Source organism: Coptis chinensis, chromosome 5, assembly GCF_015680905.1.
Source record: "Coptis chinensis isolate HL-2020 chromosome 5, ASM1568090v1, whole genome shotgun sequence".
In the NCBI taxonomy this organism is placed as follows: domain Eukaryota; kingdom Viridiplantae; phylum Streptophyta; class Magnoliopsida; order Ranunculales; family Ranunculaceae; genus Coptis; species Coptis chinensis.
In genome coordinates, this window is record NC_141460.1 from 52,069,683 (window position 1) to 52,141,771 (window position 72,089).

At 38.1% G+C, this 72,089-nt stretch overlaps 2 protein-coding genes and 1 pseudogene across 32 annotated transcripts; 2 read left to right on the plus strand and 1 right to left on the minus strand.

Annotated features, from left to right (window-relative positions):
- Positions 1-25,386: 25,386 nt before the first annotated feature.
- On the plus strand, positions 25,387-26,298 carry LOC147497889 (uncharacterized). The gene is made up of 2 exons (XM_086563042.1): positions 25,387-25,654; positions 25,919-26,298. The coding sequence occupies exons 1-2, from the start codon at positions 25,387-25,389 to the stop codon at positions 26,296-26,298; spliced, it is 648 nt and encodes a 215-aa protein (XP_086419168.1).
- An 11,074-nt stretch (positions 26,299-37,372) lies between these two features.
- Positions 37,373-38,450, minus strand: LOC147497890 (metalloendoproteinase 3-MMP pseudogene; annotated as a pseudogene). Its single transcript, XR_015195303.1, has one exon. The product of XR_015195303.1 is annotated as a metalloendoproteinase 3-MMP pseudogene (transcript).
- Positions 38,451-46,195: 7,745 nt separating this feature from the next.
- LOC147497891 (uncharacterized) lies at positions 46,196-54,442 on the plus strand. Of its 30 annotated transcripts, none has more exons than XR_015195309.1 (11): positions 46,196-46,487; positions 46,569-46,763; positions 48,102-48,182; positions 48,431-48,532; positions 48,710-48,880; positions 48,970-52,805; positions 52,883-53,020; positions 53,099-53,173; positions 53,252-53,437; positions 53,547-53,585; positions 54,060-54,442. XR_015195309.1 is itself a non-coding variant. In XM_086560183.1 (10 exons), exons 4-9 carry the CDS (start codon positions 48,854-48,856, stop codon positions 53,562-53,564), a joined length of 498 nt encoding a protein of 165 aa, XP_086416309.1. In that variant the 5' UTR covers positions 46,208-46,487; positions 46,569-46,763; positions 48,102-48,182; positions 48,731-48,853; the 3' UTR covers positions 53,565-53,585; positions 54,060-54,442. The 30 variants fall into 30 exon arrangements, 2 of the variants coding, with proteins under 2 accessions (XP_086416309.1, XP_086416308.1); XR_015195306.1 differs by having other exon boundaries at positions 48,443-48,532; positions 48,665-48,880; XR_015195310.1 differs by having other exon boundaries at positions 48,443-48,532.
- Positions 54,443-72,089: the final 17,647 nt, after the last annotated feature.

The following is a 72,089-nucleotide window of genomic DNA, read 5'->3' on the forward strand; positions in this document are numbered from 1 at the left end:
CAACCTAGTAGAATGAAAACGAAGTCTGATAGACCTAGAACGTAACCGAGCATGCACCTTCTTATTCATCTTTGAACGAGAGGTTGTCCAAGTGAATGAGTGTGAAAAAATGGATGGTTTTGGAAGATATGGTGGATAAGGATAAGTATTAGAAGGAAAGAATGGAAAGAATGAGAATGTGGGTTTAGCAAAAAACTCATTCATGGTGTAGGTAGGAACTGTCTCCATTCTGAAAATATAGGTTTCATGTGCCTTTTCTTCGAGAATTATATCCGTATTAGACGGATTTAGAAAATCATTAAGCACAGAAGAAATAAGAGGGTCAAGTGCAAACTCCAGGTTCGTTAGAAAAGGTGGAGGGCGGGGAAGATTGATGGAAGGGGAATGATGTGAGGTGGGTGAATGGTTATAAATAGGAGGGGACTCTCGAGGTGGCAGAGAAGAGTTGCAAAAGAGTTGAAGGAAATCTTCTTCAATTCCCTTCACATCAAAGGAGTCCTTATTAAAGTTGGAACGTCCAAAGGAAAGGAATTTGTGCATCTGATTATTTGGAAACGTTGTTTTGACATAATCATGAGCTAAACCCTCGATCATACTAACATCTCTATCGATATTGGTATCAGGAACCTGTGTGATCGGTTTAAATACACTGACCTCAGCGGAAAGATGGCCAAAAGATAAGGACATCGAACCATCGCGACAATTTATAAGCGCATTGGCAGTTGCCAAGAAGGGGCACCCTAAAATGATCGGGACATCGTCGTTAGCGACTTCTGTATCGAGGATAACAAAATCTGCAGGATAGTAGAAATCTTGAACCTTAACCAACGCATTTTCCACTACACCCTTAGGATACTTGATAAACCTATCAGCTAATTGCAACGTCATTGTTGTAGGTTGCATTTCTTGTAGACCTATTTGTTTATATAAATAATAAGGGAGTAAGTTAACACTTTCGCCCCGTGTCTAATAAAGCGTTAATCGTGTGTGAGTATCTCCTAAGGTGCATTGTACAATGGGGCGACTAGGGTCCTTGTACTTAACTATTCCATTATGTTACGATAAAGTTGGAACCTGTTTCGATGAGAAAGCGCCTTTTGGAATATTTGTCCTACTCCTAGTAATGCACAACTCCTTAAGAAACTTAGCGTGGTGAGGTAATTTTTTAATCGTTAGATTTTTGAAAACGTCCCTAATCTCGTCAAAGTTTGTATCTTTTTTTAACATAGCTAATTTCTGGGGAAATGATTGTTTCTTACTATGTTTAGCATATGGTTCTACTAGATATCTAACCTTTGCTTTTTGCTTCTTAGGTTGTGGTTTAACTGGTACCTCTACAAGGGTAGGATCTTCAGTTTCTGTTTTGGTATCTAGTATAATATCTGGTGTAGGAACTCCTTGTGGGGTAACTATAGACATAATTACTTTGTTATCCACCACTCTGCCTGAATGGAGAGTGGTGATGGAATTTATCTCTTCTACGTTTGCAATTTCGTTACTAGTATTACCGTTTACTTCAAAAGCTGTGTTTGGTGTTTTAGGATTAGGTATTGCTTGTCCTGGAAACACACCTTTGGGTTGTACTTTATCTTGAGCTAACTGCTATAAGGAAAGTTGGATGACTTGTAAAATTTATTGTTAAGATTGCATAAAGGTATCAAAACGATCCGGTTGTGGAGTAGTATTTGCTACTAGTTGTGTGACAGGAACTATGTCACGTTGATTATTAATGAATGGATTTTGGTAGTTATTATTTATCAGAATGATACCTCTATTAGCATTATAATTATTATTGTTATAATTATTATAATTACCTTGACCTTGTGCTTGACCTTGTCGTGGTTGAGCTTGGTTATAATTGTTTGTTTGCCTAACATTTGGGTTAAATAACCTTGGAGGTTGTTGATTATTCTGCCAACCGAAGTTGGGGTTTTGTTGCCAAGCTGCGTTAGGTTCGCTATTAATGGAACAAACGTTATCTTGTTGTGATTGTTGTTGCTCATAAGCGAAAGGACAATAGGAGTCGGGATGCTCTGGACTCAAACACAAATTACATGGATTGGAGTTGACATTCATGACGGGGATAGATGTTTGTTGAACAGAAATAGCCTCTACCTTTTTAGTTAGAGATTCGATTAAATTTTTAAGTTCCAGATCGGGTTTCATCTCAAACATACCGGTGGCCTTTACTGTTGTAGAAGAACTAGCGTTGCGGGAGATATCGTCACTACCCCCCCCAGTTATTATTATGCTTAGTCTGATCTTCTAAAAATTTATAAGCTTCTGAGGCTCCTTTACTTAAAAAACTACCCCCATTCATTATGTCAAGGACTTCTTTATGGTGGTATAGAAGTCCTTTGAAAAAGGCACGAACTAACGTGTCTTTCGTGAGGTTATGATGTGGACACTCTATAAGTAGATCGGTGAAGCGATTCCAAGCCTCTGAAAATGATTCATGAGGATTTTCTTGAAAGAAATGAATCTTGGAAACCATTTCATCGGTCTTCAGTGGTGGGTAAAAATGTTCCATGAATAGTTGAACAAGTTTAGCCTACGAGTCCACAGAATTAGGCGCTTGGGTAGTTAACCAAGACGCCGCCTTATCGGCTAAGGTTAAGGGAAATACCCTTAGTTTAATTTGTTCAAAGACCTACCGTAGGATGGTGGAATGTAATGTAAGGACTTGATCAATCCCACGATGCCGATAAGGTTTTTCATGGTCTAACCCATGAAAAAAGGGTAACAAATTAAATATATTTGGGGAATTCGAAATTCCCCCATCGGTCCGATAGAACGATGCAAGATTTAGGGCTATCGTTCAAGGCTTTGTAAAAGTCGAGAGAAGAGACTCTCTTTCTTGACCCATTACTTGGTGGTGTGTGTAGTAGTATGCTAGCTAGAGGTATAGTGAGTGGTATACTAGAAAGACTTGTTTGTTGCCGTTGTTGGTTAATTACGTTAAGCGTTTTTCTTCGGCCTGACCTTAATCTCATACAAGGCTAAGACCAATCTTAATGAAACACAACAACACTCCAAACAATCCTGATATGCTAGTATGAACCTCTAACAGAAGATGTGAGGTGTAGAAGAAAAAGAGTACACGAAAAGCCTCCTTGCTTAAACTTATGAATAACTTCTTGTTTACGTGTGCTCAGTGTATATAACAAGTTAGAACACTGAAAACTTTGAAGAAATGGAAGTTCGAAACAAACCTGTGGAAATCGGGCAGTTTCAGCAGAGGGCGCGGGTGTGCTCAGAATATGCCTAGGCAGAGCGCAGGTCGCGCTCAAGTAAAAGGTAGGATTCCAGGCATGTGGGCGCAGGTGGCGCTCCAAGTTGGCCTTGGTAAGGCACAGGTGGCGCTCAACCAAAAGGTGGTATTCCAGGCGTGTGGGTGCAGGGTGCGCTCCACTTTGGCTTGCCCAGGGCGCAGGTGCGCTCCAAATAATTTTTCGTGGAAACTGCAGAGCTAAAACAGACAACCACAGTGAGAATCCAAACAAGGGTGGGTAGGTTATGGGACTTTGAAAAACTATCAAGTCTACAGAAAACAATACTAAAGAGTACTAAGATGGCAGCGGCGCCATTTGATAATCGTAAAATTGAATAATTTACCTACGAAATGAACGATGAAACTCAAAATGCAAGTGAAACTAAACTTAATTATGCATTGCTATCAAAGATTTCTATACTCTCAATTCTATCGAAATAGAGTGGAGTAAAAAGTTCGTTCCACTCTTAGTTCTTTAGCATTCAAGTTTCCTAGATTGACTAATCTATTCAAAGTCTAATGAGAGCAATGGTGGAAATTATACTACGATGTGAATTAAAACTAGACGTAATATAAAGATTATAACTTTATTAAATTTAACTAAACAATAATTGAATTGTAAATTAATAACTAAGAATTGAATAACAACAACTGAAATTAGATCTAACAATTTTAAATGACAAAATCAAAATGAACAAGAATTAACTATTTTATTTATCTAATCAATGAAGAACTATGATTCAAAGAATTAATCTAAAACAATGTATGAAACTAATTAATTTAACTAATTGAATTCAAAACTAGATCTACAAGTTATTTCAATGGCTACTCTCTATTCTAGATTCTCTAACTATATCTTTCTTAAGAGCTAAGTCTTGTTTTATGTAAAGGAGGAGACCAGATCCACAATTTCGTGCATTGGCTGAGGAGCCATGTTTTGGGCCGGAAAATCGAGCCAAAAGCCCAATTTCTTCAGTCCACAGAGCTCGTTTCAGCTGACTTTGAGTTCAGCAAACTTTTCATCTACTTCTGCTTCTTTGATTGGGTCAAGGCTTGGACCATTGAAAATCTCTTTTTGAGCCGGTCGTTTTGACGTAAGGTAGGCCCAAATCCGAGGCCTGAGTCAAAAGATATGGTCTTCGGAAGTTCTGCTGACTTGTGCACTATTTCTGCCCGTGTTGACTCTTCAGCTTTTGACTGGGCTTTATAAAGGCTTTGTCTCCTTAAATCTTGGTCTTTATCACAGAACTTCTTAGCAACCATCCCTTTGCTCTTTTATATCGCCAAAGTGGCACATTTCTGCACATAATTGAGTTCCATGCCTGAAATACATAAAAGCACGTAATTAGCATTAACTCTTATTTATTACTCGCATAATTGGTCTAAAAATAGTATTATTAAGGGGTTAAAACTACAGTTTTGGGCTCTTATCAGTATGAATGATTTAAATTCACATGACAATATTTTTACTAATCATGAAGAAGAAGATGACCATGCTCAAAATAATTCACGCGAGGATATGAAAGCAAAAAAATTAAGGGATGATGTTATTCAAGCTTTATATCCATCATGTAGCATTGAAGACATGAAGTTATCTGTCATAGTTGAGTTAGTGGGCTTGAAATCAACGCATAATTGGTCTAACAACAGCTTTAATGCATTACTGAAAACACTCAAGCGGGTCCTTCCTAGTGGTAACACCCTGCCCGATAGTACAGCAGATTCTTTGGAAATTATCAGGTCATTGGGTATGGATTACAAGTCTATCGATGCATGCCAAAATGATTGTATTATGTATTGGAAAGATAATAAAGCTTTGAAACAGTGTCCTACATGTGGAGAGGGCACGTATAAGGCTGAGTTCCATAATAAGGTGTCGCTTGTCCCAAAGAAAGTGTTGAGATACTTTCCTTTAACACCACGGCTGGATAGGCTATACAGGTTAGCTACTTGTTCTCTAGTAATTATTTTTCCTATATGTTCATCTTACACAAAATTGTTTCGTGTAAGTTTTCTAATTGTCTCTACTTTCTAGCATTCCTTAGATTGCTGAGATGATGACATGGCATTTCAAATCAGCCTCCCCAATTGGATACATGCGTCACCCATCAGATTCTTCTTGTTAGAAAGGAATTGATACCGCATATCCTATATTTGCCACTTAGCCGCGAAATGTTCGGTTAGGGCTTTCAACTGATGGATTCAATCCATTCGGAAACAAGAGCCTTTATTATAGTTGTTGGCCCGTAATGGTTGTTCCATGCAACCTTCCACCTTCTTTTTGCATGTTGAAAGAATTTACTATGCTATCATTGTTAATTCCTGGAAAAAACAGCCCGGGAAGAAACATTGATGTGTACTTGGAACCTCTAGTAGATGAGCTGATTGATTTGTGGAATATTGGATCGTAAGTTTATGACTCTCATAGTAAAAAGTATTTTACAATGAAAGCTAGACTTTTATGGACCATACAAGATTTCCCAGCATATGTGTGTCCAATTTGACCATACAGTTTATGACCTTTCGGGTTGCAAAACTGCTAGGAAGTATGTGTGTCCAATTTGCGGTGAAGATGATAAGAGCCCAAAACTGTAGTTTTAACCCCTTAATAATCATACTGTTAGACCAATTATGTGAATAATAAGTAAGAGTTAACACTGATTACGCGTTTTTATGCATTTCAGGTTTCAAAGTCCATTATGTGCGAGAAATGTACCACTTTAGCGAGATAAAGGAGCAAAAGTCAAGAGAAACTTCCAAAGCCGTATCTTTGGACTCAGACCTCGAATTGGGCATACCTTATGTCAAAACGACCGGCTCGGAAAGAGCTTTGCAATGGTCCAAGCCTTGACCCAATCAGAGGAGCAGAAGTGGACGAAAAGTCTGTGGAAGTCAACTGCAGCTGAAGAGGCCTTTTGGATTTGAAAGAATTGGGTTTTGGGCCCTGATTCTCCAACCAACCCATGGCTCCAAGCCCATGCACGAATTTTGGATCTGGATGTATAAAAACAAAAGCTTAAGTCTTTGTTAATGGTATATAGATAATGGTATATAGATAATGGTATATAGATAATGGTATATAGATAATGGTAGATAGATAATAGTAGATAGTTAGGTTAGAAAATAAATTAGATTAGTTAGCCTCCATTAAACCTTAATTCTAGATCTAGTTTTCATTAGATTAATTAAGTTTAATTTCATTTCAATTCTTGTTTTAGATTAAACTCTCAAATTATTGTTCTTGATTGATTAGATAATAAAAATAGTTATTTTGTCCATTTCGATTTATAGATCTAAATTCCATTATTGTTTGTTATCATTTCATAGTTATTAATTAGATTTCGATTATTGTTTAGTGAAATCGCATAAAGTTAGAATCTTTTCATTATGTTTAGTTTAGATTTAATGGGAATTGTTAGTTTGATGAATCAAGGCTAAATCCTCCATTAGAGGGTTTGATGAAGCCTTGATGAAAACTTAGTGGTTAGTATAGAATTGGTTGTAGAATCTATTCCACTCTAGAAAGTCGTGTTTTAGCCATGAGAATGGGTGGGCGACTTCACATGCTAGTTAGTACTTTCGGTAGAAATGCCATGAACTCTAGGGATTAGAACTTCGAATTTCTTGCCGTAGAGAACGTGAGAATCGAGATATACAAGAATCTATACTAGGTTATTAAGTTGGATTCGAGGTGGATTCAATTCCCTCTAATCCTTTATCTAGATTCAAAACAAGCATATTTCCATAGTATTCGTAGTTAAATTCAACGTAGACTCATTTTAGTTTCATCGTGAGTATAACACCGCCCGTAAAGCTCTCATTGACTTAGAGCGACTAGTTAGACTTAGAAAACAATCCGTGCTAGGGAACTAGGAGTGGAACGAACTTCAGACTCCATTTAGTGCAATTCAATTGAGGTAGAAGATTTGATAATAGATCGTAAAAAGATATATAAGTTTAGTTTACTTACGTTTTGAATTCTTCGTTCATTTCGTAGGTAGACTATTCATTTCACTCTTATCAAATGGCTACGAGGATTAAGTAGTTTACCTCGTAATGAACGATGAATCCAAAACGTAAGTAAACTAAACTTTTTACTTGATGCTCTCTTGTTTATCAAAGAATTTATTCTACTCTCAACCAATTGAGATATAGGGGAGTAGATAGAGTTAGTTCCACTCCTAGTGCTCTAGCATGGATGTTTTCTAATCTAACTAGTCGCTTTTAAGTCTATGAGAGTTTTACTGAAGGAATTATACTACGATGCAACTACCCACAAGATGCAACTAGTCGCTCGATTCAACTAAGGGAATGCTACGTTGATTCTATGATAAGGAGTTAGAGGGGGGATTGATTCCACCTTAACTCAACTTAATCCACTAACGGCGAATCGTCAGTAATCCGAATTGAATTTGCTTAGCCCCAGCAGAACAATTGGTTATTCCTAATCCCTAATTATACATGGCATTTCTACCAATTCATAACTAGCATGTGAACAATTAAACCCATTCTCATGGTGAACTAATCATTTCTAGAGTGGAATAGAAAATACGGACGACTCTTACGATAATCGAATCAAGCTTTCATCAAGGCTTCACAACCCCTCTAATGGAGGTTTAGCCTTGAATCATTCATAATCATTTCCATTTATATTAAAACTAAACATAATATAAAGCATTGAAATTTATTTAATTAAACAATAATGAAATCTAATTTAATGACTAAATTGAACTAAGGACATGAATTGAAATTAGATCTAGAATTGTAATTGACAAATCGAAATTGAATCAAGAACAACTAATTTATTATCTAATTCAAGGGAGAACAATCATTCAATACTAAATTTAAAACAAGAATAAAACTAATTACTTTAATATAAAAAACTAGATCTAGAACTAAGGTTTAATGGAGGCTAACTAATCTAATTTATCTTCTAACCTAACTATCTACCATTAACAAAGACTTAAGCTTTTGTTTTATACATCCAGATCCAAAATTCGTGCATGGGCTTGGAGCCATGGGTTGGGCGGAGAATCGAACGCCCCAAACCCAATCTTTCGAATCCAAAAGGCCTCTTCAGCTGCAGTTGACTTCCACAGACTTTTCGTCCACTTCTGCTCCTCTGATTGGGTCAAGGCTTGGACCATTACAAAGCTCTTTCCGAGCCGGTCGTTTTGACATAAGGTATGCCCAATTCCGGAGGTCTGAGTCCAAAGATACGGCTTTTCAGTTCTCACTACTTTTGCTCCTTTATCTCGCTAAAGTGGTACATTTCTGCACATAATGGACTTTGAAACTGAAATGCATAAAAACGCGTAATCGTGTTAACTCTTACTTATTATTCACATAATTGGTCTAACAAGATGATTATTAAGGGGTTAAAACTACAGTTTTGGGCTCTTATCAAACCACCCCAAAACAAAGATTTTGCTTGTCCTCAAGCAAAAGATGAGAAATTAGAATAAGTGACCAAAATGGAGTTCTAACTACTCTCATTTTCACGTCGCGATTGCATTGACCATATGCAACAAGGCCTTAAACCACTAGAATTCCCTAGTGGATCGAGTTATAACCTCGTGAGAGTTTTCCAAAGGAAGGTACTCACAAACTTCATCTATACTACTGACGACTAAGAAAATAAAACTATTGTTTCCTTATTCATGCTCAACTATCTATACATCTCTCTAGCAATTATATAAGAATAACCAGTCAAAACCCTAAGTTAATATATGCATAATAATCAATCATCTACAATAAACATATATACAATGAGTAGTACTTATCAAATGTTTAGCGAGGGTTTGTTTCTAGGAACTTCGGAATAAGCGTCCTTAAGTAGGTTCTCACAATAATAGTCAAGAAACAACACTCGATTTTTTTGCACTCAAGTTTAAGCTACTCCGATTAATGCGGTGGGCACACTTTACCTTACAATCTCAATGACAACAACAAGGAAGCGGGGTCAATCAAACACATCTGCCACTTACTATCACACTAACCTATTCCTAATTGAGCTAGAGGTCTTTATTAGGTGTTACGGGATTAGGAGATGGTTTAAGAAGGAAGGAAATGGATATTCAAAAGGACAAGTCACGATAATAATAGAGTCTTCGTGATATTATGTAACTTAGAGAAAACCTTGTTATTTTCTTTTTGCTTCTATACTTTGTTTCCATCCTTAGCCATATTTTTTTTTTTTCTTTTTCTTTGGCTTTTGACTCCTTTTTATTCTATTTTTTTTTTTTTTTTTTTTTTTTTTTTTTTTTCTATTTTTTCTTTTTCTTTGGATGGAAACTTCTTTTCTTTATTTTTATCAGCAAAGTAACAATTTTTGTTTACCGACAGGTTTTCTTTCTTCTTTCTTCACTCATTCTATTCTCGGACTTATTCTAAATTGGGTAGGTTGATTTATTCTCTTTTTTTTTTTTTTTTGTTTTGTTTTGTAACAGGGTAAAAGGAATTGTGGTGTATGGAAGGCTAAAAAAACAGCTCGAAGAGTGGTGACTAGCGGAAAAATAATTCATAGGTTTGAATTTACGGCTATATCGATCCAAAAGAGGCCCTAAATTCTCACTTAGGATATGGTTTAGTGATCAAGCAAGTGGACGTGTGATTTCTCTATCCGGATTTTACTTCTCCCTTTGTGTCATTTCTCAAATGTTTATTTCATATAAGGCTTTAGGCTATATTCTCACAGATTTGTAGAATAAGTACTCTAGCCTAGATTTCAAAACTTACTTGCTAACAATCATAGATACTCATGTAATATATTTATAGATAGATGCAAAGATTATTACCTACGATTAACCTAAGTTTCTAACAATTATTCTGATGCAACACTATGTGAGACTTCTAGATTGTTAAAGAGCATGGAGAAAGAAAACAATACCAATATTCCTAAGTGTATAGCATAAACTTATTTATTTATATTTTTAAATTTTTGAAATTTTAACTCGAAAACAAATGCATATTATATATATCTATATCCTAACAGATGTCTTAATTACACGCGGATTCTATGCCCCCAAACAAGAAGCATGCTTTGTCCTTTCACTTTTAGTTTACTTACGTTGTGGATTCGTAGTTCATTTCGTAGGTAAACTAATCATTTTACATTTATCAAATGGCGCCGCTGCCATCTTAGTTACACTTTAGCATTGTTTTCTTTGTAGAAGTAGTCATTTTTAAGTCCCATTAAACCCACCCACCCTTGTTTGATTCATACTGTGGTTATTCGTTTCAGCCATTTAAAAATTCGGAAAAAAATACGGGCCGCCTTCGCGCTTCTATATTCTTGGAATTTCAACAATACACCGCGGCGCAAGGCGAGGGAAGAGCGCGACCAGCGGAAGTTCTTGGAATTTTTTTCTTCTTACTTGGCCGGCTTCAATGAGAAATCAGCGACCAGCTTAAGTTCTTGGAACTTCGAATTTACACCGAAGCCAGCGTCAAGTCGTCGAGCCCGCCATACTTTTAGCTGAAATTTCTGGATTTCCCGGGTTTGATTCGAACTTCGAGTTGTCAAGTTTTTCGGTGTTCTAATCTCTTATTTACACCGAACACGCGTAAACAAGGCGCTATTCAAACGCTGTAGCAAGGAGGCATTCAGGTACTCCTTCTTCCACTCCTCGCATCTTAAATCGGGAGGAGTTTTAATTCTAGTATAATCGGGCTTGTTTTTCGTAGAAATAAATACAACACGCCTATCTAGAATTTCACACACTACACCCGGATATTATGGCTGAAGAAAGAGACTCCTCTCTCGACTTTTATAAAGCTTTGGCGATAGCCCTAAATCTTGCATCGTTCTAGCGACCCCAACGGGGATTTTGAATTCCCCAAACATATTTAATCTGTTACCCGTTTTCCATGGTCTAGACCATGAAAAACCTTACCCAACATCGTAGGATTGAACAAGTCCTTACAACATTCCATCATCCTACCGTTGGTAAGGAACGGATTAAACCGGTGGTCTTTCCCTTCACCTTAGCGATAAAGCGCGTCTTGGTTAACGCCCAAAAATTAAATGGACTTCGTGGGCCAAACTTGTTCACTATTTATGGAACATTTTTACCCACCCCAAAAGACGGATGAGATGCTTTCCAAGATTCATTTTTTCCCACAAAATCCTCATGAATCATTTTCTCGAGGCTTGGAATCGTTTCACCGATCTGCTTATAGAGTGTCCACACCATAACTTAGCTAAAGACCGTTAGTTCGCGTTGCCTTTTTCAAAGGACTTCTACACCACCATAAAGAAGTCCTTGACATAATGAATGGGGGTAGTTTCCTAAGTAAAAGGAGCCAATGAGGCTTACAAATTTTTAGAGGATCAAACTAAAGCGAAAATAACAACTGGGGGTAGTGACGATTACTCCCGCTCCGCTTAGTTCTTCTTCCACACAGTTAAGGCTACCAAGATATTTTGAGGTTAAACCCGATCTAGAACTTAAAAATTTAATCGAATCTCTAACTAAAAAGGTTGAGGCCATTTCTGTACAACAAAAGCCTATCCCCGTCATGAATGTAAATTCAAATCCATGTAGTTTCTGTTGGAGTCCTGAGCATCCTGACTCACACTGTCCTATAGCCTATGAACATTCTTGTTCAATTAATAGTGAACCTAACGCCCCTTGGAGACAAAATCCCAACTTCGGTTGGAGAAATAACCAACAAGTCACACCTCCAGGGTACAATAATCAATATGTTAGGCCACCACACAGTTACAACCAAGCTACACCAGGACAAGGACAGGGTCAGGGTAATTATAATAATTATAACAACCAAGCACAACCTCGACAAGGTCAAGCACAAGGTCAATATAGTTATAATAATTATAATGCTAATAGAGGTATCGTTCCGGTAAATAATAACTATCACAATCCGCCTATAAATAATCAATGCGAGATAGTTCCAGTCACACCACCCGTGACTACTACACCCACACAACCGGATCGTCTTGACACCTTCATACAAGTGAGCCAACAACTTTTCCAAACCATGGCTCAATCTAACCAACACATTCTACAATCTGTTAATAATTTAAACCAACAGTTAGCCCAAGAGAAAGCCCAACCAAAAGGCGTGTTTCCAGCCAAGCGATACCCCCAACCCTAGAACAACAAACCGCTATTGAGGTAAACGTAATACTAGTACGGAAACTACAAATGGGTGAGCTAAATGCCATCACCACTCTCCGTTCGGAAGAGTGGTTGATAACAAAGTAACTATGCCTATAGTTACCCCATCGATTACACCGGATATTGAACTAGATACCGAAATAGAAACTGAAGAACCTACCACTGTAGAGGTACCAGTTAAACCACAACCTAAGAAACAGAAAGCCAAGGTTAAACATCCTGTTGATCCATATGCTAATTATAGAGAGAAAACACCGTTTCCCCAAAAATTAGCCATGTTAACTAAGGATACAAATTATGAGGAGATTAGGAACGTTTTCAAAAATCTAACTATAAACCTTCCCTTTCTCGAAGCTATTAAAAAGCTACCACACCATGCTAAGTTTCTTAAGGAGTTGTGTACTACTAGGCGTAAGACCAATATACCAAAAGACGCCTTTTTAACAGAACAATTCCCAACGCTATCTGAAAATAATGGAATTGTTAAGTACAAGGACCACGGTTAGATCCCTCTTGTCTAATGCACCTTAGGAGATTCTCACCACGACGACCCGGCTATTAGACACGGGGGCTAGTGTTTAACTTACTCCCATTTTATTTGTATAAACAAATAGGTCTAGAGGAGATGCAACCTACTAAAATGACGTTGCAATTAGCTGACCGGTCTATTAAGTATCCTAAGGGTGTGGTTGAGAACGCGTCTTTGGTTAAAGTCCAAAATTTTTACTACCGGCCGACCGTTATCCTCGACCACGAGAGTCACTAACGACTCTGTACCTATCATTTTAGGGCGTCCTTTCTTGGCTACTGCCAACGCTCATAAAGCCGCGATGGTTCGATGTCCTTGTCCTTTGGCCATCTTTACGTTGAGGTAAATGTTTTCAAAACGAGGACCAAAATATCCCGATTCACCTACAAATGGAGAGGTTAGCATGATCGAGCTTAGCTCAAGATTATTTCAAAAACATGTTTCCAGAGAAACAGATTAACAAATTCCTTTCCTTCGAAATTCCGACTTTAACAATGACTCCCTGGTAGTAGACGAAATAGAAGAAGAATTCCTGCAACTCTTTTGCACCGCTTCTTTACCACTTCGCGAGTCCCCCCTTGCCAACAACCATTCATCCCTTCATGCTATGACGGAAGATGAATTTTTTAATCTTTATCCCAGTGATCCTTTTGACCCACCTATTGAGGAATGTCTTGCATATATCAAGATTTCTGATGATATGGACTTGAGAGCTCTAGCTGAGAATCATTCACCTTCCCTCACCAATATTCCCCACCCTCCACCTTTTCAAAGGAACCTCGAGTTTGCACTCGATCCTTTAGTTTCTCATGTGCTTAATGATTTTTTAAATCCACCTAGTAAACAAATACTTCCCAAGGATAAACCACTTGACACTTTCATTTTCAGACTTGAGACAGTCCCTAACTACACCATGAATGAGTTTTGTGCTAAACCCACATCCTCATTTTTTCCATGCTCCCCCTTTAAAACTTATCCCAATCCACCATATCTTCCACAACCATTCACTTTTCCACACTTATTCACTAGGACACCCTCTCATTCAAAGATGAAACATAAGGTGCCTGCTCGGTTATGTTATAGGTCTATCCGGCTTCGCTTTCATTCCACTAGGCTGTGTCCTAGGAAATCTTGGTGCTTGATTGTGTTTGGATATGTTTTCTTTGATATTTATTTATGGAACGATCCACAACTATTTCGGTTGTTGATATATGATAAACTACATATTCATACATATGTTTAGATAAAGTCTCGAGTATCTGACTATAAACGACTCAATTTCTGTGTTTGGTGCACTTCCTTTCATTTCAATATATTATTGAGTGCACCATTCAGGTAACCGGGCCCTCCCTATGGAGTGTGTGGCTGTAAGTACCGGATCCTAAGTCCACGTTTCACATAATTCACGTTTTCCACTCTTGCATGTTTTCTCGGTTTTTGAGTCATGTTTCTCTATGGTGTGAATTATGTCTTTACTGCTTATTGTTTTCCTTTATATTAAACCTAATTCATAAAAAGTAAAAAAGTTTAAAGATATATAAAAATAGTAATCTAGCAAGTCTCGGGAATCTGACTTTAAAAGACCCACGTTTTAAAACAAATTTTTACAAACCTGTTTTCAAAAATTTGTTTGGGGAATAAGGGGTGTTTGGTTTTTCATTCTTGATCACTCAAATTCCTATTCTTACCCCCACCTCGCTCCCTTGAAGAGTAGCTAGATTTCTACTTGTTTGTTGTTTTGATGTTGTCTTTTATTATTTTTTAGTAGATAGGATGTTACGTTGTTAAATTCCGTAGTTAATTTTGACTTTTGTAGTGAAATGTTGTTTGAATGACAATATGAATATAATGTCGTTATTTTCATTGTCGTGATTAGTTAATGTTGATCCCACCTTCCCAAACTGTTTGGGGGTGGTGTTATCTATTCCAAATGATTTTATATAAACTTCATTCATTCTACACTCACAACCCACACTACACCTAATTTCCATCACTCACCTTTCACTCCCCACGTTTAGTCTCATTTTTCAATTTTCAGCAACTCCGGCGCATTCTTTCGCTTTCTACAGAGGCGCACTTTTCACATCTGTATATTTTTGTTCTGAATTTTGCTCGAGGCGCGCCATGCCAAAGCTGAGCGACCATATCATCTACGGACCTAGAGCCCAGCGTCCAAGTTGAGCGCGACCCGCGCTAAAACACTGGAATTCTAAAAATTTCAGAGCGCGACTCGCGCCTTATATGAGCGCGCCCGCGCCCTGACTTCCGTGGACCAGAAAAATTCCAGTTTTCTACGGGTAGTTTCCAGATCATTCATAGCTATTCCAGAGCGTAATTTTGAGATGACATCTCCTATAATAATACCAGAACAGTCTTTCAAAGATTTGTTCCAAAGCACTACTTATGGTGCTTGGTTTCGCGAGGTGATCACACACGTAGGCTAGGAGCCGCTTATGGGTCTTGCTAGCAATTGTTCTTGGACTTGCCATGCCCGCTGAAATACAAGACCCATGATGCTATTGGGTAGATAATATGCATGTCCGGGAGTGGAGGTAAGTTTTAGTTTACATTGAGTGTGCGCTTATGTCCCAAGCAATTTCATTACATTAACCCCATAATGGGTGGAACTCTTATTGAGTTCGCGTCGGTTTTTGTATCTCCTATATTAGTATGTTCTAACCTTGTTTTGCGGATGTTCCACAATTTCCTCGGCGTTTCCATGGTATTTTCCTACCCTCTTTATTTAAATGCTTTGAGGACAAAGCATGCTTTTTGTTTGGGGGGGGCATAGAAACACGTGTAATTAAGTCATCTGTTAGGATATAGATATGTATAATATGCATTTGTTTTCTAGTTAAAAATTTCAAAAATTTAAAAATATAAATAAATAAGTTATGCTATACACTTAGGAATATTGGTATTGTTCTTTCTCCATGCTTTTAACAATCTAGAAGTCTCACATAGCTGTTGCATCAGAATAATTGTTAGAAACTTAGGTTAATACGTAGGTAATAATCTTTGCATCTATCTATAAATATATTACATGAGTATCTATGATTGTTAGCGATAAAGTTTCTGAAATCTAGGCTAGAGTACTTATTCTACAAATCCTGTGAGAATATAGCCTAAAGCCTTATATGAGCGAAACATTTGAGAAATGACACAAGGGAGAAGTAAAATCCGGATAGAGAAATCACACGTCCACTTGCTTGATCACTAAACCATATCCTAAGTGAGAATTTAGGCGCTCTTTGGATCGATATAGCCAGAAATTCAAACCTATGAATTATTTTCCGCTAGTCGCCACTCACGAGCCTTTCATTAGCCCTTTCCATAAACCACAATTCCTTTACCCCTTTACAAAAACAAAAACAAAATAAAAAAAAAAGAGAATAAATCAACCTACCCAATTTAGAATAAGTCCGAATAGAATGAGTGAAGAAAGAAGAAGAGAAAAACACATGTAAACAAAAAAATTGTTACTTGCTTGAAAAATAAAGAAAAGAAGTTTCCATCCAAAGAAAAGAAAAATAGAAATAAAATAAAAACTCCAAAAAAAAAAAATAGAATAAAAAGAGTCAAAAAGCCAAGGAAAAAAAAAAAAAAAAAAAAAAATAAGGATGGATGGAAACAAAGTGTAGAAGCAAAAGAAAATAACAAGGTTTTCTCTAAGTTACATAATGATGAAGACTCTATTATCTCGGACTTGTCCTTTTGAATATCCATTTCCTTCCTTCTTAAACCATCTCCTAATCCCGTAACACCTAATAAAGACCTCTAGCTCAATTAGGAATAGGTTAGTGTGATAGTAAGTGGCGGATGTGTTTGATTGACCCCGAAACTTCCTTGTTGTCATTGAGATTGTAAGGTAAAGTGTGCCCACTGTTGTACCTTTGGAGTAGCGAAACTTGAGTGCAAAAATCAGAGTGTTGTTTCTTGACTATTATTGTGAGAACCTACTTAAGGACGCTATTCGAAGTCTCGAAACAAACACCTTAAACATTTGATAGTACTACTCATTGTATATATGGTTATTGTAGATGATTGATTATTATGCATATATTAACTTAGGGTTTTGACTGGTTATTCTTATATAATTGCTAGAGAGATGTATAGATAGTTGGGCATGAATAAGGAAACAATAGTTTTATTTTCTTAGTCATTGTAGTATAGATGAAGTTTGTGAGTACCTTCATGAAAACTCTCACGAGGCTATAACTTCGTCCACTAGGGAATTCCTAGTGGTTTAAAGGCCTTGTTGCATATGGTCAATGCAATCGCACTCAATGAAAGCGAGTAGTTAGAACTCCATTTTGGTCACTTATTCTAATTTCTCATCTTTGCTTGAGGACAAGCAAAATCTTTGTTTGGGGTGGTTTGATAAGAGCCCAAAACTGTAGTTTTAACCCCTTAATAATCATACTGTTAGACCAATTATGTGAATAATAAGTAAGAGTTAACACTGATTACGCGTTTTTATGCATTTCAGGTTTCAAAGTCCATTATGTGCAGAAATGTACCACTTTAGCGAGATAAAGGAGCAAAAGTCGTGAAACTTCGAAAGCCGTATCTTTGGACTCAGACCTCGGAATTGGGCATACCTTATGTCAAAACGACCGGCTCGGAAAGAGCTTTGCAATGGTCCAAGCCTTGACCCAATCAGAGGAGCAGAAGTGGACGAAAAGTCTGTGGAAGTCAACTGCAGCTGAAGAGGCCTTTTGGATCGAAGAATTTGGGTTTTGGGCACGATTCTCCGCCCAACCCATGGCTCCAAGCCCATGCACGAATTTTGGATCTGGATGTATAAAAACAAAAGCTTAAGTCTTTGTTAATGGTATATAGATAATGGTATATAGATAATGGTATATAGATAATGGTAGATAGATAATAGTAGATAGTTAGGTTAGAAAATAAATTAGATTAGTTAGCCTCCATTAAACCTTAATTCTAGATCTAGTTTTCATTAGATTAATTAAGTTTAATTTCATTTCAATTCTTGTTTTAGATTAAACTCTCAAATTATTGTTCTTGATTGATTAGATAATAAAAATAGTTATTTTGTCCATTTCGATTTATAGATCTAAATTCCATTATTGTTTGTTATCATTTCATAGTTATTAATTAGATTTCGATTATTGTTTAGTGAAATCGCATAAAGTTAGAATCTTTTCATTATGTTTAGTTTAGATTTAATGGGAATTGTTAGTTTGATGAATCAAGGCTAAATCCTCCATTAGAGGGTTTGATGAAGCCTTGATGAAAACTTAGTGGTTAGTATAGAATTGGTTGTAGAATCTATTCCACTCTAGAAAGTCGTGTTTAAGCCATGAGAATGGGTGGACGACTTCACATGCTAGTTAGTACTTTCGGTAGAAATGCCATGAACTCTAGGGATTAGAACTTCGAATTTCTTGCCGTAGAACGTGAGAATCGAGATACAAGAATCTATACTAGGTTATTAAGTTGGATTCGAGGTGGATTCAATTCCCCTCTAATCCTTTATCTAGATTCAAAAACAAGCATATTTCCATAGTATTCGTAGTTAAATTCAACGTAGACTCATTTTAGTTTCATCGTAGTATAACACCCTTCGTAAAGCTCTCATTGACTTAAGAGCGACTAGTTAGACTTAGAAAACAATCCGTGCTAGGGAACTAGGAGTGGAACGAACTTCGTACTCCATTTAGTGCAATTCGCATTGAGAGTAGAAAATTTGATAATAGATACGTAAAAGATATATAAGTTTAGTTTACTTACGTTTTGAATTCTTCGTTCATTTCGTAGGTAGACTATTCATTTCACTCTTATCAGAAGATATATCATCAATTAGGCTTAAACATGGAATGAAACAAGCTTACATGGGTCACATATGCTTTCTTCCTAATGAACATCCGTTTAGTTAACAAAAATCTCAGTTTAATGGAATAGAAGAACATGGAAAGGCTCCTAAGCGGTTGCCTGGCAGCAAGGTACTTGAAAAAGTTAAAAACCTTCAATATGTGTATGGAAAAGTAGCAACTAGGAAAAGAAAGAGGCTTGAGGATGACAATTTGACTATGTGGTCTAGTGAATCAATCCTATTTAGGTTGTCTTATTGGAAGGTACAATCTTAATAGCTGTCAATTCCATTTTTGTATTAACATTTACTTAATCATTTAAATTAGAATGTATATGTAGAGTTTGGACGTCCGTAACAACGTAGATGTCATGCACGTGGAAAAAAATGTGGCTGAAAATCTCTTAGCTACATTAACGGGCACGAAGGGTAAGACTAGGGATGTCCATCTTGCCCGAAACCCGAACAAAAAACCTTCACGAACTCGACAAAACCCGAACCCAAACCCAGACCAAAATACATAGGATAAGATTTGGTCACACTTTCTAAACCCAAACTGACCCAAGCCTGACCCGATAATTTAGCCTTAAACCCGTTAAAAGGGCTAAAAAACCCGAAACTGAACCCAGACCGAAATCGAACCCCAAATCCGGTTTCAATTACATATTACTAATCTCATATAAAATAATGAGTTAGATAAATATTTGGATTATGATCTCATTCATATTTACAATGATGATTTATTTAATATATTGGATTATGGAAAAATTTATGTCGGGATTTCCAATTTTTTCAGTAATTGCACGTGATCATGTGTCTATAGTTCTTTTCGAGTCCATCTATTTTTAAATCATATGAAAGAATTATGTTCGAGTATAGGTGATAATTAATTCCAAGTTCATTAGAAGTTTTATTTTGTTTGAAGGATTCGTGGATAGCCGAAGAAGGAATAAAATGTAGATATATATTTCAAATAAGATTTCTTAGTCTTCTTTCTTCATTTATACCGGGTTTTATCCTGCCCGAAACCCAAACCCGAGCCTGATGGCTACCCGAAATATAGGGTTAGGGTAGGGTTTGGTCACACTTCTCAACAAAATACCTAACTCCGAACCCGACTCGCTGAAAACCAGTCCGGGTTTGGGTAACCTGATACCCATTCAAAACCCAAAAAGTCAGGTTTGGGCCTGGTCGGGTACCCGTTTGGGCATCCCTAAGTAAGACTAAGGATGGCCTTCAAACTCGTTTAGATCTTAAGGATTTGAATATCCGGAAAAAAATGTGGCCAGTCCAAAATGGGAATAGAACATTTTGGAAGAATGCTCCCTTTTTACTTTCAAAGCAAGAGAGGAAGCTATTTTGTCAAACCCTTCAATCATTGAAAGTTCCGATTGGGTACGGTTCTAATTGGAAGTATAATGTGAACATGGAGGACCTTCAAATCAGGTGTCCTAAATCACATGATTATCACATTGTTATCACATCGTGTCCCTTGGTGAAATCAGTCGTGCCCATGCTCCAATTGTATTCCAAAGGTGGAAAGAGGTACCCAACGAAAAGAAATACCTCATATGGGAACCGATCTCGTTGAGTTTGGTGTTATGTGGATTAAATCTTGTATTGGTCATATCTTTCTCGTGTCAAATCCATTTTACGAACCGTTTTCACTGCCGTCTTTGTGATTTCAGTGAGCTTCTTTTAGAACTACTGAAATGTTCATAGCTAGTGCTTTAATCCTATATTTTGGCCGTCCTTTATTGTTGGTCAGTGTACATTACTTAATAGTTTACTTCATTGTTTTTGACTAAGATGTTATTGTCATTGTAGAAAGAATTCATAGTGACTGGAACAACACGAGCACTAGTCCTTAAAAAAGCTAATGAATATTGGAGAAAGTACAAGAGCGGTAAACTAAGGAAGATATATAACAAATTTCATACAGATGAAGAAAGGAAAAGAAATTGCCCTGGTTGTGTCAGACAAGAAGATTAGGAAAGGTTCGTTGATAATGAGTCTACGAAAGCAGCAAAGCTTCGTCGTGTTGAAGGTAAGATCTCTAAGGAGGCTGCAAAAGCACGTCACAGATCTGGTAGAAAGGGTTCAGCTAGATTAGCTCATGATATGGTAATAATTGGATAATATTTTTGTTATTTACTTATGGAAAGAATGCAAGTAGTTTTATTAGACATACTATGTCATGTTTGAGTGCAGTGGGTGGGGGTTGGGCTATTTTTTGTGTGTTGATATTCGTGGGAGAGTACTGGTGGGTGTGTAGTAACCTCATTTTGACATTTGGTTCTTTATATTGGTTTGGTTCTTCACACAAGTATTGGGTGTTTTTCTACTGGAAACTCATCGTCTAATCGTTCTCACCCCCATTAAAACTCTTAACAATCAATTGGAAACTTGAAATAGTTTGGTTTGAAACTTTTGTGGGGAATGGCGTTTGGGAGTATTCACTCTTGAAGATTGGAGTCTTGTAGTTCTTTATAGCTTGGGTTGCTCAAGGTTTGAGGTAGGTGTCTTCCTCCCCCTTTATTTCCACCATGTTAGGAGCTTGCTAGAGACTATTCTCAATAATTGACTTATGTTCTAATTTCGTTAGAATTGAATTGAAGTTTGTTAAGTGCTGATTTTTGGTACAAGTTAACTCATAGTTTCACAAGTAAGGTTTATGACACATTTTGAACTAAAGCACACAATACTTGTTTAGAATGATGTAAAACCATTTTCATTGATTGTAGTAGTTTACTTATGTTTTCTTATTATACATTCAGCCACTAAACTTGGACTACAACAAGTCTTCCCACGCAAGAATTTTTGGAAGTTTTGATTGGGTTAATTAGAACTTATATTGTTTTGGTCATAGCTTTCTCGTTATAACTCCGTTTGTTGAATCGTTTTCACTGTTGCGTTCCAAATTCCAAGGAGAATGACTTGAATCAGGTTTGAATCTTGAATTCATAGGTGTTATATTTCGGTTTATTATTATTCGTAGTTGTATTATTGATTGGTGAATGTCAAGAGAAAGGGCTTCCGAAATTGTTTTTGTATTTCATATATTGTATCGCAACTTGTGAAATTTGTAGTTGCCATTCATATATGAGGACCCGTGCTATTGAGTAACCAGGTGCTTCCCACGAGCAGTGTGCTCCAAAGTGGGATGCCACAGGGTGTGTGCAAGTGGGTGGGTGAATACTGGTGGGCGTGTGTAGGTTGAGTGAGTGAATGCAGGTGGATGGTGTGGTATGAATTGTGTTGGCAAGTGGGTGGGAGACTACTGGTGGGTGTGTGCAACTGGGTAGGTGAATACTGGTGGGTGTGTGAAGGTTGGGTGGGTGAGTGCAGGTGGATGGTGTTGTCTAAATGTTGAGTGCAGGTGGGTGGTGTGGTATGAATTATCTTGGTATGTGTGTGTGTGTGTGTATGTGTGTGTTGCAGTGTTATTTTGTCTTTGTGCATGTGTGTGGGTTGGTGATAGGTGTGTGCAAGTGTTTTAGCAAATGGAGGATGCTTTGTCATATTTGGTTTGGTGGTCATATTTTGTATATAACATAGATTGTTTCTTCTGACATTTCAAAAAGAAAAGAATCCTAACACTCTTGTTACTAGAACACTCGTGTATGTCTCTTTACATACCAATGACGACGACACTTGCCCACCGAAGAGCATCGAGATGAAGTGGTAAGAATGTTAATAAGTGGTAAAAAATTTATGGCATGTAGTATCTTCTAACTAATATACAAGTTATCTTTTTATAGGAAAGCATAAAGGAAATTGCTGCAAATGATCACTCTAGCACTTTGTTAGGTTTGGATCGTGACCCTATTGCACGTGTCTATGGTCCTGATTCTAAAGGTCGTGTGCGTGGTATGGGTAGTAGGGTTACTAAAAGGGGACTTGATGCTTCAGCCCCTGCCAAGTATAACTCAAAAAATAGAAGGAAAAAGAATTAGTTCTTGTGGGAGAGGTTGAAAACTTGAAAGTGTTATACCAAAAGATGCAAGAAGATGTCAACATCATGAAGTCTGCTCAAGGGTCAAATGCACATTTCTCTCCTGATTCTTCTCATGTAAGTTTTCACTTTTTATAGTTATTGCGTATTTGACCCAAACTTTCAATGTTTTAACTTTGCCATTACATTTTAAATCTATGTCTAGCTAAATCATCACGGACCAACACCAGATGGATTTCCTTCTGAGCTAAGCTTGGTGAGTTGTAAATTGTACTCAATGAGTCGTGTGCATATGGCGAGTGGCAGGGCTATCTTAGGAGAAGAAGGCAATCAAGAAATAATTCAAACTTATGATGTTGTTTTGGATTTGGTGCTTGTACCTACTGCTCAAAGTATGGAAACTCTTGGGGAGGAGGAGATAGGCGGGATTATCGAATGTCTTAAAGCTTTTACCGTCTTTAACTGTTAGGTATATATATATATATGATGACTTATATATATATATGATCTTATAGTAACTTATATTAACGTTTTTGATTGATACTAATACATATGTACTTTAAATTTGTTTGCAGGATGTGGATGTGACTTTTGTAAGTTCATCTCCTCTTTTGATATCGGTGTTTATGGGGGTTTTGGAAGATGCTTGTACATGTCTTAGCTTTAACATTTTGTATATCAGGATGCATGTGAAGGATTAGATTATCTGATATGTTTTTTGTACACCGATGTTTAATTATGTCAGATGTAAATCTTATAGGTCTGTTCTTTTGTAAGAAGACGAATATTAAGTTGTACTACTGGTTCAATGTTTTAATTTGAAATTACAAGTTATTTATGTATGTTCCTATTTTAATTTTTTTTGGATATGGTGCATAGTTTACATGTATGTTCCTTTTTTTGGATATTTCGGAACACAAGTAACCAAAAAAAGATCATTCCATGTTAAAATAGAAATAATAATAATAATAAAAAAAATAATAATAATGTCAAAAATAGAAAAAAAAAATAAACAAAATGTTAAACATTAAAAAAAAAAGTAAAAAATTAATATTATGACAGTTTAAGGGGTCGCATATTCAAAAAAAATAAAGTCGTTTGGGAAGTGGTTTTAAGACAATAAATTCCGTCATTAATATTAGCACAAGATATACCGTCGTTACCCTGTCGTTTTCTAATTAATGATACAACAATATATTTCGTCGTTAATATTAACGACAGAGGGATATACGATGGAATTGAAGACGGTTTTTACCGTCGTGAATCTCATTTTAGGCCGGTTTTTGCCGTTGTTTATGAGGTTTTCTGATGTAGTTTTTTCATGCGCTAGTAAACTTGGAAAAGAGCAAAAGTATGATCACTGAACTGAGAAACAATGAGGGCATCAAGATGCGGAATCAGAAGGACATTGGAGACTACATGGTGAACCATTATAAAGAAAAATTCAGCAGAGTGAGTCATGATCAAGATGAGGAATTGATAAGTATGATGCCAGAAATGGTTGAGGAGGATGATAACAACATGATGTGCTAGATGCCAGATAAAGAAGAGATAAGAAAAGCAGTGTTTGGACTTAAAAAAGACAGTTCTCCGGGACCAGACGGATTTAACAGATTCTTCTTCCAGCACTATTGGGCTATAGTGGGGCACGACTTGACTAGAGCAGTCCTATACTTCTTCAAATATGCAAGGCTGCCCAAGGGGTTCAATTCCAGCTTTATAGTTATGGTACAGAAAGAGAAGAACGCACAACTCAACAAATATAGGCCGATATGCCTCTCGAACTTTACCTTCAAAGTCATCACCAAAATCATGGCCATGAGGTTGGGGCCCATTGCAGATAGGATAGTGTCAAAGGAACAATATGGGTTCATTGTGCACGTACAGGAATTCACAGCAAGCAATTGGTCTAGCATCAGAACTTGTCAATGACCTCAAGATATCTAGACATGGGGGGAGCATAGGAATCAAGCTGGACATAACTCAGGCGTTTGACACCATAGATTGGTAGTTTCTCTGGGCGGTTATGAGAAGACTTGGTTTTGGGAATAGATGGATTCAATGGGTGCAAGTAGCTATCTCAAGTAATTCTATGTCTATCATGTTGAATGGGCCAATCGGTTTCTTTGAAGCACAGAGAGGGCTGAGACAAGGGGATCCGCTGTCTCCTCTACTTTTTGCACTGGCAGAGGAATGTTTTAGTAGAGGCATACAGAAGTTGGTACAGGAAAGAAAGCTGAAGCACATGATAATAAACTCCAAATATTCTAGCCCTTCTCACCTCATGTTTGCTGATGACTTATTCCTTTTTTGCAATGCCAATCTGAGAGGTATTAAAAACCTTGTTAAACTTCTTGACAGGTATAAGGCAGCCTCAGAACAATCCTTTAACAAAGAGAAGTGTAAGATCTTTCTGACCCTTATGACAGAAAGAAAGAAGACAAAAATCATGGCAACTCTGAATATGAAAGAAGGAGAATTACTAGAGAGATATCTGGGAGTCTCACTCTTCATGGGAAAACCTACCAAAGCAGCTCTGGCTCTATTAGTGGATAAAATAAGGAAGAAAGCTGCAGGTTGGGTTGGATACATGCTCTCATTCCAAGGAAGGGTGGTGTTGGAAAGTATGTACTCAATAGCATCCCAGTGCACAATATGACGATCTATAAGTGGCCGCAGTCTATCATAAAAGAAGGAGAGGCAATCATCAGGAACTTTATATGGACTGGGGATCCATCAACCAAGAAAGCTACCACAGTTTCTTGGGAAAAGACTTGCAAGCGATTGGAGGAAGGGGGACAGGGTATCAGGAAAATAAAGGATATCAATTTGGCAATGCTTATGAAGTTGGCATGGGCACTGTTAAATGAGGATTTAGACTGGGCAAAGTTTATGAAGGCAAAGTACACCAACAGAGTCGGAGGTTGGAAAACTTACAAAACCTCCACAATTTGGATAGGAATTAAATGGGCTCTCAAAGAAATGGGACCGCATCATGGATGGATCATAGGAAAGGGAAACTCCATAAACATTTGGGGGGACAACTAGTCCTTGACAAAGCCAATATGTGATCATTTCAAGGAAGAAAGAAAGGAGGTCCTCAGGTACAAAGAGAAGCTTGCAAGTTGTATACAAGGAAACCAATGGATTTTTAACAACTCAATGTTACAAATCCTCGAAAGAGTAGGCATTGACACCGGCACACTGCAGCAGCCAAGGCTGACAATTGAAGACAGAAGAGTATGGGTTTCTTCCCCTACGGGAAACTTCACAGTGGCTGGGGATTATGAGGATATCAGAAGCAAATCACAAAAGCAGAGATGGGCAAAATTTCTTTGGAGCTCCCTTGCTTCACCGAAAGTTAAAGGTACAGGATGGAAGATCTTTCGTGGTGCAATGCATACTGATGATAGAATGAAAGATAAAATGAAGATCAAGCTCGCCTCCAGATGCGGAGTATGCAAGAGAAATGAAGAGACACAATCCCACTTGTTGCTTCAATGTGATATAGCAGTGCGAGCTTGGACATATCTTGCCAACCTTTTTAGCCTGACAAGGATTCCTTAGGAGACAAATGATATTCTACAGCAATGTAAACATTTCAGCTCACTGGTGCTGGACATGTGGAGAGCAACAAGCATCACTTGCTTAGTCAGCATATGGAAAAATAGGAATCAGGTAATTTATGATGAAAAGGCTTCGAATTTCAAATTCATTTGTCAGGAGATCAGGAGAGAAATGGTTAGAGTCGCCCATAGCAAATCGAAGGGGCACATGAACAACAACATTCAAGATATGATGCTCCTGCAAAGATTGAGACTAAAGCACAAGCTTCGGGGCTTGCAGAAGGTAATCGAATGCTATTGGTTACTGCCACCAAAGAACATAATGAAAGTGAACACAGATGGTTGCTCAATTGGGAACCCAAGAAGATCAAGGTGGGGCAATACTTTCAGAGACAAAACTGGTAAAGTTCTGGGCGTAGCAGCATGAGGGCTCGGAATCACAACAAATATCATGGCAGAGGCAGGTGCGATCTTGGAGGGTATTAAGAAGGCTCTGGAGATGGGTTGGACATCCATCTGGGTAGAGTCAGACTCAAAGGTGATGGTTCAAGCTTTCCAGCAGATCGAACAATGTTCACTGGTCAATGAAAGACACTTGGAGGGTATTAAGAAGGCTCTAGAGATGGGTTGGACATCCATCTGGGTAGAGTCAGACTTAAAGGTGATGGTTCAAGCTTTCCAACAGAACAATGTTCACTGGTTAATGAAGGACACTTGGGAGTAGCTCAAGAGAGAGGCTACATGGATAAACATCACCCACACTTGGTGAGAAGTCAACTTTGCTGCAGATTGCATGTCAAAGTATGGTGCGACTCTACCTGCTGGTATACATAGGTGGTGGGATGTGAGGCTAGAGTTTTTGAGAGTGGAAAATCCGGATCTCACCTATTTTAGATTTGTTTCTTAGAAAGATAAATGAATATTGGTGAGAAGAAACTGTGCATGTACAGTTAGAAACATTTTGTAACTTCCTATTTTATTAATTAATCAATTACCTTTAAGTAAAAAAAAATATATGATGTAGTGGAAGAGAGTGTGCTAGACGAACAACCCAGAGCACGTGCGCGCCTAGCAGAAGGCTAAACCGAGCACGTGCGCACCTTCCACTATAAACTGCGAGATACAGAGCCCAGAGCGCGTACGCGCCTAGTAGAAGGCTAAACCGAGCACGTGCGTGCCTTGTCTAATACTAACTCCAGAGACTGCGAGATACAGAAAGGTTGTGCCCCTTTTATCAATACTAAGAAGGAGACTGCGGAAGAAGGAGACTGCAGAAGCAAAACAATACTAAGAAACCAATATTGATAAACTTCGGATCTCTTTCCTAGCATTCTTAAAACAAACTTTAAACACCAGCGGAAACTTCTTATAAGACAGATTAAAACTTAAATTGAATACTATACTGAAAACTGAAAAAGAATTGATTTTTTTTTCTTGTATACTTATTTTGGGGGTTACCTCTTCTAGCATACCACTAAACTTAGATTTGAACTTGATGCTCCGATACCATGACAATGATGATGCTAGGAGAGTTGTGACATTGTTGTAATGGGGGAAACCAGTAAGAAGAAAAAGGAGAAGAGAGGAGGCTAGAATATAGGGTTAGAGTTCTTATTTTCTACACCTTAGTTAATATATTTATACTTGACTTACTTGGGTGTTAAGTTACTCAAAACAGCAACTACTAATTACGTATCTACACTTTTAGAAACGTGGGATACTTTACATACTTCAACACTTTGATGAGTACATTTATATATACCAACTAAACGACCTGATCATTTTCTTTACAGTGATTGAAAAGAAGTTTCAGGGAGAGAACTTTACTCACCTTCCAATCAAGATTGATTTCGTGACTAGGAAATTTCGGATAATTGAAAAGAAGCAGCGTCAAGGGGGTACAACAAACGCTCTTTTATGAGTAGAGAAATACTTATCGGTCATACACTGAAAAACAAATTTGTCATACTAGTAACGACAAGTTTAAATATTTTGAGGCATTTGACAAAATCACCTTCAAACATTCCTTGTTTTGCAAGTTTAGTACCTAGTGGCTACTGGCTAGTAGTAGTCAGGCACTCAGGCTTATATATATGCGTCAGGATAGGGACATTGATTCGCATCACCCTCAAAGAGGATGAGAATAAGTCACGATTCTAATAGAGAGATGTGGTTTAAAAGAAGATCCGGCAGTCCGCAGTCGTCTAATTTTGTTTTGCTCTGTTGTGTAGGAGTTCTGCCCAATGCAATTTCTATCAACACAAAATTAAAAGCAGACATACAAACATGCCATGTTCCTGAAGATACATGGGACGAGACCTTAATAAGACATCTTGTTGACGGCCATCAACTTCAAGCAATTGCGAGTTGGAAGCATTCTCATAGACAAGATTGTAAGAAATCTCTGCATCAGATAAGAGACCTTTCTCTATCTTATGATAAAAAAATTGCATTGTGTCTATTTAAACTTGACCTTCTAAGCAATCCTCTAACACAATAACAGCAATTCCACAGCAACATCTACAAGATCCAACCTCTTATCCACCATCTCATTGAGAAAATTCCGAGCTTCATCTACCATATCTCGCATAGTCATACGTCTCAGCCTCAGGGTGGAAACCATTTTCCTCCCACTGTGAAGTGAAGAGTATTTCTTCTCTATTGTATTAGTATAGAACCATTTCTAGAAAGAATAATTTGAAAAGGAAAGACAATTAATTTTACAAGGACTAGTGGAAGAGGCGAAAAAGACTTCTTCACCTAATGGATGGTGCTGCAGATCACAAACCTCACAGCTCTCTTAGCTATTGTGACATTTTGATCGATAGCTACTGCATGGCTGGGAGAATGAATGAGGCAGTTTAACTCTTTAAGGAGAAACGCTCCAAGGGTCTGACACTCGACAGCTCTACCTACACTACACTTATACATCAGTTTTGCGAGTATGGGAATGTTTTGGCCTCAAAAGACTTTCTGGTTATTAATGGGGGAAAAGCCCATCCTTGTTCCTAGTAGTTAAGTTCTTCTGCACTAACAATTTTTCCGAACCAGCAGAAGAATTGTTATCCTTGATGGAAAGTGTAGGATTTTATCGATATCTCATGCATGATTCCTATGATATATACAATTACGTTATACCACATGCATAAAATAGCGCAGCGGAAACAGAAGATCGTACCTTGGTCACAGCTTTCAATTTGAAGTTCCAAGCTTTGATCTACAGGAGAAGATGTTCTTGACACACTCAAGATCTTCTTCTTCTTAACTTTGCTTGAGTCAAGTTCCAACCACGAACGGGAAGCAACCTTTTTTTCACGAACCAAGAACCAAGAACTGACAATGGCTAGGGAAGATACCACCTATGGAATCTCCACAAATTACTGGCTTCTACTTTAGAAAATGTTGGAGGCTGCCATTAAAGGAGAGAGAGCTTTTCTTGTTGTTCAGATAATTAATATGTGAGAGGTGGGGGGTCTATTTATAGAGGTTCCCACCTCCTCAATATTGGATAGGATAGAGTCCTATACTCATCTAATATCAGATAGGATAGAGTTATATACTCATCTAATATCTGATAGGATAGAGTCCTATACTCATCTAATATCAGATAGGATAGAGTTATATACTCATCTAATATCGATAGGATAGAGTCCTATACTCATCTAATATCGAGATAGGATAGAGTCATATACTCATCTAATATCGATAGGATAGAATCCTATACTCATCTAATATCGGATAGGATAGAGTCCTATACTCGATGGTTTATCCTTATCTTGGTGAAGCGCCTATCCAACCTTATTTCCAACATCTCCCACTTTCGCCCAACGGGCGAAGAAGGTTTCTAAGAGAAGCATTTAAGTAGAATGCTTAGCCATTTGTGTGTCTCACACGGCAAATGGTTCGTGTGACCCTAAAGACACGTATCATGATATATGTGAAGTAGCAAGTCGCAATGAAAAGAAAAGCGACCGCGGATCTACCATGAAAGTGATCTTAAAAAGATGAATCCGAAAACCTAATATCCGGAGAGTGTGTGTATACCCCAAGATCTGTTTGTTTCATCACTTTGACAAATAGCACTCATCCCTATGAGTCCACACCATAAAATCAAAAAACGTATCACATGATTCACAATTATCATCAATTGTCCTGGCCAGGTAGAATCCCAGTGATTGTGTGATAAACCTTCAGTTCTTTTACCGCTTTTGCACGCTAAGTCATTGTCGTCGAGTTCTACCAACTTCGGTATGCATCCAAAAATTTCTTTTTAGTAAGAGCTTGTGGGGAGCAAACCAAAGTTACACGAGTAGTCCTCTTATTTTCTTGACAAGGTCAAAAGTTCAAGGAGGGTACCATTCGATATGTTTTAAACAAAAAATATATCAATAGAGCTCACATAGCAAAATTTTAGGGATATTTCTTTTCTTGCTCTCGGTGGTCATTTATACACATGTTGTGTGAAAACATGTCATGGCAAGAGTATCTAATTTGTTTACTCAACAATAGATATCTGTATGTCCACTCATACCATGCAAGTGTTGTCATCCCTAATGACAATTCCAAGGATACTATGCTCCCACTTGGCAACAACCGTTTGTAGGTTTAGGCGAATCTTCCTATGAAGCTGTTTTTCTTCTTATCCAATTATAAGAAGGGGGCATGACTCGACACTAGGTCCACCCTTCCTATAAGGTTTAGTGACTTGTCAAGCTAAACTCCCACTGTTTAAAATGGAAGTGATTTGTTCATGTGAGTGAACCGTCAACCCTACCGACATACATATGAGATGATAAAAGCGATTATAATGAGAATGCAATCGATCCGGAAAGAATGCACTTTTATTCATTAAACCATCAAAGTGTTCTTAACATAATCACATCCTCTTTAACCCAAGCATTTTTTTACATGTGCAAGGAAGAGTTCCTTTGGAATAGGTTTGGTCGATTGGATCCGACCATCGATCGATGGATATATGTTGTAGAACCACTTTCTTTTTTGATCATTTGTCGTACGTAGTGGTATTTTAACTCTATATGCTTGGTTCTTCCATGGTACTTTGGATCTTTAGCATATGCAAGAGCAGCCATGCTGTCAGTCCAGATGTGAACTGGTTCAGCAGACTCTTGAGAACACTGACAAGTGTTTGATGAATCGTCTGAGCCACACAGCCTCCTCACATTGGCGAGCAACATGCAATATACTCAGCTTCCATAGTTGAAAGTGCTATGGAAGTTTGCTTCTTGCTGCTCCAGGATATAGCACCTCCATTCATTATGTAGGTATATCCTGAAGTTGACTTCCTCTCATCAAGGTCTCCAGCCCGATCGGATCAGTAATTAATCGATTAAAGATCTTTCCCTTGGTAGACAAGTGAGTAGTCCACGGTGCCTTTTAGATACCTCATTATCTTCTTGACAGACCTTCCGATTAATGCGACCCGATTTGTTTGGAACCTTGATACTAACCCAACTGCATAGCGGATGTCCGGCCTTACACCTGACATTGCATGCATACATAAGGCTTCCGGTGCGCTTGAGTATGGTACATTTTTCATAGCCCGAGTTTCAAATGGGATTCTTGGGAGACATTTTAGAACTCAAAGACTCTCCTAGACTTCTTGGGAGATCCACTTGCTTACAATCAGTCATGTTGAATCTTTCCAAAACCTTCTTGATATATGTCTCCCCGAGACAAAGATAACAAGCGTTTGGGCGATCCGCGAGTTATTTTAACTCCTAAGACATAACTTGCTTCACCCATGTCCTTCATTTGAAGTTTAATGACAACCACTCCTTAGTGGAATTTATCAATGCCTTATTGTTACCTGCTAACAAAATGTCATCCACATATAGAGATAGAATCACAAAACCATTTTTAGATGTCTTGACATATCTGCTTGATGGTCCTCATTTACCATTTCAATTTGTCTTGAAGCATTGCTTCATGGAATCTCAGATTCCACTGCCTAGAGGTCTGTTTTTAAACCATATATGGATGCGTTCGGTTTACACACTTTGTGTTCTGACCCTTGATTGAAAAACCGATTGGGTTGATCCATATAGATTTCCTCTTGTAATTCTCCATTGAGAAAAGCAATTTTGACATCCATCCGGTAAAGCTCTAAATCTAAATGGGCAACCATTGACAAGAGGAGACGTATGGAGGCAAATCTCACTACTGGTGAGAAGGTGTCCTCATAGTCTATTCCTTTTTTTTTTTTTTTTGTAACCTTTTGCAACAAGCCTAGCTTTGAATTTTTCTATGTTCCTTCCGCATTTTTCTTGATCTTGAGAACCCACTTGTTCCCAATAGATCTCCCCTGTTTGGAGGTAGATCAACTAAGTCCCATACTTTGTTTTTCTTCATCGACTCCAATTCTTCCTTCATAGCTTCCATCCACTTACTTGTATTGGACCCGAAAATAGCCTCCTTGAACGTTTTAGGTTCATCGGATATTTCTGTAAAGTGCATTGGTCATATTTATCTCCCTTCAATCTCAAACCGGCGTTTGGGGATATGGCCTCTAACACTCTTACGAGGTTGGGATTGATCAATCATTTGACCAATGCCATTGTTACTAGAATCGGGGTTGATGAAAGTTTCATCTTCGCCTTGTTCATCGGCAGCTATAAGGTTATCAACCGTAAAAGTTGTATATCCTTATCAACCTCACCCTCATTGGGTATTGATCCTCTAAGAATCGGCGTTACGTGCTTCTATTTACGTGACATGCCCTTGAGTATCCTCCCCCTAGGAAGACATACCCCTTAGAAGTCTCACCGTATCTTATAAAGATACACTTCTTTCCGTGAGCACTCAACTTTCCAAATTCTCGATTTTGAGAAGTGACAAAGGCCGCACACCCCCATGGTCTAAGGTAGTTCAAAACGGGTTGTCTACCGGTCCATAGTTCATAGGGTGTTTTGTCAACGATTTTTGAAGGAACTAGGTTAAGTATGCTTGGCCGTTAACAATGCATCAACCCAAAATGAGATAGGCAAGTTAGCCTGAGCCATCATAGATCTAACCATGTCCAAAGGGGTTATTTCCTTCTCTCGAGACACCATTCTCACGGGGGGGGGTAAGGAATAGTTAGCTGTCTAGCTATACCCTTATTTTCACGAGTTCCTTAAACTCATCGAAAAGATATTCACGCCCTCATGGGTCAGTTCTTAAGGCCTTTATTGTCCTATCAAGTTGATTCTCAACTAAGTTCTTGTACTTTTAAAATAGTCCAAGGCGTCGATTTGTGAGACATCAAGTACACGGTCCCATATCGTGTATAGCCATCCGTGAAGGTAATGAAATACAAAGCCCCATGCCTTCTTGTCATTACATTCATTGGTCCACGGATGTCCGAGTGAATAAGTTGTAAAGGATAAGTTGCCCTTTGGGCTTTCCCAAAAGGTTTCTTGGTGGCTTTTCCAGCAAGACAACTTTCCGCAGTTTCCATTTTAACAGGGTTAAGTTACCTAATAACCCTCCCCTTGCTAAGCGGTCTATCCTATTGTGTCCAATATGTCCTAGTCTAGCATGCCACAATTGGCAACCAACCATTTTAGACATAAAACTTCAGTTTGTGCTAAGTGTAATGTCATAAAAAGAATTCATTAAATAAGCATGACCTATCAAACTGTTATTTAAAGATATCTCAAGCGAGTTAAGGGAAAAATTAAACACATAGGATTCTTGAAGTAATTTCAAAATCGATAAAAAAGATTTCTCCTAATTGAGGGTACAAAGAGTACTTCTTCAATAAGGATGGATCTCCCACTCATAAAATCCAACCTACAAGTGCACGTGCCCAAAACATCAACAACACTTTGGTTTCCCATGTGGACTCTCCGAAGTTCCTTGTGGAAGTTTCCGAAATCTTCAAATAGGGACCTATCCCGGCTTATGTGATGCATCCGCTGCTGAATCTACAATCCAATATTGTGATGAATCGAGACAAAGATGACAAGATACTTATCACATTGACAAGATTTTAAAGTAAAACTCACCTCGGAGAAGGACATGCCCTAGCATAGTGTCCCATCGATGACAACGGAAGCATTCAACACTAGTCATGTCTATCGACTTCCTAGGTTTCTTTTGTGGGTTAGGCTTGGCCTTTTCCTTGCCTTTCCCTTTTCCACTTTTCTTGTTCCAAGGAGCCTTCCTCTTTTGGAGTTGACAACATTTGCTTCAGTTTGAACAACGGGCTTTTCATTGAGAAGCCTTTGTTCCTCAAGCTCACATTTCCTTTGCACTTTGTGCAAAGTTTGTGATATTGTCGTCATCGTCCAAGATAAGACGAAAAATTGTTCCCAAGTTTTAGGTAAAGACCTAATGACAGCTTGAATTTGTTGTTCATTTGACAGGGACTGTCCCCGCTTGGGCTAACTTCGGCAAACCATGTTTCTCATCACCGTGCAATGTTGTTGTCATAGAGGTATGGGGCAGCTTGATAAATTTGTCAAAGCTCATTTGTAGCCTCACCGGTACATGCGAGAGTCGCATTACCCCAAGGTCCGCTTTTATTGCTTCCCATAGCTCTTTTGCCGATCCAAGGCCATCATACCGCATCATGAAGTCATTCCTCATGGTGCCAAGTATGGCAATTCGGGCAACATTATCTTTGCTTGTATACTCATTGTACTTTTTAAGTACAAAGAAGATAAGCGACTTGTGTTAATCCTTCAAATGTAGGTTACGCTCTTGTCTCGGTTATTACATCAATGACCTTCCTATCTGCGAATTAGCCTAACTTTCCTAGACCAAAGTTCGTAATTCTTATCGTTTAACAAGTCCTTTTCGTAGCATCATAAACGGGGATTTTCCATCGGTGCCATTCTATCAAGTTTGAATTCCAAAAATAAGATACTACTTAATAAGAATCATCTCTTAAATTTAAATCTAAGTAATCCACATTTTCACATATGAGATGATCATGATAATCTACTAGCATGATTCTAGCCATTAAATAAAATCAATGCATTTGACTATCAATAACATAGAATATGCAAAAATCTACTACTTAAATTTCCATTTCATAAAATTGTTTCTACAAAAAAAAGAGTTTCCTATCTTTCAAAAACAATGTAGAACTAAACAGAGCTAGTCAACCATGAACATAGAAGCTTCCCGGGTGCCTGTCATCCTCATCCTCATCCTCACATCACTATCGGACCATTCAAAAATTACTAGCCACTTCCTCTGTTTCCCGTGAGGTGGGAAAATAAACCCCGATGACACATCATATGGATTTGGTTCCTTAGCATCGTCCCATAATCGATGTAGGAGAGATTTAAGTGGTCGAGCCTCATTCCTATCTTGAATAGGATTTGGGGCTCTTTGGTGTATATTACGGTGATGGTGGCTCTGTCTCTATCTTATCGATTTCAAGACAAGTAGGCTTCAAAGTTCTCTATATTGCTTTGCGGTCATGCGTTTCTTGGAAGCCCGCCTCCCAAGATCCGGTTCGGTTTTTCCTACAAGTTTGGGTCTATGTGACTTAGGCATTGTGCCTTAGTTTTCATATGACCGTTGATAGAAAACAAACAATTTTATATTTATGCAATAGTAAAATCCAGATTCAAATAATTCTTGCATGGTAAAAATAAACATCCTAATGTCAATTTTAATTGTGGAAAAATACATGTGAAAAAAACCTAAAATTTATAGAGAAATAATCTCGAAATAAATTTCCATGTAAAAATTTCTAAGAAAAAAAATTTCCTAGAAAAAAAAAAATTTCCACTAATTATTTCCCATAAATAATTTATTTTAAAAAAAAATTAAGCAATATCTAATTAATTTTAAACAACCTAATTATTTAAAAATTAATTAAAATATTTTTTGAAAAAAAACGATTTTTTCAAAAATTGTAGATCACAAGATCAAAACCGCAAAAAAAAGCATGCAAACCATGGAAAACCGCTCGATGCCAATGTAGGATTTTATCGATATCTCATGCATGATTCCTATGATATATACAATTACGTTATACCACATGCATAAAATAGCTAGCGTGAAACAGAAAGATCGTACCTTGGTCCAACTTTCAATTTGAAGTTCCAAGCTTTGATCTACGGGAGAAGATGTTCTTGACACACTCAAGATCTTCTTCTTCTTAACTTTGCTTAAGTCAAGTTCCAACCACGAACGGGAAGTAACCTTTTTTTTCACGAACCAAGAACCAAGAACTCCACAATGGCTAGGGAAGATACCACCTATGGAATCTCCACAAATTACCGGGCTTCTACTTTAGAAAATGTTGGAGGTCAAATTAAAGGAGATAGAGCTTTTCTTGTTGTTCGATAATTAATATGGAGAGGTGGGGGTCTATTTATAGAGGTTCCCAAATATTGGATAGGATAGAGTCCTATACTCATCTAATATCGATAGGATAGAGTTATATACTCATCTAATATCGATAGATAGATCCTATATCATCTAATATCGATAGGATAGAGTTATATACTCATCTAATATCCGATAGATAGAGTCCTATACTCATCTAATATCGATAGGATAGAGTCATATACTCATCTAATATCCGATAGGATAGAATCCTATACTCATCTAATATCGGATAGGATAGAGTCCTATACTCAGTGGTTTATCCTTATCTTGGTGGGCGTCTATCCAACCTTATTTCCAACAGAAAGTCATCAATTGGTGACTGATCCCGAAATGACCTATAACGTTTTGTTCCGCCATGTGCAAAACTAGAAGGTCGAGGGAGGCAGGGGGGGCAGTTTGCCGGTTTCTTTTTATTTGGTTGGCAATTTGACACAAGAACTTACAACCTAATGATTGGTGCCTATTGTAAGGACCCGAGGATAAGAGAGGCTCAGTATTGGCTTAACAATATGGAAGAGATCGAAGAATGTGACTCCAAACAAGTTGACATTCAAAATCATGATTGAAGGACGCATTGCTACTAAATCATTTATAGGATCCAGTGGGAAATGGGCCAAACACAGTACTACCATACAGTAAAATAGCGACATCGAATATCATGTGATGTTGATACCCTTTCAATATAATTATTACAGTTTATATTGGTACCATGCTGAAATGATTAGTAGTCTAAAAATTAAATTCGATAACACATGATAATCTTAAATAACAATAGCAACGATTCTAAATTATCTATTGTACAAGGCTTTAATGCCTTGAACATCGTCTCCATGCAAATCCTTTTTAACCCCAGAAGGAATTGACGGGTACATTATGGCGCCTTCAACTGAACTATGTTCAAGCCCAAGTAGGTGACCAATTTCGTGCAAAGCGACAGTTTCCAAATCAAATGAACCAACAACAGGACCATTAGCCCAATTCTCATCTGCATCATAATGGAACCTACCATCTGTGGGTGCAAAAGCATGAGCTAAAGTTCCACCTCGTCCATCAAAGGGATTTCCATCACCATGAGCGCCACCGTGAACACCAATGGTAAGATCTGAAGTTCTATAGTCTTGAACTTCCTCGAACGTAAAATGTGTGACTGATGACCACCTCCCGAAGGCTCTTGCACATACTGGACTCAAAATGTCTTTCCTCGCACTAGGGAGGAAGGCGTACGTAAGATGTGTCTTAGTACTTGGCCACTTTGGGAGTCCAGGGAAGAATGAATAATGGGACACTGTATGAAGAGTACCAGAACTATGACGGTGTTGTTTATTTTTGCCGGACCGCATAGCACTTGTTCCATTTATTATGTCGGGAACTCCACATCTAGGCATCATCATTTTTGTCACTGTCTCAGAGTCGAGAGTCCCGGTTGAATTAAGATGGTAATTGAGTTGGTATGTCTTGATTGCGGACTCTAAGAGTTCATCAAAATCATCGTCAACAGCGTGGCTGCTATTGGTGACTTTATCATAGTGCAAGTACCCAAATCTTTCAAGATACTGCTTAAGGTCATGCACTCCCTTAACAGTTTTTCCCTTGTGGCAACCTTTCAAATGCTTTAGGAACTCAAAGGGTTCTGGCTTGGTGCTATTGGACTTGGAGGGAAGGGCTTGAACACAAAACACTGGAAGGAGAACAAATATAAGAACAATGAAAGAACACAATTTGAACGCCATTCCAAATCTTATAACTTGAGAAATTTAGTTCCCACTGCTTCTTGCATTTCTCCCATGTACGTTGAGGCTAATTTATACACTCTGAAGGACAGGCACCTTAAGCTTAAAACTGGCCATTTTGCATGGTCAACACGTTCATTTCCTTAATACTTAGTTAGACTTGAGATTGTCGTAATTTTTGACTAAACTAAACTTAAAGACCGGGCAATAAGAAGTTCTTTACATTTTCATATATCAAGGTTTCATCGTTTGATGTGTACATATACCAAATAAACGACTCCATTTTTTTTTTAAGATTGTTGAAAAGAAGCTTCATCAAGGGGCCGGGTAAGGTACTTATATGACTAGAGAAAGACAAGCTGATACACACGAAAACAAATGTCTCGCTCTTCCTTGACAGCGTAGTTGAAATTTTTTGAGACAATTGACAAAAGCCGCGCCACTTCAAAATACTACTTTAAACACGTTCAGAATTCAGACTATGATATTTGCTTGACTTCGTTTTGCAATGTTTAGTACCTAGTCAAGGTTATATATATCTGTGCGCGCCACCAGGACAGGGACATTGATGATTAGTCATTACGCTGTAATTTACACACGTTAGTCACTTCCAAATTTTAACTCTTAATATGCTAGCAAGTTTTGTGGCCGGCCGGCTTAACGACTTCTGTTAAAATTGTAGTGAGATTATGACCATAAAAACACAAGGAACTTTCTCTTTGGTTTCAAAAAAGTAACAAACTTTTTTTTTTATTAAAAAAACAACGAACTTTCAAAAAGTTTCAATTTAACCATGCCGGGTTGTTTGTTTTTTTTGAATTCAGCATTGAGAGCCTCTTAAAGTTAAGTTTTAAGCATTCAGAATGCTCAAAACTTGTTTGTTTTTTTAAGTAGTTTAAGCATTCAATGGTACTTTCAACATTCAGCATTCAGTATTCAGCACCAAAGTTTCTCCTGAATGCTGAATTCTAATACTTGAAACGAGGAAGTCCCTTCTTGCTCTTTCTTAAGAACCCAATCTCAAGAACCCATCTACTTTCTTACCTCGACCTACTTTCTTACCTTGACCTTTATGGCTTCAAAATAGATTCTTCAAAATTTGATGTTGGTGTCACGGGTTTTTTCATTTTTTTGGGTGAATGATATCCACTTTGTTCAAAAATATAATTACATATATATTTTCTGAAAGTAAACAAAATATGAAAATAAACCGTTAAAATATATTTGTAAAAGCATATTTTAAATAAATTTATTTATCATTTCTTTTCTTCGATAATCCATCTCCCTTCCTCAAATATAATATATATTTTGTTTTACAAGAAATCAAGTTAGTGTTTAAAATAGATAGCATGAGTAAAATTGTCCAAATGATTTATATTCAGCCTTCAGAGCCAGGTTATTCTAACAGAAAACAAACATGTCTTTCAGAATTCAAAGGATGGGCCATTTAGCATTCAGAGGATGGGCCATTTAGCATCCAACATTCAGAGGCTCAGAAAAACAAACGACCCGTTAATGTTTTCTTATATTCTAACCTCTATTTATACTAATCACTAATCCATTACATTCTCTTTCAACTAACTGACTTATGTTACAAGATTCTGTTACAACTGTTTCCTAAAGGATAGTTGGAGTATATTCCAATGCTCCTTGATCATACACTAATAGACCCCCTCAAGTTGAAGGGAGGCTTCTGCACTGATAGCTTGTTCTTCAACATTTGAAACCTTGATGCTGATAAGGCTTTTGTAAAGATATCTGCAATTTGGTCTGCTGTACATTGATAGTTGATATCAATAACCTTGTTTATAACCAGCTCTCGAATGTAATGGCAGTTAACTTCTACATGCTTTGTCCTAGCATGAAATACTGGATTAGAAGAGAGTGCGATCACTGATGTTGTCACACCAAATAAAGGGAGGTTTTGATAATTTAAACCATATTAAATCTCTCAACAAAATGCATAACAAATAGATTTCCATTGCAGTATGTGCCAAGGATCTATATTATGCCTCTGTACTAGATCTTGCAACTGTATTTTGTTTCTTAGATGACCATGAAATCGGATTAGGTCCAAAATAAACGTACTATAAAACCACCTGTTGATCTTCTAATAGGGCATCCAACCTAATTAGAGTCACTATTGGCTATTACAACTGTTGATCCCTTTGAAAACTTGATCCCTTCTGTGATTGTTCCTTTTAAGTACCCGAGGATTCTTTTCATAGCTATTAAGTGTGCCATCCTTGGTTGATGCATATGTTTACAGACTTGCCTGATCGACAGAGAATGCAATGTCAGGTCTTGTCCATACTAGGTATTGCAAGGCACCAACAATAGATCTAGTACTGTGGTAGATGCTAGTAGACGATCTGATCTACCCACCAACTTGAGTGTTGCTCCATCTGCCGAACCAACTGAGGATGTTGTTGCTGATGTGCTTATTGTAAGTGGTGATCTGGTTGGTGGCTCTGTTGGTGAAGAGGGCTACAATCTGGACCCCTTGAATGTGGAGAATCTGTCTTGTGTGAACTAATTGGTTTTTCTTGTCATATGTTTGATGGTGGGTGAAGTATTTGAAGTATTTTTGTTGTTTGATACTGATAACTTAATTCTTTGATGGGGATGCTGAGGTCGTTTTACCCAAGATAACTTGGGGGCATCTAGTGTCTAACCGACTTTGTAGTAAGTAAAGTAGTTAATTGACTTACTTGTTTTGAATTGAGAATATCTGTGAATTTGGTATGAATGTGATTGCTTCCCTTGCTTCTTGTTTTACTATTTGACGACCTGTTTTGCATAGTAGTAAAGTCGACGACTTGTCGTATATTGGTAGATCGCCTGATGCTTGTAGGTTGTAAGTATTTGTGCATGACCTGATAGATACGCCTACTTGACACCTAGGTTACTTCGTGCCCTTAGGTGTGTGTGGATTGATTAAGTGGTTCCTTTTGGGGGAACTTATGATTGATTTTTGACTGATAATTAGCCATTGAGTGGTAATTATAGTTGAATCAAACTTAAACCTTTTAGAGGCCTTAAGTTGACTTGTGGTCCTTTTGGAAGTACCTTGGATTGGATTTGACTGATAATTAGCCTTTGCGTGGCAATTACAGTTGAATTGTGCTTAACCCTGGTGTTGGTGCTAAGTTGATTTGTGGCCCTTTTGTGGGACCATGGATTGGACTTGATTGATAATTAGCTTTTTGAGTGGCAATTATAGTTGAATCGTGCTTGACCCTGGTGTTGGTGTTAGGTCGATTACTTTGCTATACCAGATCGGGCAACGAGTGCAAGAGGCGTGTTTATTCATGTAATGCAAGGAGAACACTTAAATGCGAAATGTTGATGAAATTTTATTCATATCACTATAAGAAAACAGGTTTTACGCCACATTCCAAAACCGTGGGAAAAGCTCCCACGATTTTGGACCGTGGCGTAAAACCTGTTTTCTTATAGTGCGTAGTCATGAACGACCTGCACACTGAAGGAGTAGAAGCAGAATAGCCCGACGATCTAAATCTCCAGGTCAGTCGAGGCACAACAGATGATAGCACTCCTCCGATCAGGAAGAGGAAATGGTAATCCACATGCATGATTACAGACACCTCCAGCAACGAGACCTCCGATTGTGAAAAGTGCAGGCACATTGGAGCATTACAAGAGATCTACCACCTTTCCCACAAAGTTGAGATGATCACTCATGCCAGTTCTCGATCTATGACCGAGATATCATTCACCGAGGAAGATCTCGACAAGGTGTGCCTACTCCACAATGATGTTCTAGTAGTGCTCGTCAAGATCAACAGAGGGACAGTCAAGCGGGTCCTAATCGATCCAGGTAGCTCTTGCGACATCCTCATATACCAAACATACAAGGACATGCACCTACCAGGCTCGGTGATGATAGATTCAAATGCACCACTCTACGGGTTTAATGGAGACCGCACAGATGCCATTGGAGATGTCATCCTACTAGTCTCCATTGGAGAAAAGGAGGACATGGTTAAGACCTCAACACATTTCAGTGTGATAGATGTCAAGTTATCATACACTGCCATCTTAGGATGCAGGTGGATTCACAAGATCCAAGCAGTTCCATCAACCTTACACCAAGTCCTGTGGTTCCCCGGACATCGAGGCATCATGGAGCTTAGAAGTAACCAACTAGAAGCTCACTGATACAATCAAGTAAGCACAACAACCAAGGCCAAAACTCAGGTCGCCAAGTCAAACGACATCTCAATGTCACAAGATCCTCAAGCTTCTAGCCCTCAAGCATCAGCAACAGATAAGCTCAAGGAAAAACAAGCAGAAGTTGAACCAGGAGAGAAAGTCAATTTGGGCAAAGATGATGACCCAAAATTTGTTTATATAGGGGCTGATTTAGACCCCAAGCTCAAGGAGCAACTTGTTAATTTTTTATCTCTCAATAAAGATGTGTTTGCTTGGTCGTATATCGATATGCCAGGAATCAACCCTCAGGTTGCTTGCCACAAATTAAATGTAGATCCAACTGTAAAGCCTATCAAACAACGACCTCTGAAACTGGCACTCAAATTTCAAAAAGCCATCAATGAAGAGATAGAAAAGCTCAAAAAGGTTGGATTCATCAAAGAGGTCGAATACCCGATCTGGTTAGCTAACATTGTAGCCGTTCCTAAGAAAAATGGCCAGGTACAACTCTACATCGATTTCACTAACATCAACAAGAATTGCCCAAAAGATAACTTCCCCCTACCCAGGATTGACATACTGGTAGATCAAACTTGCAAACATGAATGAACTTTTATCATTTATGGACGAATATAGCGGATACAATCAGATACCACTTGCAGAAGAGGACCAGGAAAAGATGTCCTTCATAACCGAACAAGGGAAGTTCTGCTACATCGTCTTACCATTCGGCTTGAAGAACGCCGGCACGACCTACCAGAGACTTGTCACAAAAAATGTTCAAAGACATGCTGGACGACACTATAGAAGTCTACATAAACGACATGGTAGTTAAAAGTGCCAAGGCTGGCGACCACATTTCTCACTTACAAAAAGCCTTTGGAAGATTACGCCAAAACAAGATGAAGCTCAACCCAGCAAAGTACGTATTTGGAGTAGCCTCAGGGAAATTCTTAGGATACCTTGTCTCACAATGGCGCATTGAAGCAAATCCAGAACAAATACGAGCTCTCCTTGAAATGCCAGAACCAACTTCCAAACAACAAATACATAAGCTATCTGGCATGGTTTCAGCCCTCAATAGATTCATCTCACGTGCATCTGACAAATGCAGACCGCTCCTTCAAATACTGAAGAAAGGCGCAACATTCACATGGATAGACGAATGCCACAAAGCTTTCAACGACCTGAACGCTTACCTGTCAACTCCACCCGTATGGCTAAACCAAATGAAGGAGAAACACTGGGGCTTTACCTTACGACTACCGATTTTTCCATCAGCTCAGTCCTCTTTCGTGAAAGCGAGGGAATCAAAAAACCAGTCTATTTCACCAGCAAGACATTGGCAGATTCAGAAAAATATTACTCTCCAATTGAGAAAACAATGTTAGCTTTGTTATACTCTGCTCGCAAGTTTCGACCATACTTCCAGGTTCACGGCATCAAGGTCTTAACAGATGTACCTATCAAGCAAGTTTTGAGTTCAACCAACAAAACAACCCGCATGGCCAGATAGGCTGAAGAAATCGGAGAGCATCACATCAAATTCTTCCCCAGAACGTCGCTCAAAGGTCTGGTCATTGTCGACTTCCCAATCGAAGATACCAACTGGGAACCTGAGCTCATTACCTTACTCCATCAACCAACCACCCCAGACATATGGCACCTTTACGTAAATGGAGCTTGCAACAACAGCGATAGTGGACTGGGGGCTGTGTTAACTTCACCAGAAGAAACCCAGCTACAAAAGTCTATAAAAATTGATTTTGGAACATTTAACAACGAAGCGGAATATGAAGCGTTAATCACAGGCCTCCGCATAGCACAATAATTACAAGTACGGAAGCTCAAAGCTTACAGTGACTCGCAATTAATCGTCAAACAAATCACCAAAGAGTATGTGACAAATGGAGCAAACTTATCTAAATACGTTCAGGTTGTCAGCGATATAATCAGCTCGTTCACAACATTCACCTTGGAACACATTCCCCGAGAAGATAACAGACATGCAGATAGCCTGACTTTCTTAGCCTCAAAGACCCAAGATATATGCAAGTCCCAGAACAATTTACATTGACATCATAGAGAGGCCCGCCTACCAACATGAAAGTATCAATAACTTCACGGACTTCCAGCCCTTATTCGAAGAAGAGATCACCCAATCTTTGATCAGTCAATTTCTAAAATTTATCTTACATGGCCAGCTCCCAGTGGAGGCAAGGAATGCTCGTGCCATACAATTTTGAGCTCCCAGATACACCATCATCAACGAACGATTGTTCCGCAAATCCGCAGGAGGACCTCACTTAAAGTGCATCACTCCACGCATAGGCCAACTCATCTTCAACGAAATTCACAAAGGCGAATGTGGCAACCATGCAGGGGCAAGATTTCTTGCTCACAAAGCAATTGCCCAAGGGTATTATTGGATAGGCATGCACATCGAAGCAAAGAAGTATGTTCTCAAATGCCACCAATGTCAAATATTTGGTCACAACCACCTAAATCCAGCATGGGAGTTGATTAACATAGCCAGCCCGTGGTCTTTTTATATGTGGAGGCTAGATATCATGGGACCATTTATCCTACAAAAGAAGACAAGACTCAAATACCTCCTTGCCGCAACAGATTACTTTTCCAAATGGGTTGAGGCGATCCCACTTGTTCAAGTCAAAGAAGTCTACGTTATCAACTTTATATGGACCAACATCATCACAAGATTTGGTCTACCCCACACCTTCATCATGGGCAATGGAACCCAATTTGTCAGCACACAAGTCAAGACATTCATACAAAAGTGGCACATCACTCAAGCATTTTTCACATCTAGATTTGCACAAAGCAATGGCCAAGCAAAGGACACAAACAAATCCATCAAAGAGAATCTCCAAAAGAAGTTGGAGAACAAGAAAAGCCAATGGCCAGAGCAACTCGAGAACATTTTATGGGTATACAGAACAATAGCCCGATCCAGTACCAATGAGTCACCTTTCACACTTTGCTTTGGAATAAAAGCAGTAATACCATCCAAACTTACAATCACAACTACACATTTTGACATCATCGAATCAGGATAAAATGACAGCATCTTATCCGAAGAAGTTGACCTCCTAGAAGAGCGCAGAGAGACTACTGCAATATCCCTAGCTCTGTACCACCAAACCATCCAACGATCTTACAATAAGAAAGTTATCCCAAGATCTTTCCAAGCTGGCGACCTAGTCCTCAAAAGGACACTAGCACCAGCCAAACTTGGCCTAACTTGGGAAGGCCCATACAAAGTTCATAAAGTCATTGGAAATGGAACTTACTGGATCAAAACTCAGCTCGGTGATGTGCTTCCCCGACCTTGGAATACAACTCTACTCAAGCGCTTTTACCAATAATTTTTCCTCCAGATGTATCAATCAATACATTACAAGAAAATTGATTTTATGCCATGGATTCCCATAATTTTTACCCAGGGACGTGAACTGTCACTTGTTTTCCCACGGAACTTGTCCGTGATATATAATTTGTTGATCTGTGGCGTTGTTCCGCAACTTTTTTCTACGGTTAAGCCACAATTTAAGCCGTAGCTACGCCCACGGTCATAACCGTTGAAATCTTGTGTGAAAGGATCCACGGCTTAAAGTAATTTCTCACCACTCCTAAGTCCTAACCGTAGGCAAAGATCCAAAATAAAATTAAAAGCAGAAAACACAAACAGTGAAGAAGCTTTTTTTGAGGATTTTCGTAGCCTTCTTCAACCTCTTGCAGCCACCACGTCTCCCACCCCTCTTTTCTCTTTCTTCTTTAATTTCTAAATATTCTCACTCCCTTGAAACCAGGGTGTTACCCTTATTTATGGTCTTCGTTATTATTCATGTCTTTTTCTTGTTTGCTAGCTAGCAACTCATTTGAACGATGTTTTGATGTTAAGAACAACATGCAGGTACTTTGTCTATCTCTTTCTTTATAAAGTTTGAAAATTTCAGAACAATTGTATATTAATTTATGAAATTTGGTGCATTAGGGATTTAAAGTGGTGTCCATGACCGCCCTAATTGTGTATTCTCTCTCTCTCATTCGAATTCGATTTCTTCACTTCTTAATATGCACTTTCTTTTAATTCTTCAATTTGTCAATGGATTTCGTAAATTGGCTTCGGTTCTTCGCTTCTGGTTCATAAGTGGATTTCTCTAATTGGAGAACAAAAGTTTCCAGCTAGGTTAGTTTTTTCAGCCAACAATTCTTTTTGTAAGATGTTACAGTTATTATTTTTTCTGTTGTGTGAACTCCTGTTTATTTGTTGGGAAGCTCACTTACTAATTTCAATTATCTGTGTGTGCCTAGGATCTTTGTTGTATAACAGTTGGTTGTTGTATGTTAAATTCAATATTTTGCGTGTTTATAAATAAATTTCATCAAAAGTGAATGTTAGAACTTTATTAATGCATAAGGGAGAAATGTATAGTAACTCAACAGATTCTGCATAGTCAGTTGGATATGAGTGTACTACTCAGTGTTTTTTGAGAAAAATGTTCCTTCAGGTACAATATGTTTGTTGTTATACGGTAATTGATCTACCATATAATGATTGTTATATTATTCATGATTCATGAGTCTCTATATTGTTCTGATTGAAAAATGAGAGTTAGTAGCTAAAGTTATATCAACTTGTCATTTGGTTACATATCTGAACATGCTATATTGTATGTATATAATGGTTTGTATGTTGTGTTTCTTATATGATAAATGATTCAAAATAAAGAAGAGTACTATAGTAACTTTTATAGGTTGTTAAAATGTTTTAAGCTAGCCATGGAATATTTGCAGGTTGGTTTGTTTTTGTTTATTTATTTGAGAACATTAGAATTAGAATACCTTTATAGAAGTGATTTGTGAAGATTAGAATTAGAACATCTTCATACTAGTGTTTCGGATTGACCATTTAACAATCATTGGACAGACAAGTAATTGGTAATTGGTGGTATTTCACATATTGAATAGTTTGTTCTCGGTTTACCTTATGATTTAGTCTGCCTTATGCTTTAGTGGCTATGTAGTGGTGGAGTGAATAACTTTATATTTTCTAGTTTTGGTTGTCAAATGGTGTTGTCACTAAATCAGATTTCATACCATTTGCTAATACCCTAGGTTACATTGACAGTTCGTATCGGACATGGATACAAATTGTCGGACACGGCAAAATATCAAAATTCTAGATAAATTACATGCACGAACACATGGATACGTATCCGACACGGATTTTTTTCAAAATATGGCGTGTCCATGTAACCTAGCTCATACCCAATAATAGTTTTGTAATGCATGTCTATATATCCATATATTAAGCTTGGGTTGGCCAGTTTCCTATGAGAGGGGTGCAATATTTATATGGTTGAATGTGTATGTTTTGAATGATTGCGGTGATGGTAGTAACTAGTAACTGATGAATATGTGAAGAGTGAGCATAGGTTTATCTGTTCAACATTTCCACGGCTTTTACTTCGAGTTCTGCCTAAACTTCTTGTGGAAACTTGTTTAACGTGTAATGGTGTTACAGGCTTTTATTATGCTACAGATTAAACCCCGGCCCCAACCATAGAGGAGCAATCTTACGAGTCTATATCGATTAATTTGTGAGGTAAGAAGTATTGGATCCCTATCTAGCTAGCTAGTTTTAGAAAGTTTTGATAAGGTCTTAGTGCAATTTTTTTGTCAAGTTACCTTTGAAAAATATAGAATACCCATCTTTTTCTAAAGCATAGCTGGTTTGTATGAAGTGTGAACCCACATTATTTGGTTATGGGTGTGATACTTTTTGTGTCTGTTTTAGAATTCTTTTGTTTTGATTATTTCATATTTTCATGAATGATTGAAAATTTGAAATAGATCTGTGGATAGTTGTGGTTAGTTACACTGGAGTCTTTTTGAAGATTAATTGGTAGTTGCACCGTGAATCTTGATCCCAGCAAGTGTTGGAATTCTTCAAAGGTTTCTCTTTAGAACTTTGTCTAAATTTATTTTATAAAATTTTAAACGTTGCCTTAGCTAGAAATGTAGAACAACTAGTACTATAAGTATATTTTATTTTGAGTTTTAGAATCAATTTTGTATTTCCAAAAGGATTATAGCTTATAGCTTATCAAGGGAAGACGACTTTGCTTATAGCTTATCAGAGCCTTGGTGTAGTGTATGGTGACTTGAGTATCTCCCCTCTATACGTCTTCAAGAGTACACTTGCTGAGAAACACAAGAGCTTACAAACTGCATTACTAATTTTGGTTTTGCTTGGGACATGTATGGTGATTGGTGATGGAGTGCTCACCCCTACAATCTCTGGTATGATATTATTCTCATGGATGCAAAAGCTTTTGAATGTCTGGGTTTCCTTATGTTTCTAACCAATTGAACTCCTCTACTCTATACAGTTTTCTCTGCAGTGTCAGGTCTTGAGTTATCCATGTCCAAGGAACATCATCTGTGTAAGTTTCTCCTCCGCCATAGAATTTTGATGTGGGTTATATTGCCATAAAACTTTGATCCAATGAAGCTTGCTTCAAGTACTGTTGTAGGGTTAGTAACTAGGGCACACACGCATTATTGGAATCTTGATAAATAATGGCGGAAGTAGGTTTTTAGCCTTATAGTTTTTTTGTGCAGCCAAAAAATTAGAAAAGCTCTTTTGTTTAAGAACAATTATCTAAGGGTATGAAAAGCTTTAATATCCAGAGTGCATCTAGCATTCCATGGTCAAGGTCCCAAAGTAGTGCAGTAGCTGGTCCTTCCTAGCCAGCTCTCTATCTATTAAGAGATTCATCAGCAGTTAGTACTTATGTTTCATTGGGTGAGGGTTCTCGATAAGGTTTATTAGTGTAAAGTTGCTTTTGGAATCATGCCTTGCTGCTAGGTTTTGCACCTTGTACTGAAAGCTATGTAGTCAAGGTGTGGTAATTGCTAAGTAACTAGAGTGAGATGGCAAACAGCTGAGAGAGTGAAAGAGCATCAAAGTGTTGTAGTGTCCCTTAAATTTAAAAGCTCTTAAAATGCAGAACACCTTTAGAGCATAGCCCAAGCTAATAGAGAAGTACATTGTAGTGTAAGATATTACGAGCAGGGATGTGTAAGAGAAGTAGAGAATGATATGGTCTATAAAAGACATACCATATCTGTAGCATCTAATGCAAGATATAGAGGAGACAAGTAATGAAAGAGATTTGATTATAAGTAGCGAAACATCAAAAGAGAGATGGTATTGTGGTTTAAATCCACTTTGAAAACTGAGAAATGATAGTTTTGATAGGTCTGGATTCCGGAGTCTAGTCTAATATAAAGGAAAGAATTGATCTTAATACTTCGCTCATCTACCTCCAAAGATTTCTAGGACTATTTTCTAATGTTTCAGTTTGTGTAGTTCTTTGGTTATCTACCTTTTGAAGCTGAAATCTAGCCGCAATATAATGTACAGAGCGGTTTTTCCCGGCACTCCAAGATCATATATAATTTGTAGGAGCAACTTGTTTGTGACTTGAGTAGATCCGTTGCTTAGTTATATTCTTTTGGTTTTGACAATTATTTTTAGAACAGTTGTCGACCATTGCTATGGCTTGATATCTTTTTGTTAAATATTATGTGTCCTTGTGTAGTTCGCTGAGAAATAATATATTGTTGGTGGGGCCATTTGAAGAATCTGTACAAGGCTCAAAAGCTTTGTGAAAGAGCATTGATAGCCACTGATGATCTACCATTCACTTCACTTGGTATTCCTTACAAAAGGACATGTATTCCCTTGTTTCTTTACGCTTTATTTTTGGGCTTCAATACTTAAAGAGTTGTGCTACGAGGACAGCTACTGGCTATTACCTAAGTGACAGACCAATGATAAATCTCCACGTGGATGTTGTGAAACTGGATACCGGTTATTTAAAGAATGATGAAAAGGGCGAAAACGTAAATTAAAGAAAAAGAAAAACGTGAATTATGGAAAAATAGAAAATAAAGGGGAATCGTAACAAACAAAATAAAAGCGCGGGATTCTACAGCACTTCCCGCTGTCCTTTGGCATTCCTTATTCTTCCCACCATTTTCTTATCAGCTACTGGCTCTTCATTCTTTCTCTAAATAACCAAATTTCAAGATTTAGATATGGAAGATGTTGAAGGTGAAGATTGTGAAGTTCTGCATTCTACTCTCGGCAAGAACAATATAAGCAGTGTGGAACTAAAACCAACACTTGGTATGAAATTTTCGAGCTTTGAAGATGCTAAAGACTTTTATAATCGTCACGCTATGCAAAAGGGGTTTGGTACAAAAATCAAGAATTCGTATAACAAGAAAAATACTGATCAAAGGCAATTTACGCAGTTCTCGTGTTCTAAAGAAGGATTTAAGGTTGAAAAGGAAGGAGTTTTGTACAAAAGGCCAAACTCAAGGGTTGGTTGCAAAGCACATATGACAGTAAAGTTGATGGATTCAGAGATATGGGAGGTGATTGGCTTTGACCTTGGAACATAATCATGCATGTAGCCCCTCAAAAGCGCGAATGTTTAGATCGCACAAGCACATGGATACTGGTATCAAGAAAAGATTAGAATTACATTGTGAATAGGGGATAAAGCTAACCAAATCATATCATAGCATTGTAGTTGATGCAGGAGGGCATCAAAATGTTACATGTGGGCAGAAAGAAGCAAGGAACTATATTGACAAGTACAAGAGACTAAAGCTAAAAGATGGAGACGCAGAAGCAATGCAAAAATACTTTACAATAATGCAACAGAAAAATCCGAATTTCTTTTTCAGAGTAGATCATGATGATGATGGACGAGTACGAAATGTATTCTGGGCTGATGCAAGGTCGAGAGCCGCTTATGGTTATTTTGAGGATGTAATAACGTTTGATACAACATACTTAACTAATCGGTACGATTTGAAGTTTGCTCCATTTGTTGGAGTGAACCATCATGGTCAGTCTGTGTTTTTTGGTTGTGGGTTAGTTGCGGATGAGACAATTAAGACATTTGAGTGGGTGTTTAAGGCTTGGTTAGATGCAATGTCTAGACACTCTCCTAATGCTATAATCATCGACCAAAGTAAGGCAATGGCAGCAGCTATAGTCAATGTTTTCCCTAACGCTCGTCATCGTTTATGCCTATGGCATATAATGAAAAAGATTGGTGATAAGTTAGGAAGCCTAACTGAATACGAAGCAATTAAAGTGGCAATGAATAATGCAGTTTATGATTCTCTGAGGATCGAGGAATTTGTAGACGCTTGGAATAAAATGATTGAACAGCACAAACTTCAAGAGAATGTATGGTTGGATACGTTATACAAGCTGAGGATGCAATGGGTTCCAGTATATCTCAAGGATGTTTTTTTTGCAGGTATGTCTACCACTCAATGTAGTGAAAGTATGAATGCATTTTTTGATGGTTATGTGCATGCAAAAACTTCTTTGAAGGAATTTGTAGATCAATATGAGGCAGCCTTGAGTGATAAATATGAGAAAGAGAGCCAAGCAGATTTTGTTTCATTTAACTCTACTCCTTTTCTAAAGACAAGGTGTGTTTTTGAAAGACAAATGGCTAATGTCTACACTAGAGCAATGTTTCTAAAGTTTCAGGAGGAAGTTTATAGCATGTCTTCATGTTCAAAGTCGCAAGTTAGAGTGGATGGACAAATCATAACATTTGCAATTAAAGAACGGGTTGTCGATAAGGATGGAAAACTATATACTCCAAAGGCTTATGAAGTTCTTTTTATCAGGGCTGAAACTGATGTCTATTGTATCTGTCGCCTATTTCAGCACAAAGGGATTTTATGTAGGCATGCTTTATATGTTCTTAATGAGTTTGTAGACGAGATTCCTTCTCACTATATACTCCCAAGGTGGAGAAAAGATTTCAAGCGTAAATATGTTGAAAGTTGTGAATCACTTAACTTTGAAGCTACTAATCCAGTTCAACGATATGGTATATTATATCCTTGTACAATTCAAATTCTTGAGGAAGGGGCATCATCAGAATCAAAGTTCAAGATTGTTTTGGGTGTGCTTCAGGATTTGAAGAGAAAGCTAGTAGATGAAAGTAATAACTCAGATAATGTTGAGGATGAATTGGTTGGAACTCATCCAAGTGAGTCGCCCGAAAGTGTGCAACCAGGGTATGTGAAGTTCTTAAATCCACTTCAAGCAAAGCGAAAGGGGACGATCGAAAGGTAGATTGTTATCGAGTCGGAAAAAAATTGGAAATCCACCACCAAAAAGGTACCTTCATTGCCAATATTCTTCTTGATTTATCTTTTTAGACTGTTATAAATAATTATACTTTTGTTGTTTTGCAGCAAAAAGTTCTTCCTACAGTAACTACAGTTCCCAAGTCGGGCAACCACAAAGCAACCAACAAAAATATATCCAGTTGTGACACTTGTAGCAATGAACACAACATAACAAATAACCAGTTTAAGGAAAACATGAGTATGGTATGATTTTTTTTTTTTTACTATGGTGAGTATGTTTATTATCCATACTATACGTGTACTTATTTGCAACAATGTTAGGATGATACTTTTGGTGGCTCTGCAAACAAGTTCTTTGATAATAATAATGCACTTGGATTGAGAAGAGGATATGAGGTATGACAAAAATTTATGCGGTAGTTGAACAAATAAATTTCTTGTATTGTCCACACTAAACTTTGATTACAATATAAGGATGGTACTTTTGCTAGTTACTCGCCTGGTTTCTTCACTAGCCAACTACTTGAACCTGGACAACTATACAATGCAAGTGGACAACATCATTTTTCTCAATTATTTCTACCAGAACAATGTAGCCAAGCACCACATGATTTTCCTAGCACAAATAACGATAGAGCAATACCTTTGAGTAGTCAATGGGTAAGCTTTTATTTCTACTTGAGGAAGCAAGTGGAGAGGTTAGTTTTTCGGTGAGACCTTAAAGCAGTTTAATTGACTGATCAGTTTATTCAATTTTTCTGTTTTGCAGGAAGGAGACAAAGAATAAAGAGTTAGATATGCAACTAAAGTAAGAAAGTTAAATTGGAAATCTCTATGTAGCCTTTTTAGTCTATTACGAAATATTAGATAGGTAGAAGTTTACATTTTAAATAGACCTGCTGAATGGTGGGGTTCAGAAAGGGTTTCAATTGCATATTACTTCTGTTTACAAACTTAGTAAAGAAGGCAACACTGCATATATATGGTCATGAACATCGGGAAGCATGAAATAAGATTTCTAATTTGTTCGACTGGAACTAATTGCGTGTATAAATTGATTGACATTGAGGGCCCTTGGTCATTAATGAAGGTGAAAATGTATATTAGCTTAGCGATACTGAAGTGATCTACTTTTAACCCATTGACTGTCTTTGGTGTATTTTTACTTTTAGTAATGATTCATTCTGTTTCTGTCTTTGCAATAGTATAGATTCATTGTTATGAGTTATTAATTGTGAAAATGATGTGGAATAATAGCTAGATGCTACATAACTCGTCGCAGGTTCATCTCATCGAGGGCATAATTGATCAAGTAGATGGAACTGTTCATATCTCTTGGGTGCAGCCAAGGGTTCTTGGGATACCAGATCAAATCCTTGCGTGATAAGCTGGACAATTGGCTGGATAAAATACACAATACTGTGTTGTCTGTTGAGGCGGAGACACCAGATTTAGTGGCAGTATGAGTTTATTTTTCTGTTGGTGCTGATTTAGTGGCAGCATAGATTTCTTTTTCTGTTGCCCTCTTTTATATATTATGTAACAGTCTAATGATGCCTGAAAATACAAGGAAAAACTGAAGGAAAAGAATTTTGAGACCTTTGATGATATCAGGGTTTTATTTCTCGTTAATTCTACTCAAATATTGATTTGCCTTTGACTGCATGAGCCGAGGTTTATTTCATGCAAGTCTAATGGGCTCTAATTGTTTGGTTAGCTAGAGAAATTTTATATTCAGTGTTTGGCTAGCCGAGGTTTACATTTAGCTGTCTTTGTTTCTTTCTTATATTGTTTTATAATTCTTAATAGGCAAAAAAGTGCACTAAAGAGAAAACATAACCACTTACAACTCTTACCAAGCAAAGAAATGCATTAAAGAGAAAACAAAACCACTTACAATTCAACGCGAGCTATCAAGAAGCACAGTCCCTAACTCCACACTTTGGCTAGTTAGGCGATCTTTCTACAAATCATTGAAGGATCTTGGTGGACTTGAACCACCATCTCTTGAGATACATTGGAGACATGGTCCAATTCTCAAGCGCTTTTTCCATTTAAGCTAAAGATCCATTACCCATAGTTGTTAAGTACATAATTGTAACGCCAATAGTTTCATGTAACGCCATTACCCACAGTTTCATGTGTTCACCATACATTTTTGCTGCCAATACACTGGCTGTATACCCTCCAATCATTCCTTCAGCATTAATAGCATTTCTAGGCCCACCAATTGAAGGATGATTACCATCCCTTCGCTGCAGAGCATGACGTTCTTGTCGCTTGATTTGCAATTGCTTGCATTTGTAGTCATTGGTGCTCTCTTTGACTTGATTTGTTGTTGTGTCCGTCCCTCCATAGAAAAATTATGAATCAAGTAAGAGACACACTCTGAAACTAATGGATGACTCGACATCGATTTCACGTACCTCTATATAAGCCGCAACATTCTCATAATGTTTCTCGTTCGTCCTTGCAATAAAAATGTTCCAAAAGATAGACCACCACTCAAAGAGAAACCCTCCAGGAGCATCAATCGCTGCATACCAACACAAGGTTTTCATTATCAAAAGCTTTTGCCCTAATATGCTCAAACATCATTCTAATAGCAACTTCCATAAGTACACAATTCATGGAATACTATTACTACATGATCATTTTGCATGGACAAGCAGTTCAGCCATAAGCCTCGTAAACTATATTGTCTGTTCATAACTGATATTAGTTGTATATTACAATACACTTATTCAAACCTATATAGTTAACAACAATTCAACATAATAAGTAATTAAGTTCACATACATTTTATCTGCTTCCCAATTACTCTGCGCCATAATTTACTCTCAATTCCCACAACAAAACATACAAAAACTATTCTCAATTATTCACTCTTCAATCCTGCAGAATAAATCAAACCACTTCAATTCAATAACCAATTTAACCAATAAAAAAACGAAATTCAAGTTGCATTACACATGCAAACACAATTCCAACACATCAAACATGAATCAAAAAAAAAAAAAAAAAAAAAAAAAAAAGAGAGAGTTCAAAATCGTGATCTAACCTTAAAAAAAACTATCGAAACTGATACAACCAGACGACAATTCTCAGTTCAAAAATTTCTAAAGATTATAATGGGTGTCACGGAAGGAGTTAACTGATGGAGGAAAGAGTTGGAAGAAGAGTTTGGAAGAAAAAGAAAAAGTGACGGAAAGATGAGAGAGAAAGGAAAAAGGGAGTTATTCTTTTGCCCTTTTTTCTCTAACTTTTGAAGAAAACCGGTGGTAAGGGTATCCAGTTTCATAGTAATGACGTGGAAATTGGTTATTGGTCTGTTATTTAGTTAGCAGCCAGTAGCTGTCTCCGTAGCATTTTCGATACTTAAAAGCAGAAAATTTTATTTGGAACTCTGAAATGCAACATAATACTCTTTAAGGACGAACTCTTCGGGTTTTCTACTTGATTCAAACTTAAATGCTCACTAATGAAGTTATTTCTAGGTTTGATTGCTCAATGGTAGGAAAATAGGAAATTATGTATAGAACCTACAGAGATTACATACAACTAATACAAGTTCAAATGACGGAGATGGTTTGTCTTCACTGAAAACTTGAGTGAGGTTGAGAACCCCTCTTTGACTTAATTTAGATCATTAAGTGATGCAGGTCTAGAGATGATGTTGGAAGTGGACCACCATTTAGTGGGACCGGCCCCACTTCTAACTTATAAGAGATGCTATGTCGTTTGATTAGGTAACTGTAACATCGAACATTTGTGCATTCTCTTTGAAACTGAACATCATATGACATCGTTCAAGTCTTTTAAAGTTGTTATAAGCTTGACAAGGAATTCTTAGGCCTATAAATGAAACAAATTAATGGAAATTGATTATCATCTCTTGAGTACCCAAAGCTTGCTCATTATAAAGATTTTATCCTTCTTGCTCATACAAAGCTTGCTCACTTGGACGCACATTTGCACATTTGCTCACTCGTACCAATTTGCATTGTTAATAGTCCTTACTTTGTCGTTTTGATGAGAACAATATCGATATGAGGAAGTATATGTGCTCATAATACCGGTAGACCAAACTAATTGTAAAAGTGTTATTTAGCTTGCGATAAGGATTGTTGAGTGTGCTGACCAACACTCTGAATTCGAGACGCTGTCAAATTTTGGGTTAAGCATGTTTAGTTATCGTCTTATTCACATAGTTGATATGATTTTCTTTTTTCTGTACCAGTCAAGGTTTCAAGTGTACATGAAATAATGTTACTTTTTCTGATTAGTCAACTTTTGCTTTAACAACACAATGCTGCTATTTGTTACCGGTTCAACAGACAAGGTAACTCACACTTGTATTTGTAAATTTTTATTGCTTAACGTTAATCTGCTGCTGCTGGTACCTATTGCGACTGTTTCTTTCATCAGTTTCTTGTTTTACGTATTCACAGTGTCTTAAAAAACGCATTAGCCCCCTTGAGGCTCTCTAAATTTAGAAAAAATGAGAAACATAATGCCATATTTGGACATGTTTTGTTTCTTTCCTGATCAAAGTTTGTACATAGTGTCATTGACAAACCTTTTTTTCCTTTTCCTGATCAATCTTTGCAACAACTTCTTTGGAATTTATTTAATTAAATAGGATTTTTTTTTGTATGTTTGTCGTGAAGGTTAGTTTCACAATTGTCGATGATGGGAAGCATGAAGTGCGTCAAGTACATAAAGAGTTAAACTTGTATTAATGGTGTCGTGAAGGCCCGATGATGAAGATGGGCGTGCTCAAAGTTCATGTTCTTATTTTAGAGTCAAACATAACTTGTGTTTTTTTTTTTTTTGTTACAGTTGAATGACTTGGTTTTCCCCCTTAAATAAGTGTTTTTTTTTTTTTTTTCTTTTGTTACGTTTATTTTGTATTTGTACATGGAATTCTATCTTTTGATAATTGTGCAATATAATGAAGAATTTGTTGAAAGTTTTGTGGATGATTGGTGGTTTTGCAATTGGAAAGAATGTGTAGATTTTGGGTGATTGCAGGTGAAATGACCCAAGAATTAAAATATCAATAATTTTTTTTTAAAAAAAATAACTCTACCACGCTCTATAACCGTAGCAAAAACAGCATCTCCCATGGACTCAAGTCATAGGAAAAACTCACCATTTCCGACAGACTAAAACCGTAGGAAAAACTGACTTTTTGCCACCGATTATCCAACGGTTTCTGTTGTGGCAATATTGACGGCCAATAAGTAACAAAAAGACCGTCGCTATTGGTAGGTTTTACCGACGGTCATAACTGTGGGCAGACCATTATCGACGCACAAAAAGCCCATGGTCCTGCGCCGGTCCAAAATCGTTCTATGTGCAGGTCATTCATAACTACGTATGACTCCTGTTTCTGTTGTGGTTGACATTCAGTTTATGCCTGAAGTCGTTTTCTGGCAAGAATTCTTTGAGTTTTCCCTTTTCGACTAAGTCTTGGAGGTAGTGCTTGAGGCTCTAGCATTCGTTTGTGTCATGATGGTGGAGTTTGTGGAAGTGGCAGTACGTGCGTCCTAGGATTTTTATGACCTTGTTGATGTGTGGCCTGAAGTAAGGGGCTGTCTTTATCTTCTTCAGGATGTGGCCTGACGTCCTGGTGAAGTTGGAGAATTCTCTCTTGGTGTAAGATGGCTTTTGGGAGTTGGTGTCCTTGGTGTTGCCTGGGTACTGCTTGCTTTCTTTAGGTCCCCGCTTGTAGCTTAATGCGAGGACTTCTTTGCCTTTGCGCTAGGCCATCCATTCTTCGTACTTCATGCACTTGTCGACTCTGTGGTATATGTCATCTAGGCGTTCTGGCTTATTGCGCATGAGAGACCCTGCTAGTTCAAAATCGTCTAAGAGGGCATTGGTGAATGCCGAGGTTGCAAAGCTATCCTTGAGGCCTGACTCCATTGATAGCAATTCCTTTTTGAAATGCCCTAGGAAAACGTGAATAGTCTCGTCGTGTGCTTGCTTAAGCTGAAACAATGAGTCTAGGTCGGCTTGTTTCTTCCTGTTGTGGACGAACTTTTCTGCGAATGTTTCGTCCAGCTTGTCAAAGTTGAGGATTGAATCAGGCACTAGCGTATAGAACCAGTCTAATGCTCCGTCCTTTAGGTTGGCTGGGAAAAGTCTGCATCTCCGGTAGTCGAAGTTTGGAGCGCTGTAGAGCGTTAGGATTTGGCTAAAATGAGCTATATGCTAACCTGGATACGAGCTGCCATCATATATATTGTGAACTTTGGCTAGAAGAAATCATTGGGGGGCTGCTTGTCCCGGATTTCAGTGGTGCATGGTGATGCTATATAAGATTGAAGCATCTTTTGGACGATATGGGCTGCGCTGGCCTTTTCGCTTGATTTCTCCAAGCGCTAGGCAAAGTCGTCAAGTCGTTGATTTGTGGTGGCTGTGAGTGCTACGACGCCGTTGTTATCAATGTCGTCGGGATCCATGTTGTTGGTGTTGGACGTTGTTTGTTCACGAAGAGTTTGATTCTCTTGCTGAAGGGCTGTAAAAGAATCTTGGAGAGTTTTCATTTGATCGGCTAAAGCTTTGAGTTGTTCTTCCATGGTGGTTTTTACCAAGTTTCCGTGGATTTGAGAAAAATGGTATGAATGTTTTTTTCTCAAGGAAATGAATTGGCAGACAGCGCCAATGTAGATGTATAGGTTTCTACCTATAACCTGATGTTGAGGTTGATGAGGAATGACTGCACTCTTTCTTGGGATAAGAGTTGCCTACGTACCAAATTTCGTGGGTGAACTTGAATCAAGCCTTATGTAGTTTATCTCTTTCTACTTATAGGTGTTTAATCCGACTTTCCTTATTTGCTTCAGGCCGTTGTCAAGTGTAGATCCATATTTTGTGCTCTCTTGATGATTCACCAATACTTCTGCTGTTACAAAGTAAATGCCCCCTTCATTGGTGCGTTGACTAAGCTTCAGGATCGTGGTAGATCATTTGTTTCCATGTATGGCTATATTTGATATTTGGGACAACCTGAGTTTGGGTTGTGGTTACGTCCTGGTGGCATGGTACTACCTAGTAATATATAAGCTGCACAGATACAACCTGGTGTGTGGACACATGTGCTGTAGTGATTGAGAACGGAGGGTACTTACAGTAACTTGTGTTGATTATATGGTTTAAGCCAAGGGTAGCAGGTGCAACCAAACACTTTGAGGAAAGAATATTCTGGGACTTTATGAAAGAGGAGTTGCAAAGGAGATTTGTTTTGTAAAGTGATTGAAGAAAGTCTATTGATAACATAGACTATAGCACTAAAGGCTTAAACCCAGAATTGAAATGGAACTTGTGATTTTGAAAGAAGGGTTGCCTACTTCTACAATGTGCCTATGCTTTCTCTCTACTACACCATTTTGCTCAGGTGCATATAGGCACATGAGAAGTAATGGGCAATGCCATTTTGAATCAGGATTAAAAAACTTTACTTGTAAACTCCCCTCCACCATCAGTTATAACATATTTTACTAAATAGGATACGAAATTCTCAACAAACAATTTAAAATTGACAAACACTTCAGTAAACTCAAATTTATTTGTCAAAGGATAAATCCAACAATATCTTGACCAATCATCAACAAAACTAACATAATACTTGTGATAAACGGTAATTTCGGGGTTTTTGTCCTTTAAGTCCGAAGTCCAAAGTCTTTAAACGTCCGATTAGTCAAGTTACCTTACTCACGTGGGTTGGTAGGATAGTTCGAGTAAGGGATCGTCCATACCTTAGGGCTCGGCAAGGTCCACAACTAGATTTACAGCTTTTAGTGAGTAGGATTTTCGGCTATTTGCTTAATTAAAACTTGGAATGCAAGTATCGTAAAATTACAACGATTTATTTCTACGTAAAATAAATAGGGATAGAGATACAGGAAAAGGGTTAATTATAATCATGCAAAATCAGTTTCTAAAGTTATAGTACCATATCACTACAACTCTAATCTATTTCGAGTTCATAGACAAACTCGAAACGACGTCGAGTATCGATCCCTAGTGAGATGCACTCATCTCAGAGCTCATCTCACTAGCATAAGGAGTTGAACTAACATTCCATCTCTGGAATATCATTTCAGCTCCTGGTTTGATTTTACATCAGCTGGACAAACCTGAGGGGTAACGGCCACCATAAGGTCTCGCGCGAGACTTGACTAGGTCTCTCGCGAGACTGTTCTAGAGCATCAACACTCCAAACTTTTCCAGACTCAATCATTTTGGGACCGGATGTATAATCTAAACCTAATTCCTAAGTAGTGATTCCGAAACATTAAATGGCAACCTGATCCTCACATGAGCATCATTAACCCTCCCTTTGGGAGGATTTTAGCTCATGCTCCTTGGATGGATTAATTGATCTTTCTGTATACAATAAATAAGTAAATGAAGAACATGAATTTAACTTGAAGAAAAATGAATTTTATTAAAGTGAATACTTACAGTACTTGATACCAAGCTTGAATGAAAAACTACTGGAGGAAATAAAACAACGGAAGGAAATGAAAGCATGTAAAGTCCTAAGGTCTAACCCTTTCTCTCATATCACCAAATATATATCATCCCCTCACGTGAAGCCCCTTTTTTTTTGTTTTGTCTTTTTCAAATTACTAACAATCCAAACTTTGTATTAACAAAGTTTCTCTTTTCTTGTTTTAATTTGTTTTGTCTTTCTCTTCATTTGCAACATCAAATCATGCATTAAATTTTGTTTTGTCTTTTCTTTATTTGCAAGGTGGCACACAAGTGTCTTGCCACTTGTCGATGCATGATGACTCATGATAAATGTAAAATGAATAGCCTACCTACGAAATGAACTATGAATTCTCAACGTAAGTAAACTAAACTATACTTTTACGTGGTTGATTATCAAAGAATTCTACTCTCAATCCTATGAGATATAGTGGAGTAGATAAGTTCGTTCCACTCCTAGTGCTCTAGCATGGATGTTTTCTAATCTAACTAGTCGTTTTTAAGTCTATGAGAGTTTTACGAAGGGAATTATACTACGATGCAACTACCCACAAGATGCAACTAGTCGGTTATCGTAATACTAAGGGGAATGCTACGTTGATTCTATGATAAGGAGTTAGAGGGGATTGATTCCACCATAACTCAACTTAATCCACTAACGACGAATCGTCGAATCCGAATTGAATCGCTTCGCAGAACAATTGGTTATTCCTAATCCCTAATTATACATGGCATTTCTACCAATTCATAACTAGCATGTGAACAATTAAACCCATTCTCATGGTGAACTAATCATTTCTAGAGTGGAATAGAAAATACTTAATTTACTTTACGATAATCGAATCAAGCTTTCATCAAGGCTTCACAACCCCTCTAATGGAGGTTTAGCCTTGAATCATTCCAATCATTTCCATTTATATTAAAACTAAACATAATATAAAGCATTGAAATTTATTTAATTAAACAATAATGAAATCTAATTTAATGACTAAATTGAACTAAGGACATGAATTGAAATTAGATCTAGAATTGGAATTGACAAAATCGAAATGGATAAAGAATACTACTTTATTGATCTAATCAAATGAAGAACAAGATTCAAGGTTTAATCTAATGAAATGAATTAGATATTGAAACTATACTTAATCAAAAACAATTAAATAAAACTAGATCTAGAAGCTATTTTAATGGTTACTTTCTATTCTAAGCTAACTATTATTTTCTAACTACTGGCTACCATTAACAAAGACTTAAGCTTTTGTTCTTATACATTCAGATCCAAAATTCGTGCATGGGCTTGGAGCCAGGGTTTGGGCCAGAGAATCAGGCCCAAAACCCAATTTTTCAAATCAAAAGGCCTCTCTTCAGCTGCAGTTGACTTCCACAGACTTTTCGTCCACTTCTGCTCCTCTGATTGGGTCAAGGCTTGGACCATTACAAAGCTCTTTCCGAGCCGGTCGTTTTGACATAAGGTATGCCCAATTCGAGGTCCGAGTCCAAAGATACGGCTTTCGGAAGTTCTCACGACTTTTGCTCCTCAGATCTCGCTAAAGTGGTACATTTCTCGCACATAATGGACTTTGAAGCCCGAAATGCATAAAAACGCGTAATCGGTGTTAACTCTTACTTATTATTCACATAATTGGTCTAACAAGATAATTATTAAGGGGTTAAAACTACAGTTTTGGGCTCTTATCAAACCACCCCCAAAACAAAGATTTTGCTTGTCCTCAAGCAAATATGAGAAATTAGAATAAGTGACCAAAAATGGAGTTCTAACTACTCGTTTTTATTGAGTGCGATTGCATTGACCATATGCAACAAGGCCTTAAACCACTAGGAATTCCCTAGTGGACGAGTTATAGCCTCGTGAGAGTTTTCCATGAAGGTACTCACAAACTTCATCTATACTACAACGACTAAGAAAATAAAACTATTGTTTCCTTATTCATGCTCAACTATCTATACATCTCTAGCAATTACATAAGAATAACCAGTCAAAACCCTAAGTTAATATATGCATAATAATCAATCATCTACAATACACATATATACAATGAGTAGTACTATCAAATGTTTAGCGGGGTTGTTTCTCGAGAACTTCGAATAAGCGTCCTTAAGTAGGTTCTCACAATAATAGTCAAGAAACAACACTCGATTTTTTTCACTCAAGTTTCGTTACTCCAGATTAATGCGTGGGCACACTTTACCTTACAATCTCCATGACAACAAGGAAGCCGGGTCAATCAAACACATCTCGCCACTTACTATCACACTAACCTATTCCTAATTGAGCTAGAGGTCTTTATTAGGTGTTACGGGGATTAGGAGATGGTTTAAGAAGGAAGGAAATGGATATTCAAAAGGACAAGTCCGAGATAATAGAGTCTTCAGATATGTAACTTAGAGAAAACCTTGTTATTTTCTTTTTTGCTTCTACACTCTGCTTCCATCCCAAATGTATTATTTTTTTTTTTTTTTTTTTCCTTGGCTTTTGACTCCTTTTTTTTCTATTCTATTTTTTTTTGGAGTTTTATTTTATTTCTATTTTTCTTTTCTTTGGATGGAAACTTCTTTTCTTTATTTTCCTGAAGCAAGTAACAATTTTTGTTTACACGGGTTTTTTCTTCTTCTTTTCTTCACTCATTCTATTCTCGGACTTATTCTAAATTGGGTAGGTTGATTTATTTATTTTTTTTTTTTTTTTTTTTTTTTTGTTTTGTAACAGGGGTAAAGGAATTGTGGTGTATGGAAGGCTAAAGAAAAGGCTCGAGTGGTGACTAGCGGAAAATAATTCATAGGTTTGAATTTCGGCTATATCGATCCAAAGAGCGGCCTAAATTCTCACTTAGGATATGGTTTAGTGATCAAGCAAGTGGACGTGTGATTTCTCTATCCGGATTTTACTTCTCCCTTGTGTCATTTCTCAAATGTTTCACCATATAAGGCTTTAGGCTATATTCTCACAGGATTTGTAGAATAAGTACTCTAGCCTAGATTTGAAAAACTTCATCGCTAACAATCATAGATACTCATGTAATATATTTATAGATAGATGCAAAGATTATTACCTACGATTAACCTAAGTTTCTAACAATTATTCTCGATGCAACAACTATGTGAGACTTCTAGATTGTTAAGAGCATGGAGAAAGAAAACAATACCAATATTCCTAAGTGTATAGCATAAACTTATTTATTTATATTTTTAAATTTTGAAATTTTAACTAGAAAACAAATGCATATTATATATATCTATATCCTAACAGATGTCTTAATTACACGTGATTCTATGCCCCCAAAACAAGAAGCATGCTTTGTCCTCAAAGCATTGTAAATAAAGAGGGTAGGAAAAATACCATTGAAGCGTGAAATTCAAAAACATCCGCAAAACAATGTTAAAACGCACTAATATAGGAAATAAAACCGACGCGAACTCTATAAGAGTTCCACCCATTATGGGGTTAACTTAATTAAATTGCTTGGGACATAAGCGGACACTAACAAACTAAAACTTACCTCCACTCCCGTTGTTATTCGTCATCTTCGCCATCCTCTACTTCTATAAAGAAGTGAGGTTCCTTCAGGCCCTGCCATGCTATGATAATTTGCCGGGCTTCACGCCATTTATCATCTATGGTTGCTAACCTATTAAGTGCCACTTGGTCCGATGGGGTGTAGGGTGCAACCCGGTGAGGTTGTATCCGCCACCCATGCCAAGTCATTGCACGGAAAGATCGAATAATACTATTGGTGGGTCGCACCGTGTCTACCTTAATCCAATCCGCGAAAACGTGTACAAAAAACAGGGAAAGAAACATAGCATAATACGAAATTAAAACAGGCATAAGAAGGTACTTATGCCTCATGGTATAGGCTCGTGCTAAAACTAGACATCAAAGTTCGGGAAGGTCATAGAATCGGCGGCCATTGGCTAAAGCAAGGAAAAACGCAAGTGGCGTCATTCACGTAAGAAAAAACGCCATTCCCCTAAAATGTTTAGCATAATCCAAAACATAACAGTTCCTATGTTCATGGACAAAGCACCAAGGGCAACGCGTTATAGTCCCCTTTGGTCCTCAATCACGAAAATGCCTCGCCCCATAAGCCTCGTGCAAAGACTCATAAGTGTAAACATGCATATTATCGACCCAATAGCACCATGGGTCTTGTATCTCGGCCGGGCATAGCAAGTCCAAGAACAAATGCTAGCAAGAACCCGTAATCTCCATTGGTTCATCGTCAATGTTGATGGAGAACACTTGTTCTCCGTCCGGTCTCTCAAAGAAAATGCAGTTATTATAAAAATAAGATGCAAGTGCTTTGGAGAATAAAGTTCACCGGTCTTACCATAAGAGGTTCCCACCCAACATATGTGATCACCTCACAAACCAAGCACCGTAAGTAGTAGTGCTTTGGAACAAATCTTCGAAAGACTGTTCGGTATCAATATTGGAGATGTCATCTCAAAATTACGCTTTGGAATAGCTGCGCGAATGATCCGGATACTACGCCGCTAAACCGAAAAAATTTCTGTCCAGAAGTCGGCGGCGCTGGCGCTTAACTTAGAGGCTGCTGGGCTTTTGTTTTGTATTTTGATTTCCGAGAACTTAAGCGGGTCGCTTTGACTTGCATGCGCCGCGCTCGACCAAATTTTTTCCTCGACAGAATTTTTAGAGCTGAAGGCCAACCAACCGAAAAGGCGATTTTGTGAAAATGGAGAGCGAAACGGGGAATCTTGGGTGTGAAGGGTGCGTGATGGTGTTTAGGTGTAGTGTGAGTTGTGAGGATAGATTGTATCAAGTTTATATAGGTTTAAAGTTGCTAGAATGGATCGGAAAGTTGCCAAAACTAATTACGGCGGTTTAGAAATCCTAAAATTTCCAAACTCGAAAACGGAAACAACTCATATCCCGGATTCGATTCAAACCCGGTTATCTCTTATTTGGATTTTATGATTGAATGTACCTATTTAATCTAGATTTCATCCTACAATGATTCTCAATCATAGATAGGCCTAAACTCCATATTTTCACCTTACTCCGCAGTAAATTCTAACACTAGGGTTTTTTATAAAAAATACAGCTTGACATAATCAAACCACCCCCAAACAAGTTGGGAAGGTGGGGTCAATATGAAACAAGCACACAAACTGAAAATACCCCCTTATATTAAAATTTCCATTCGGAGGTCCTTTTACTTACAAAATTCAAATTACGGAAATAAAAGTTACATTACAATAAAAACAACAAAAGTACATAAAACAACAACTTATAAAACAAAAATAACTACGACTATCACTCCTCATCCTCTCTAAACACCTCGCCCGCTGGTGGCTGGTGAGGGCCTGGAGACTTCAGTGGTGGCTCCCGGCTCCGTAGGTCCAAAGAAGATCGCCCTTCGTCGACGACGCTCATGCCTAGTAGCTGTGTCCTCAGAGGCAGAGTTTGTATGAGGTGGGAAGCGTGCTAGCATATCTATCTAAACCGGCTTCCATTCCATCTCAGCCCTCTACCGCATCCCATCTCTCATCCTCTCTCTCGTGTGCGGATCTCGGTTGTGATGAATGGTCGCCTCCGAGTCCGGAGGTCTGCAGAGAGTGTTGAGTGAACGATGCCCCTATGAAGTATAGCCATGCGCCGGCAAAGATCGCACAACACCTCTCGGAAGGCATCCGTGATCAAAGCAAGTGCCATCCTCCTCATCCTCCTCCGAATCATCCTGGCTGTCCCCCCCCCTCCTCTTCATTCCCAGCTCCACCATCCTCTTCATCTCTATCCTCGACCCTCACCGGACTTGTTGGACACACTCCCTATAGATACGCGGGTTCTTGTGCGGGGTAATGTAAATCCTCTCGTTCCGAGTTGCCTTCATCTTCAAAGATGATCTTAGTAATAAGCACGGGGAGAGGTGCCAAAGACCTTCCGACCCCCTCGATCATGCTTTCAAGAAAACTCCGTGATACAGAAATCGTGATTTCGCTCCTGGAGTACCCATAACACGCGGAGGCAGTCGGACCGATGTCACCGACCTTGACCTTCCTAGGACATTCCGACCAATCCATCGAAATGTCAGAGCCACCGGGTTGGTCCTCGTCCTCGAGATGCTCGGCGCACAATGGGAGTTTGGATTGTAACTCCCATTGATGACGATAACGCCATCAACGGCTCTACCCCGTCAAACCGGGGGCTCTGTAGAGTGGCCTCGGATGGATTCTAGGCGGAATGCCTAGAATCTCAGCCAACAGATCCGTGAGTCAACTCCCTTCTCTTCTTCCTTACCATCACAAAATCCTACTCTCCTCCAACTCCCCGTGTTGTAGAACCGTCGGACCAAGTCTTCGTGGTAGAAGTCTTCGGTCGAAAGTACCACGAACTACTCCAGCTCTACTAGCCATTTCACACCGTGAAAACGGCCGAAAATGGTCCGAGGAAAACCTGCTCCGGTATGATTCGGCGTTGAGCCATTTAGAGTTTGATTACGGTTTGGGGTTTGTAGAGGGTGTGGTAGTTGTGGTTTAACTTGACCGACCTAAAGAAAAGTGGTGGTGGTGGAGTGGTGGCGGCGCAACAACAAATTTTGAAATTTTGGTCGTTTTTGTTGGGTTAAATTGGTGGAGTTTGTTTTGATTGGTGTTTGAAGTCGATTTGGGGTTGGGATTTGATTTTTGGCGTGGGTTTATGGTATTTCTTTTTAATTTTGATTTTTCTAGGTTTGGAGGTGGTTTGATGGCGGTGGAAGATGGAAAAGATGAACTGTTGCGTGAGAATGTAAGAGCGCGAGCGCGCTCTCCATGGGCGCGGGTGGGCGCGAGTTGGGCCCAAGCCCAAAATCGAAATTTTCGATTTTTCGATTTTTTTCGCGAATTTCAAATCAAAATTCCCGCTTCGTTACATGTCCGATTTTTGCGAATGATATATGGAAATGATCAGGAGAGAATTTCCTATCCAATGATCCATAAAACACTCTATTCCGACTTCGGATGACATACGAGATAGTGGAAAACGCCTCGAAGTGCGTGCATGACGTAAGTTATGCGAACGAATGAAATCTAAATGAATAGATCATGTCAATCCGAATCGTAATACAATAAAACGGCCTAAGCAACTCTAATGGGACATAAAACCTTTAGTACGAAACACAACACCCACCCCCAAACAAATTTTTTTTTTACAACGGCTTAGAAAATTTGTTTTTAGCAGTGGGTCTTTTAAAGTCAGATTCCCGAGACTTCATAGATTACTATGTTTATTTTATTTTTTTATTTTTTTATTTTAGTTTTAGAAGGAAAAACAATAAGCAATAAAGACATAATTCACACCATAGAGAAACATGACTCAAAAAATCCGAAAAACATGCAAGAGTGGAAAACGTGAACTATGTGAACCGTGGACTTAGGATCCGTACTTACAGCCACACACCCATAAGGAGGGCCCGTTACCTTAATGGTGCACTCACCAATATATTGGAATGAAAGGAATTGCACCAACACAGAAATTTGAGTCGTTTTATAGTCGATACTCAAGACTTTATCTAAAACATATGTATGAACATGCAGTTGATCATATATCAACAACCGAAATAGTTGTGGATCATTCCATAAATAAATATCACAGAAAATATATCCAAACACAATCAAACACCAAGATTTCCTACAACACAGCCTAGTGGAATCCAAACGAAGTCGGATAACCCTATTGTGTAACCTATCATGCACCTTCTTTTTCATTTTTGAATGAGTGGGTGTACTAGTAAATAAGTGTGGAAAAGTGAATGGTTGTGAAGGATATGGTGGATATGGATAAGTTTTAGAAAGGCAGCTTGTACACAATGAGGATGTGGTTTTAGCATCGAACTCATTCATTGTGTGTGTAGGGACTGTCTCAATTCTGAAAATGAAGGTGTCAAATAGGTTGTCCTTCCAAGTATCCGCTTGCTAGGAGGATTTAAAAATTATGAAGCCTTAAGAAAAAAAACAGATCGAAAGTGCAAACTCGAGATTCCTTTGAAAGGGTGGAAGGAGGGGGGCATCGAGGTGGTTGTTGTGCAAGTTAGTTCTTGATAGGGTGAATTGTCACCTACTCGAAGAAACTCATCAAATTCCTCATCTAGATTGGTCATATCCACATTACTATGGTAGTCCTCTACATCTTTGAGAAAGTCATCTATCCCGGCCCTCATCAATAATATGTGTATCGACTAGTGTAGGAATGAAAATGTTGAGTCCGACTTTCCAAAGGAAAGAATTTTGGGCATATGATCATCATGGAACGTGTTGTTGAAATAATCTCGAGCAAAGCTCTCGATCATGCTAACCTCTCCATCCATAGATCGAATCGGGTAACTCGTGTCCTTGTTTTAAAAACATTGACTTCAAATGCAAGGTGGCCAAAAGACATGGACATTGAACCATCACGCAATTAATGAGCGCATTGGTAGTTGCCAAGAAAGGACGCCCTAAAATGATCGGACAGAGTCGTTAGCTTACTTCAGTATCGAGGACTACAAAATCAGCCGGATAGTAGAAATCCTGCACTTTTACAAGCACATTTTTTCGACTACACCCTTAGGATACTTAATAGACCGATCGACTAATTGCAACGCGTCATTTTAGTGGGTTGCATTTTGTCTAGACCTATTTGTCTATACAAATAAAATGGGAGTAAGTTAACACTAGCCCCCGTGTCTAATAACGCCGGTGGTCGATAGGAATCTCCTAAGGTGCATTGACAATGGGGCGACCGTGGTCCTTGTACTTAACAATTCCATTATGTTCGGATAAGGATGGGAATTGTTCGCTAAAAAGGCGCTTTTGGTATATTTGTCTTCGCCTAGTAGTACACAATTCCTTAAGAAACTTAGCATGGTGTGGTAGCTTTTTATAGCTTCGAGGAAAGGAAGGTTTATAGTTAGATTCTTGAAAACGCCCCTAATCTCCTCGTAATTTGTATCCCTAGTTAACATGGCTAATTTTTGTGGAAACGGTGGTTTCGGCTCTATATTTAGCAATGGTATCACCCGGATGTTTAACCGTGGCTTTTTGTTTCTTAGGTTGTGTTGTAAACGGGACCTCTACGGTGGTAGGCTCTTCAGTTTCTATTTCGCATCTAGTAATATAGCGGGTGTAGGGGACTATTGGTGGGGTAACTATAGGCATAGTTACTTTGTTATCAACCACTCTGCCGAACGGAGAGTGGTGATGGCATTTATCTCACCTACATTTTCATATTCATTACTAGTATTATCACGACCTCCTCAAAGGTCGTGTTTGTTATTTTAGGATTAGGTATTGCGTACACGAAAACACACCTTTGGGTTGGGCTTTATCTTGAGCCAACCGTTGGGTTAAATTATTTACGGATTTGTAGAAGCCGCCGGGTGGATTGAGCCATGGTTTGGAAAAGTTTTGGCTCACTTGTATAAAGGTGTCAAGACGATCCGTACCGGGTGTAGTGGTCACGGGTGGTGTGGACCGAACTATTTCCGTGAATTATTTATTGGTGGATTTTGATAGTTATTATTTACCTAACGATACCTCTATTAGTATTATAATTATTATAATTACCTTGACCTTGTGCTTGACCTTGTCGAGGTTGCACTTGGTTGTTATAATTATTAAAATTACCCCGACCACAATCCTTTGTCGTAGTGGGGCTTGGTTAAAGCTTTGCGTAGGCCTAACATATTGATTATTGTACCCTTGAGGTGTGACGTGTTGGTTATTCCTCCAACCGAAGTTGGGATTTTGTCTCCAAGGGGCGTTAGGTTCACTATTAATGGAACAAGCCTGTTCATAGGCTATAGGACAGTGGGAAACGGGATGCTCAGGACTCCAACAGAAACTACATGGACTTGAATTTACATTCATAACGGGGATTGGCTTTTGTTGTACAGATATGGCATCTACCTTTTTAGTGAGGGATTCAATTAGAGTTTTAAGCTCAGGATCTGATTTAACCTCAAACATACTGGTAGTCTTAACTGTGGAAGAAGAACTAGCGGAGCGGGGGATATCATCACTACCCCCCCAGTTGTTATTTCGCTTAGTTTGATCCTCTAAAAATTTATAAGCCTCCGAGGCTCCTTTACTTAAGAAACTACCCCCATTCATTATGTCAAGGACTTCCTTATGGTGATGTTGAAGTCCTTTGAAAAAGGCACGAACTAACGTGTCTTTTGCTAAGTTATGGTGTGGACACTCTATAAGCAGATCGGTGAAACGATTCCAAGCCTCTGAAAATGATTCATGAGGATTTTGTCGAAAAGAAATGAATCTTGGAAAGCATCTCATCCGTCTTTTTAGGGGTGGGTAAAAATGTTCCATAAACAAATTTGAACAAGTTTAGCCCACGAGTCCACGAATTAGGCTTTGGGCGCTTAACCAAGACGCCTTTATCGGGCTAAGGTGAAAGGGAATACCCTTTAATTTAATTTGTTCAACCAACCGTAGGATGGTGGAATGTTGTTAGGACTTGTTCAATCCTACGCGTGTCTTTGGTAAGGTTTTTCATGGTCTAAACCATGAAACACGGGTAACAAATTAAAAATATTTGGAGGGATTCTCAAAATCCCGGTGGTCCGCTAGAACGATGCAAGATTTGGGGCTATCGCTCAAGGCTTTGTAGAAGTCCGAGAGAGGAGTCTCTCTTTCTTCCCCCATTATATCAGGTGGTGTGTGTGATATAGTAGCTAGAGGTGTAGTTTGTGGTATACTAGATAGACTTGTTTATTGATGTTGTTGTGTATTTACGTTAGGTGTTTTTGTTCGGCCAGACCTTAATCTCATGCAAGGCTAAGTCGAGCTTAAC

Excerpts from the sequence above, each read along its gene's own strand:
- LOC147497889 (XM_086563042.1), top strand. The coding sequence starts at position 25,387 with ATGACGATCTATAAGTGGCCGCAGTCTATCATAAAAGAAGGAGAGGCA. Across the intron at positions 25,655-25,918 it reads GTACACCAACAGAGTCGGAG|GCATTGACACCGGCACACTG; the intron begins GTTGGAAAACTT and ends TCGAAAGAGTAG.
- LOC147497891 (XM_086560182.1), top strand. The coding sequence starts at position 46,419 with ATGTCTTTTTCTTGTTTGCTAGCTAGCAACTCATTTGAACGATGTTTT. Across the intron at positions 49,024-52,882 it reads GTCCAAGGAACATCATCTGT|CAAAAAGTTCTTCCTACAGT; the intron begins GTAAGTTTCTCC and ends GTTGTTTTGCAG. Across the intron at positions 53,021-53,098 it reads TTAAGGAAAACATGAGTATG|GATGATACTTTTGGTGGCTC; the intron begins GTATGATTTTTT and ends CAACAATGTTAG.